The 72,089-nt window shown below is 48.3% G+C and overlaps 3 protein-coding genes across 7 annotated transcripts in view; all 3 read left to right on the top strand.

Annotated features, from left to right (window-relative positions):
- Window positions 1-9,763, top strand: part of LOC134996257 (oocyte zinc finger protein XlCOF7.1-like) — a 25,513-nt gene extending 15,750 nt beyond the window's left edge. For all 3 annotated transcript variants that reach the window (XM_063951175.1, XM_063951174.1, XM_063951173.1), the window contains exons 7-9: window positions 7,583-7,683; window positions 7,845-7,908; window positions 8,608-9,763. In XM_063951175.1, the coding sequence (XP_063807245.1) occupies window positions 7,583-7,683; window positions 7,845-7,908; window positions 8,608-9,296 (854 nt within the window). In that variant the 3' untranslated portion in view covers window positions 9,297-9,763. The remainder of the gene's footprint in view (window positions 1-7,582; window positions 7,684-7,844; window positions 7,909-8,607) is intronic.
- Window positions 9,764-31,058: 21,295 nt separating this feature from the next.
- Window positions 31,059-36,438, top strand: LOC134996221 (cytochrome c oxidase assembly factor 6 homolog). Of its 3 annotated transcripts, none has more exons than XM_063951171.1 (3): window positions 31,059-31,180; window positions 31,991-32,141; window positions 36,084-36,438. In XM_063951171.1, exons 2-3 carry the CDS (start codon window positions 31,998-32,000, stop codon window positions 36,177-36,179), a joined length of 240 nt encoding a protein of 79 aa, XP_063807241.1. In that variant the 5' UTR covers window positions 31,059-31,180; window positions 31,991-31,997; the 3' UTR covers window positions 36,180-36,438. The 3 variants fall into 3 exon arrangements, with proteins under 3 accessions (XP_063807241.1, XP_063807240.1, XP_063807242.1); XM_063951170.1 differs by having other exon boundaries at window positions 31,061-31,236; XM_063951172.1 differs by lacking the exon at window positions 31,059-31,180 and adding an exon at window positions 31,475-31,498.
- A 2,255-nt stretch (window positions 36,439-38,693) lies between these two features.
- Window positions 38,694-49,751, top strand: LOC134996174 (oocyte zinc finger protein XlCOF7.1-like). Its single transcript, XM_063951168.1, has 10 exons — window positions 38,694-38,922; window positions 40,641-40,791; window positions 41,613-41,783; window positions 41,863-41,986; window positions 42,503-42,610; window positions 44,029-44,129; window positions 44,276-44,345; window positions 44,962-45,062; window positions 45,225-45,294; window positions 48,678-49,751. The coding sequence occupies exons 1-10, from the start codon at window positions 38,903-38,905 to the stop codon at window positions 49,604-49,606; spliced, it is 1,845 nt and encodes a 614-aa protein (XP_063807238.1). The 5' UTR covers window positions 38,694-38,902; the 3' UTR covers window positions 49,607-49,751.
- The last annotated feature ends 22,338 nt before the right edge of the window (window positions 49,752-72,089 follow it).

Here is a 72,089-nt window from a genome sequence, read left to right as displayed (position 1 = left end):
GGGGAACACACTGTCACTGAGCACAGCTCCGCTTCCTATACGGCTGTCAGTCAGGATAACAGGGAATAGGTGGGGGAGGAAGAGCAGGGGGAACACATTGTCACTGAGCACAGCTCCGCTTCCTGTACGGCTGTCAGTCAGGATAACAGGGAGTAGGTGAGGCTGTCGGGGGCAGGTGGGGGAGGAAGAGCAGGGGGAGCACATAGTCACTGAGCACAGATCCGCTTCCTGTACGGCTGTCAGTCAGGATAACAGGGAGTAGGTGACGCTGTCGGGGGCAGGTGGGGGAGGAAGAGCAGGGGGAGCACATTGTCACTGAGCACAGCTCCGCTTCCTGTACGGCTGTCAGTCAGGATAACGGAGTAGGTGAGGCTGTCGGGGGCAGGTGGGGAGGAAGGGGAGGAAGAGCAGGGGGAGCACATTGTCACTGAGCACAGCTCCGCTTCCTGTACGGCTGTCAGTCAGGATAACAGGGAGTAGGTGAGGCTGTCGGGGGCAGGTGAGTGAGGAAGAGCAGGGGGAGCACATTGTCACTGAGCACAGCTCCACTTTCTGTACAGCTGTCAGTCAGGATAACAGGGAATAGGTGACGCTGTCGGGGGCAGGTGGGGGAGGAAGAGCAGGGGGATCACATTGTCACTGAGCACAGCTCCGCTTCCTGTACGGCTGTCAGTCAGGATAACAGGGAGTAGGTGAGGCTGTCGGGGGCAGGTGAGTGAGGAAGAGCAGGGGGAGCACATTGTCACTGAGCACAGCTCCGCTTCCTGTACGGCTGTCAGTCAGGATAACGGAGTATGTGAGGCTGTCGGGGGCAGGTGGGGGAGGAAGAGCAGGGGGAGTACATTGTCACTGAGCACAGCTCCGCTTCCTGTACGGCTGTCTGTCAGGATAACGGGGTAGGTGAGGCTGTCGGGGGCAGGTGAGTGAGGAAGAGCAGGGGGAGCACATTGTCACTGATCACAGCTCCACTTCCTGTACAGCTGTTAGTCAGGATAACAGCGAGTAGGTGAGGCTGTCGGGGGCAGGTGAGGGAGGAAAAGCAGGGGGAGCATACTGTCACTGAGCACAGCTCCGCTTCCTGTACGGCTGTCAGTCAGGAAAACAGGGAGTAGGGGAGGCTGTCGGGGGCAGGTGGGGGAGGAAGAGCAGGGGGAGCACATTGTCACTGAGCACAGCTCCGCTTCCTGTACGGCTGTCAGTCAGGATAACAGGGAGTAGGTGAGGCTGTTAGGGGCAGGTGGGGGAGGAAGAGCAGGGGGAACACACTGTCACTGAGCACAGCTCCGCTTCCTATACGGCTGTCAGTCAGGATAACAGGGAATAGGTGGGGGAGGAAGAGCAGGGGGAACACATTGTCACTGAGCACAGCTCCGCTTCCTGTACGGCTGTCAGTCAGGATAACAGGGAGTAGGTGAGGCTGTCGGGGGCAGGTGGGGGAGGAAGAGCAGGGGGAGCACATAGTCACTGAGCACAGATCCGCTTCCTGTACGGCTGTCAGTCAGGATAACAGGGAGTAGGTGACGCTGTCGGGGGCAGGTGGGGGAGGAAGAGCAGGGGGAGCACATTGTCACTGAGCACAGCTCCGCTTCCTGTACGGCTGTCAGTCAGGATAACGGAGTAGGTGAGGCTGTCGGGGGCAGGTGGGGGAGGAAGAGCAGGGGGAGCACTGACAGTTATGCTTTATTATACCCCTTCCCCCATCTACTAGTGCTGCAGTGGGACCCCCAGCTTTCCAGGGCTACTGATCTTATACCTGTGATAATGAACCTGTCCTTGCTTTATTGCCATTCTCAGGTGTGAGGATGATTTTGGTCCTTGCACACAAACGTGAGTGTGCTCCTGTATAGGCCCATGTTATATAGTGCGACCCATCCAGTGGCCGCGTAGCCAGAGAATGGACTAATAGAGAGCAGTGATTAGTTCCCTGAAGTTAGACCTACCTCTCTGCCAGTATAACAAAGCTGAGGTATTCAGGGCGTTTCATTGATGCATATATATACATTTCTCTAACGTCCTAGTGGATGCTGGGGACTCCGTAAGGACCATGGGGAATAGACGGACTCCGCAGGAGACTGGGACTGGGCACTCTAAAGAAAGATTCAGTACTATCTGGTGTGCACTGGCTCCTCCCTCTATGTCCCTTCTCCAGACCCCAGTTAGAATCTGTGCCCGGCCAGAGCTGGGTGCTCCTAGTGGGCTCTCCTGAGCTTGCTAGAAAAGAAAGTATTTTGTCAGGTATTTTATTTTCAGAGAGCTTCTGCTGGCAACAGACTCTCTGCTACGTGGGACTGAGGGGAGAGAAGCAAACCTACTCACGGCAGCTAGGTAGCGCTTCTTAGGCTACTGGACACCATTAGCTCCAGAGGGATCGAACACAGGTACCTAACCTTGATCGTCCGTTCCCGGAGCCGCGCCGCCGTCCCCCTCGCAGAGCCAGAAGTACAGAAGCAGCAGAAGCATGGAGACATCGAAATCGGCGGCTGAAGACTCCTGTCTTCACTTAAGGTAGCGCACAGCGCTACAGCTGTGCGCCATTGCTCCCACAGCACACAGTACACTCCGGTCACTGTAGGGTGCAGGGCGCAGGGGGGGGGCGCCCTGGGCAGCAATTAATTACCTTTTTGGCAAAAATAGACATATATACAGTCTGGGACTGTATATATGCCCGAGCCCCCGCCATTTTTTACACATTAAAGCGGGACAGAAGCCCGCCGCTGAGGGGGCGGGGCCTTCTTCCTCAGCACACCAGCGCCATTTTCTCTTCACAGCTCCGCTGGAAGGACGCTCCCCAGGCTCTCCCCTGCAGTATACAGGTGCAATAAAGGGTAAAAAAGAGAGGGGGGGCACATAAATTTAGGCGCAGAGATATATTTAACAGCAGCTACGGGGTAAACACTAAGGTACAGTGTAATCCCTGGGTTATATAGCGCTGGGGTGTTTGCTGGCATACTCTCTCTCTGTCTCCCCAAAAGCCTTTGTGGGGTCCTGTCCTCAGTCAGAGCATTCCCTGTGTGTGTGCTGTACGCCTGTGTCGACATGTTTGATGAGGAAGGATACGTGGAGGCAGAACAAGTGCAGCTGAGTGTGGTGTCGCCGCCGACGGTGCCGACACCTGATTGGATGGATATGTGGAAGGTGTTAAATGATAATGTAAACTCCTTGCATAACAGATTGGATAAAACTGTAACCTTGGGACAGTCAGGGTCTCAACCCATGCCTGATCCTACAGCGCAGAGGCCGTCAGGGTCTTAAAAGCGCACACTATCCCAGATAGTTGACACAGATGTCGACATGGAATCTGACTCCAGTGTCGATGACGATGAGGCAAAGTTGCAGCCTAAAATGATAAAGCCATCCGCTACATGATTATAGCAATGAAGGATGTATTACACATTTCTGAGGAAAATCCTGTCCTTGACAAGAGGATTTATATGTATGGGGAGAAAAAGTTCCCCCTTCACATGAATTAAATGAATTATGTGAAAAAGCGTGGGATTCCCCTGACAGGAAGGTGATAATTTCCAAGAGATTACTTATGGCGTATCCTTTCCCGCCAACGGACAGGTTACGCTGGGAATCCTCCCCTAGGGTAGACAAAGCATTGACACGCTTGTCTAAGAAGGTGGCCCTGCCGTCTCAGGATACGGCCGCCCTAAAGGATCCTGCGGATAGAAAGCAGGAAGCAATCCTGAAGTCTGTGTATACACATTCTGGCACACTGCTGAGGCCAGCAATTGCTTCGGCCTGGATGTGTAGTGCTGTAGCAGCATGGACGGATACTCTGTCTGAGGAGATAGATACCCTGGACAGGGACACTGTTCTACTGACCCTGGCACATATCAAGGACGCGGTCCTATATATGCGGGATGCCCAGAGGGACATTTGCCTGCTGGGCACTAGAGTAAACGCAATGTCCATTTCTGCCAGAAGGGTCTTATGGACTCTGCAATGGACAGGGGATACCGACTCTAAAAAACACATGGAGGTTTTACCTTATAAGGGTGAGGAATTGTTTGGGGACGGTCTCTCGGACCTAGTTTCCACAGCTACGGCTGGGAAGTCAAATTTCTTGCCTTATGTCCCTCCACAGCCTAAGAAAGCACCGTATTACCAAATGCAGTACTTTCGTTCTCAGAAGAGCAAGAAGGTCAGAGGTGCGTCCTTTCTTGCAAGAGGCAGGGGTAGAGGAAAAAAGCTGCACCATGCAGCTAGTTCCCAGGAACAAAAGTCTTCCCCGGCTTCCAGTAAATACACCGCATGACGCTGGGGCTCCACAGGCGGAGCCAGGAGCCGTGGGGGCGCGTCTCCGACATTTCAGCCACCAGTGGGTTCGCTCACAGGTGGATCCTTGGGCTATACAAATTGTGTCTCAGGGATACAAGCTGGAATTCGAGGTGACGCCCCCTCACCGTTACCTAAAATTGGCCTTCCCAACTTCCCCCATGGAAAGGGAGATAGTGTTGGCGGCAATTCACAAACTTTTTCTCCAGCAGGTGGTGGTAGAGGTTCCCCCCCTTCAACGGGGAAGGGGCTACTATTCCACTATGTTTGTGGTACCGAAACCGGTCGGGTCGGTCAGACCCATTTTAAATTTAAAATCCCTTAACATTTATCTGAAGAAATTCAAGTTCAAAATGGAATCGCTCAGAGCGGTCATTGCAAGCCTGGAAGAGGGGGATTTTATGGTGTCTCTGGACATCAAGGATGCTTACTTGCATGTCCCCATTTATCCGCCTCATCAGGAGTACCTCAGGTTTGTGGTACGGGACTGTCATTACCAATTCCAGACGTTGCCGTTTGGCCTGTCCACGGGACCGAGAGTTTTTACCAAGGTGATGGCGGAAATGATGGTGCTCCTTTGGAAGCAAGGGGTTACAATTATCCCATACTTGGACGATCTCCTCATAAAGGAGAGGTCCAGGGAGCAGTTGCTGATCAGCGTAGCACACTCTCAGGAAGTGTTGCGTCAGCACGGCTGGATTCTGAACATTCCAAAGTCGCAGCTGATTCCTGCGACGCGTCTGCCCTTACTGGGCATGATTCTGGACACAGACCAGAAGAAGGTGTTTCTCCCGGAGGAGAAGGCTCAGGAGCTTGTGACTCTGGTCAGAGACCTCCTAAAGCCAAAACAGGTGTCGGTGCATCACTGCACATGAGTCCTGGGAAAGATGGTGGCGTCATACGAAGCCATTCCCTTCGGCAGGTTCCATGCGAGGATCTTTCAGTGGGATCTGCTGGACAAGTGGTTAGGATCGCATCTTCAGATGCATCGGATGTTCACCCTGTCCCCCAGGGCCAGGGTGTCTCTTCTGTGGTGGCTACAAGGTGCTCGCCTCCTCGAGGGCCGCAGATTCGGCATACAGGACTGGGTCCTGGTGACCACGGATGCAAGCCTCCGAGGGTGGGGGGCAGTCACTCAAGGAAGAAACTTCCAAGGGCTGTGGTCAAGTCAGGAGACTTGTCTGCACATAAATATCCTGGAGCTACGGGCCATATACAACGCCCTGAGTCAAGCGGAGCCTCTGCTTCGAGACCAACCAGTGCTGATTCAGTCAGACAACATCACGGCAGTCGCTCATGTAAACCGCCAGGGCGGCACAAGAAGCAGGGTGGCAATGGCGGAAGCCACCAGGATTCTTCATTGGGCGGAGAATCACATGCAAGCACTGTCAGCAGTGTTCATTCCGGGAGTGGACAACTGGGAAGCAGACTTCCTCAGCAGACACGACCTCCACCCGGGAGAGTGGGGACTTCATCAAGAAGTCTTCACGCAGATTGTAAATCGATGGGAACTGCCACAGGTGGACATGATGGCGTCCCGGCTTAAAAAAAAAAAAAAAATTGAAGAGGTATTGCGCCAGGTCAAGAGACCCTCAGGCGATAGCTGTGGACGCACTGGTGACACCGTGGGTATTCCAGTCGGTCTATGTGTTTCCTCCTCTTCCTCTCATACCCAGGGTACTGAGAATCGTAAGAAAAAGAGGAGTCAGAACAATACTCATTGTTCCGGATTGGCCAAGAAGGACTTGGTACCCGGAACTGCAAGAAATGCTCACAGAGGACCCATGACCTCTGCCTCTCAGACAGGACCTGTTGCAACAGGGGCCCTGTCTGTTCCAAGACTTACCACGGCTGCGTTTGACGGCATGGCGGTTGAACGCCGGATCCTAGCAGAAAAGGGCATTCCGGATGCAGTTATTCCTACGCTGATAAAGGCTAGGAAGGACGTGACAGCAAAACATTATCCATTTTCTTTCAAAAAGAACTGGCTTCACTGCCTGAGGTTCAGACGTTTGTTAAGGGAGTGCTGCATATTCAGCCTCCTTTTGTGCCACCAGTGGCACCTTGGGATCTTAACGTGGTCTTGGGTTTCCTGAAATCCCACTGGTTTGAGCCACTTAAGACAGTGGAGCTAAAGTATCTCACGTGGAAAGTGGTCATGCTGTTGGCCTTGGCTTCAGCTAGGCGTGTGTCAGAATTGGCGGCTTTGTCATGTAAAAGCCCCTATCTGGTTTTCCATATGGATAGGGCAGAATTGCGGACTCGTCCGCAGTTTCTATCAAAGGTGGTGTCATCTTTTCATTTGAACCAACCCATTGTGGTGCCTGCGGCTACTCGTGACTTGGAGGATTCCAAGTTGCTTGATGTAGTCAGGGCTTTGAAGATCTATGTTGCCAGGACGGCTGGAGTCAGGAAAACTGACTCGCTGTTTATCCTGTATGCATCCAACAAGCTGGGTGCTCCTGCTTCAAAGCAAACCATTGCTCGCTGGATCTGTAACACGATTCAGCAGGCTCATTCTGCGGCTGGATTGCCGCATCCAAAATCAGTGAAAGCCCATTCCACAAGGAAGGTGGGCTCTTCTTGGGCGGCTGCCCGAGGGGTCTCGGCATTACAGCTTTGCCGAGCTGCTACTTGGTCGGGTTCAAACACATTTGCAAAATTCTACAAGTTTGATACCCTGGCTGAGGAGGACCTGGTGTTTGCCCATTCGGTGCTGCAGAGTCATCCGCACTCCCGCCCGTTTGGGAGCTTTGGTATAATCCCCATGGTCCTTATGGAGTCCCCAGCATCCACTAGGACGTTAGAGAAAATAAGAATTTACTCACCGGTAATTCTATTTCTCGTAGTCCGTAGTGGATGCTGGGCGCCTTTCCTAAGTGCGGACTTTCTGCAATACGTGTATATAGTTATTGCTTAACAAAGGGTTATGGTGATGTAGCATCGGTTGAGTGATGCTCAGTTGTTGTTCATACTGTTAACTGGGTAAGTTTATCACAAGTTGTACAGTGTGATTGGTGTGGCTGGTATGAGTCTTACCCTGGATTCCAAAATCCTTTCCTTGTAATGTCAGCTCTTCCGGGCACAGTTTCCTTAACTGATGTCTGGAGGAGGGGCATAGAGGGAGGAGCCAGTGCACACCAGATAGTACCTAATCTTTCTTTAGAGTGCCCAGTCCCAGTCTCCTGCGGAGCCCGTCTATTCCCCATGGTCCTTACGGAGTCCCCAGCATCCACTACGGACTACGAGAAATAGAATTACCGGTGAGTAAATTCTTATTTTCTGTATCCATTCCCCGCAGGTGGGTGCAGCTCTAGAACTCCGGCAGACCGCTGTGAGACCCCTCTGTACTCTCCGGGCTGTATAGAGGAAGAGAACAGGACTGTGACACAGGAATATCAGGTAGAGGAACCTGCTCTGACCTCTCCTCCTCGCACATCCGCTCCTCACATTGCAGGATATTGTGTTATTCCCATGTCCTCGCCCTGTGTGTGACTCCTATAGAGATGTCCCGTGTAACGTGTGGGCGGGACACGTATGTGACACATGTTCTTGTATGACAGGAGGGAAGCAGGATATCTCCCGAGCAGTGTAAGGAAGAGGCCGTCGCTGCTGAGATCAGCTCAGGTGAGAGAGTGTTTACAAGGATAGTACATATGTGTGAGACTGAGAACTATGTGTTCATGTATGTTATATACATTCAAGCTGTGGATTACCCATTAAATACTCGTTCCTTGGCAGGACTAGTTAGGAAAAAAAAGCTAATTTAAATTCAAAATATGTTAATTTGATGTTCTACCTCTTTCAATGGGGTGTGGTTCATAGGGTCAACAGGATGCTAGGTCGACATGGTCTAGGTCGACAGGTCAAAAGGTCGACATGAGTTTTTGGGAAAAAAATGGGTGTCATTTTCCTGTACAGTGACCGGGAACCCCAATTAGTGCACCGTGTCCCCTCGCATTGCTTGCGCTTTGGGCCTGTGCCGAGCGCAGCGGAGAGAGGCACCTTGCCTCTCTCCACTACCGCCGCGCTCGGCAGAGGTTACTATTCCCAATCGTAGTCAGCGTGGATCGTTAAGTATGATAAAGTTTAAAAAAAGATGAAAAAAAAAAAACTCATGTTGATCTTTTGCCCTGTCGACCTAGAACATCTCGACCTAGAGACCCTGTCGACCTAGTTACGGTCAACCAGTAGTGGTCGACCTAAACATTGGCAACCTAGTTACTGTCGACCTAGAGACCGGATTCCCTTTCAATGATCTCCCCTTAATTTGTAGACGATGTAGACGTCACATCCCTGACTCCCTAACACTTTCCCTCTCTTCAGCTCTTGTGGCCAGAAGGGAAGGGCACCTCCAACAACATGACGCTGCGTTTTGTGCTTCAGAAAGGGACTTTACTAACGACGTCGCCCAGAATTACCTGTCGACAAAACTCCGCAGCGAAACCTCCTCCCTCACCTGGACGAGATCAGTGACTATCCAGGATAATGAGCCGTCCTCACGCCGAGAACTTAAACTGGCCGAGTCCGTGACGGAACGCCTGAGGGCCAAGTATTCCTACAACCCTCCGAACAAACGCAGGAAAGGAAATCCAGTTCCACTCAGAAAAGAAGAGCAGAATATATTCACTACGTGGGAGGACAAACTCGATAACGAACTGGATTTCATCTCAAACCTGGAACCCAGCGAGCACACGGCGTACCAATGCCCCCACTGCCAGGACTGCTTCATTAATGCCTCGGATTTCCTCACGCACCAGGCCCTTCACAAAGCAGAGTCGTGGCTTCCTCTGCTTTACAAGACGCCGCCTTTCCCGGTCGCAGACTCTGGCGCCAAGCAGAAACAGTTTGCGTGTTTTGAATGCGGGAAGTGTTTTATGTACAACTCTGCGCTCATTAGACACCAGAGAATTCACACGGGGGAGAGGCCCTTTGTCTGCTCGGAGTGTGGAAAGTGCTTTTCCCAGAACACTCACCTCGCTAAACATCGCAAGAACCATCAGACGCCCGCCTGAGTTACTGTATATATCTATATAGCTTGGGGTGTGATACATAATCCCTGGGTTCGGGTTGCCGGCGGTCACATGACTGATACCGGAATCCCGCAACTGAGAATCACAACATTTATTAGGGGTAAGTTATCTAATCTGCTTGTTACCCGGCGTCTTGGAAGCCATTTTGGATCGGCCAATGACTGTGTTGAGTTTTGGAGTGTAAAGTTTGTATTCGGAAAGCATCAATGTAAATAATCAGGATTTTTTTTGTTTTGTTAGATTTGTGTTTTCTGGTCCCAATATGAAAATTATAATATTGAGCACAATAATCTGCTTTCCTAGGGTTAGATGAGGAATTAAAATGTAGATTTGCACTTTTATTTTTTGGTTGTTTTACAAAGTGTTATTTATATTCACTTTTTTGAACAGTTATTTTTATGTACAGTATGTTATTTACAACCTAATTACATACGTCCGGAGAAAAGTTACCCATTTGTTTTCCTGTCTTTATTTTTATTTTTTTCCATTAGTGTTTTAAACTGTGCTGGTCCTGAGGATTGTCTGTAAGGAGCTCATGTGGATTATGGTCGACAGGTCAAAAGGTCAACATGATTTTTTATTTATTTTTTCGTCATTTTCTCCGTACAGTGACTGGGAACCCCAATTAGTGCACCGTGTCCCCTCGCTTGGCTAGCAATGCTCGCCATGCTTCGGGCAAGGTGCCTCGCTGCGCTTGGCACAGGTTACTATTCCCAATCGTAGTCCGCGTGGATCGTTAAGTATGAAAAAGTAAAAAAATAGAAACATTTTGTAAAAAACCCATGTCGACCTTTTGACCTGTCAACCTAGTTACTGTCGACCTAGAGACTAGATCCCAAATTATTCGGTGACAGATGTGACTCGGCTACAGATTATTTGACACTCCTCCCTTCTCTTTGTATAGTCTTTTTTGTAACGTTGCGAAGAACAAAACAAAAAGTAGTTTTGTAATATTTCTGAAAGGTATTGACAAACTTCACCACTGCGACCACTGTCCATCCTCTTTCGGTCAGGCGTTCCGATGTAACCTCAGCAGGTCAGTGGAAGGACCAGTCGCCAACCTCTCTGTCAAATGTCTCCCAATATTATATAGTGTATTCCATAACGCTCCATTGATGGAATTGTCTATTGCTGGTGTCTAGAACATTGCACTTTTCATGCAGCAACTTGAGGTTGATCTGCGGCTGCCACTGAAGCTGAATTATTTGCAGGTGGGTTGTTAGGTGCAAATACTACATGATGGTGATGAAGGCTGTCAGATCTAGCGAATCACTTGTGATTGGCTACTGACAGTGATTGGTCCTTTCTTTATTGTCCAGGCACAGAATATGCTACGTTGAGCATGTTAATACAACACAGGGAGGGGTTCCAGTTGCCCTGAAACCACCCTTCCTCACCGAATCGCCAGTGGCTACTACATGCAGTATAAAGGGCGGGATGAAGCTGCTGCACATGCCCTGTGGTAGCAGATTTTCCTACCAAGCCAGCTGTGTGTGTGTCTGTGGATCTGATTGCTAAATCATCGCACCAGAGAGAGAATCTGGTAAGTGGGTTACAGTGATCACTGGGCCTGCATGTGTCTGACGTACTGTATTATTTCTCTAGCATCCATAAGGGATATTGGAGGAACCTAGGGGGTAATTCCAAGTTGATCGCAGCAGGATTTCTGTTAGCAGTTGGGAAAAACCATGTGCACTGCAGGGGAGGCAGATTTAACATGTGCAGAGAGAGTTAGATTTGGGTGGGTTATTTTGTTTCTGTGCAGGGTAAGTACTGCATTCTTTATTGTTACACTGCAATTTAGATTTCAGTTTGAACACACCCCACCCAAATCTAACTCTCTCTGCACATGTTATGATAATGTTGATTATCTTTACAGGAATAAAAGCTATACCTTAAACACACATCAATACACTTTAAACCTTTAGCCGCTGCGGCCGCTATACTTAGTTCACACTCTACGCACCTTTTACGCTATTTGCGGACAGAGTCCCGTACAGTGTACGGACTTTGCGTACACACGCCGCGCTGACAGTACAAAGTACTCTCAGCGCGTACACACCCAGAGATACACTTAAAACCTTCTACAGCAATGCAATAATAATACACTTTAAGCCTTAGCAGGGCAATGAGCACACGACACCAATTGTGATTAACCGCTGGGTTCCGACACCACAGTGGATTATTTCTGAAAGGGGGTTTACAATACAAATTATACACTACAATACAAACAATATATATAACAGAATAATGGCTACAGGTCAATGTACATACGTGAGAATATTCGCGTGCGCTTCCTGGTCCAGTCCTCCGTAATCAAATAGTTAACGTTGTGAGTCTTGTGTCTGGCCGGCCTGCAGCAGGCTTTATTTATACAAGTCTTCCAAAAGCAATACAATGGATACTGTAATCCCTTTGTCCATTGGACACAGGGATGCACTTTTACAGTACAGGAGAGGTCATAGGTTGATTTGAAAAGGTAGGCGATGTCTTTCTCAACTTCTCTTGTGGGTGGTCTCCTCTGAATTCCCGCCACATACATAATATACATTAAATACAGTTTATATCTATATTCTGCTTCTGCACATAACTATCCGCAGGAACATGTGATCTTCTGCAGACCACCACCGGAATGTTACCCTTAAAATACCGTACAGCTGGATACCAAATATCACCTTATAACCTTAGTCTGTCCCCTCCTATCCTGTAAAGGTGAATTCCTTTGTTCTGCAACCATTTAAACAGCTATAACTTTCTGATGTGGTGCAAGGAGACTATGTGTACATTGTGCACTATTTGGATTAAATATGTAATGTGTTTTGATGGCTCTCCATGCGTACACAAACTCTGCCGTAAATACCCATACCACGCGCCGATGCACAGGTCCACGGGAGCGACCATACGCAAATTGCGGATATGTGCACGCACGGCAGAACAAGTGCACGCGCAGTGGGCATGTGTGTGCAGTTTATACGTGCTGTGTGTTCTGCAATATTTTTCGACTTTGACAGTCCACCCTTTGGCAGTCACCAATAACTGCCACTATCTAATCCCTAAACCGAAAAATATCAATACAATATCTACAGACGATTGGATGGTCGGAGGAGAGTTGTAGGCGGGAAATGTATGACCTAGTGAGATAGTAAAAAGCATGTATGTATGAATCCATGTCTGAGGGGCATGTATCATTGTGCCGTATATGTTTTAGATAAGCTTCGAGGTATTGCGAAGTATACATTAAATCCTTCTTATCCCGTATTAAGGGTCTGTAAGTGGGCTGACAAACACTACCGAGCTCTTTTCGGCTTCTTGTTCCAACAAATGGGGTGCACATTTAGTTGATGATACATGGAGGGGGAACATATGTGAGTGCTAGTATATGTGGATATCACCTGTCGACTATGTGTGTCATTAACTGAAGGTTGTAGAGATGAAGATAAGACACATCTAAAATGCATTCACATAACATTTTCATAAACATTCTTGGGTAGGGCTGATGTCTTCTCCGGATGGGTGTATCTGGGCAGAGGGGGAGACCAAGGAAAAACGTGTGAAAGAAACAGGCCATGGAATTTATTTGCAATCCTTATCATAACACTGTCTCTATGGATGGGTCGTAAATTAAATCTGCTGCTATAACAATGCCCTCGCTCCTTAAACTCATCAAATTTGTGCCATGCTTGCGCCGCGTCAGGATTCGAACACACCTAAATATCAAGCCAATAATTATGACGACTCCCAGGATACAAAGGAGAAACTTTCCTACACTCATAATAACATTTTGAGCCCACTCTCCTAACCCTGAGAACCAATTTCGTTGGTTCAACCATGAGACCCAGCCGGTCAGCTCATTACCCACAGCGGTTAGGGTAAGGTTGGGTCTCCTCCGGAACTACCACTTCAACTGCAAGATATCGTCCATCTTTTGATCGATGATCTCCGTAGGGTCGTCAGTGCTGTTTGTAATATACGTACAGCACTTCACACCATACTGAGTTGCCAAAGTGACACAGTACCCACCCGTCACGGCTGTGATATAATTAAGGACCATCCTGTGCTGGATCAATTCCGTCTTGTAAGCTTGTAACTCCCTTCCCGTATACCTGAAGGTGTCGTCATACATCTCAGTGATATTATCTATCAAGTTCGCTAGCGCATGGATATACCTATAATTTATCATTCCTCTGGCAGTACGGGTGATGTCTAATGCGAGAAGGAATTGAATCCCGGTGGATTCGTGGATCAAATCAGAGGCTACGTGCTCTGTCCTCTCTATGAGGTGTCTCTTGACGATGTGTTCATAGTGAGTATGAGTACAAGGAGCCTGAGCACTGCGGTGAACGTCTTTCATTTTATCATGGGTTATGGTCATGACCTCTGGCAACACTCTTCCAACATAACACAATCCCTCTGAGTTCGGGGCAAGCCACTTATACGCCTTCCTCCCACATATGAAATAGGCATCATCGGGGAGTACATAGGGGACAGAATATGACATTACCATATTACAAACTTTCCAAGTGAAAAACCCAATCCCTAGTTCTCCCATCTGCTCAGTACAAGTATCAGGCTGTATGATATGAGCACAGTACCCTGGTGATACTTCTCCAACCCACATGGTCTTGCTTCCTCGAATATACCTATACCGAAAATACCTTCCACTGTTGGCTATTTGGCGTACAAGTTCAGAGTCTATGGGTATCCTATCAGCTGTGTGCGAAAAGGTCATTGTCTGGTTATTACAGGTCACTTCCCAATTTCCCGGTTTTCGGTAATTGGAAATATTGAAACATAATAAGGATTTATCTACATGGTACTGGTGGAGCTTCAAACTAGGGGGCCTAGAAATATTGAATTTCTTGTCCACCGGTCTCCCACCCCGTAATTCGAGTACCTCATCTATTGCTAAAGGGTACGGTACTAATCCTGACTTGCTCTGACCTTGAGGTACTTGTGAGCACACCCAGCATTCTGTCTGGTTTAAGACCTTACCCACTAGTGAGTGGTAATCACCCAATGGATGACGGTCCATGTTGATATTAAGGCTGGACTGACATCTCTGGATGCACCCATCCTCGACTATGTTCTCACAATTCCTACAAATGCAATTTTCCTCAGCCAATAACCCTTCACAGTGCCTCCGAGCTCCCTGACTACCAGATCGCTTTCTGATACTCGCCTTTGCTCAAGTGATGTGTTGCTCTTGAGATTCTACAAATCCATCCCCGCCATCAGAACCCATTCCAGATCCTTTCTCGACCTCTCTGGGACCCTCACCGAAACAGACTGTCCTGGTCAACAACAGGATTAACAGGAAAACCCGGAACGCAGTCTCTTGGGGTAAGTCCATCTTGTTAAGGGAAGAGAGAGGAAACAAGAAGGGGGGGGGGGGGGAGAAGAAGAGAAGGAGGGTAGTGGGGATTGGAAAAAATAAAAAAAACTGGTGCGACAACCGCCTCTGGTCTTGTTGTTCTCCGCGCTCAGGTGCCGTCTCAACAGTACTGCCTCTCAACCTTCCCGGAACAGACACTCCAGTGATATGATGTTCTCTATACTCAACCTTCCCGCACCACACACCTCCAAACCCCCCCTCCAGCAGCTCCCACATCCAGCCATTGACGGCTCAGCCACCCCCCATCCCGACGCCTGCATAACTCGCCACACTGCCCAGCCTAACCCCACAACCAGTGGCAGGGACACGCACCATGGCCGCACCGCACACCGCCCCTCCCGCCAGCCGCACCGCACACCGGCCCTCCCGCCAGCCGCACCGCACACCGGCCCTCCCGCCAGCCGCACCTCATACCACCCCGGCCGTTAGCGCACACACCTTCTCCGCCACGGCCGCAGCACACACCGCCGATAACACTACTCCCCCCCCCCCCCCCCCCCCCGCCGCCACACCATCTGTCATTTTGCAGGCGGCCCGCGGGCACACAGTCCCGCAGCACGCCGTCCACACCACGGGCACACAGGCCGCACCCGCCCTCCCCACAACCCCAGCACAAACTGTCTCCCGACCGCGGACCACACTGTACCTCCGGGACCCACTGCACTCGCACATCCCCGTCACCCACACCTGTCTGTGTGCAGGCGACAGGACTCTCGCCGCTCCAGCCCCCAGCGCCACATACACAGTCTCTCCCCCCCAGCACCATACACCCGCACCCAGCCATCCCGCCCCCCTATCAGCCATCACCCCCCCCCTGTCAGCCATCACCCCCCCATGACCCACCACCCCCTCTCAGCCATCACCCCCCTATCAGCCATCACCCCCCCTGTCAGCCATCACACCCTCTCAGCCATCACCCCACCTCCCCCCCTGTCAGCCATCACACACCCCCATCAGCCATCACACACCCCCATCACCCATTTCCCCCCCCTGTCAGCCACCCCCCCCTGTCAGCCATCTCCCCCCCCCCTGTCAGCCATCTCCCCCCCCTGTCAGCCATCTCCCCTCCCCTGTCAGCCATCTCCACTCCCCTGTCAGCCATCACCCCCCCATGACCCACCACCCCCTCTCAGCCATCACCCCCCTATCAGCCATCACACCCTCTCAGCCATCACCCCATCTCCCCCCCCTGTCAGCCATCACACACCCCCATCACCCATTCCCCCCCCCTGTCAGCCACCCCCCCCTGTCAGCTACCCACCCCCCCGTCAGCCACCCCCCCCTGTCAAACCCCCCCCTGTCAGCCATCTCCCCTCCCCTGTCAGCCATCTCCCCTCCCCTGTCAGCCATCACCCCCCCCCCCCATCAGCCATCACCCCACCCATCAGCCACCACCCCCCCCTGTCGGCCATCACCCCCACCCCCCTATCAGCCATTCCGCCCCCCCATCAGCCATCACCCCCCCTATCAGCCATCGGCTCCCCCATCAGCCATCACCCCATCATCCCACCCTGTCAGCCATCACCCTCCCTGTCAGCCATCACCCCCACCCCCTATCAGCCATCCACCCCCCTATCAGCCATCCCCCCCCCCCCACCGTCATCCATCACCGCCCCGGTCACCCATCACCCCCACCCCCTATCAGCCATCACCCCCACCCACCCTTTCAGCCATCACCCCCCTTTCAGTCATCACCACCCACCTATCAGCCATTGCACCCCCTATCAGCCATCGGCCCCCCTATCCGCCATAATCCCATCACCCCCCCAGCCATCACACCACCTCCTATCAGCCATCAACCCCCCCATCACCCACCCCCCCATCAGCCATCAGCCCCGTCAGCCATCAACCCCCCCATCACCCATCTCCCCCACCCCCCTATCAGCCATTCCGCCCCCCTATCAGCCATCACCCCCCCATCAGCCATCACCGCCCCTGTCACCCATCACCCCCACCCCCTATCAGCCATCACACACCCCCTGTCACCCATCCCCCCGTCAGCCATAACCCCCCCTATCAGCCATCACCCCACCCCCCATCAGCCATGACCCCCCCCGTCAGCCATCACAATCCCCCCCCCCGTCAGCCATCACCCCACCCCCTTTCAGCCATTCCGCCCCCTTTCAGCCATTACCCCCCCTATCAGCCATCGCACCACCTATCAGCCATAACCCATCATCCCCCCCTGTCAGCCATCACCCTCCCTGTCACCCATCACCCCCACCCTCCTATCAGCCATCACCCCCCCTGTCACCCATCACCCCTGCCCCCCTGTCAGCCATCACCCCCCCTGTCACCCATCACCCCCGCCCCCCTGTCACCCATCACCCCCGCCCCCCTGTCAGCCATCACCCCCCTGTCAGCCATCGGCCCCCCCATCAGCCATCGGCCCCCCCATCAGCCATTGGCCCCCCCTATCAGCCATCACCACCCCCTGTCAGCCATCACCCCCACCCCCCTATCAGCCTTCCGGCCCCCCCTATCAGCCATCACCCCATCGGCCCCCCCTATCAGCCATCCACCCCCCTATCAGCCATCCCGCCCCCCCTATCAGCCATAACCCCATCACCCCCCCTGTCAGCCATCACCCCCCCTGTCAGCCATCACCCCCACCCCCCAATCTGCCATCACCCCCCAATCTGCCATCACCCCCCCAATCTGCCATCGTCCCCCCCATCAGCCATCGTCCCCCCCATCAGCCATCGTCCCCCCCCATCAGCCATCACCCCCCCTCAGCCATCACCCCCCCTCAGCCATGAGCCAACCCCCTATCAGCCATCCCCCCTTCAGCCACACACACCCCCATCAGCCATCCCCCTCTATCAGCCCCCCCCCCTATCATCCATCCACACACCCCTCCCATCCCCCGAAGGCCATAAATGAGCATGCCTCCCTTTTGCTCACAACTCCGCTCACATCCCACTCATCTCAGGGTGGGGGGGCCCATGGTGCTACCTTTTACACCCACATATACCATGGTCTACTATACTTTTACACACACACACACACACACACACACACACACACACACACTCAGCCTGCATACTCCTAACATAACACACGTACCCTACACCCCCCCCCCCCCCAAACACACCTTCCCTATGTGTACACCACCAACTTTCACAACTACCCCTATCACACACCCCCCCAACACACCTTCTTACACACACACACACACACACACACACACACACACACACACACACCCCTCTCCTACACACCCCGCACACCCGAAAAGGTCATCCTACACCCACCATAACCCCATACCTGCCAACCACCCACCACAAATACAACACCCATCCAGCTTCCCCCCCCCCCCCCCCCCCGAAAAAAAATAATAATATATTTTTTCTCTGCCTTCACCTAATGGCACCCCCTTCCATGCACACACCCCTGCCCCCCCCAAAAAAAAACCCCACCACCACCCTCCACCCATCCATCACATATCAACACACTCCACCCATGCACACCTCCAACTCCATCCCCCTAACACCCACAACCACATCACACACTGCACGTCCTGTCACCACCCCCATCCCTCACCCCTAGGCCAATACATATAGAGGCAGCCACCCACCCCCACGCTATTCCGCAAGCACCATACATCACTACCCAACACTTTTTCTTAACACACACACACACACACACACACACACACACACCAACGTACCCCTCCTACATAACACTCCAACACCCACATTCCCTTCCACACACTCCACAATCCAGCACAACACCACACTACCCCTATTACACACCCACCTCTCTCTCTATACAGCCCATGGATTCTGTCAACCCATCACCACAACAATTAGGCCACAACAGTACCCGTCTCACAACCAGGCACCCACATGCCAATTGCTGCCCCCCCCCCCAACCTCCCAGCCACACACCACAATACCCTACACAAAGCAACCTATGCAGAAAACCCACAGCCATGCCACCTTCCAACAAACTCACCCTAAAGCACACACATACCACTCCACCAACTACTACACCTCCTAAACCCTCACCCACCCCTCATCCCTAGCCCAACTTGTACACTGGCCACACCACATCCACCGTCCAACCTCACTCTGCTCAGCCCCCCAAACACACCATTTTCTCTACACCACGCACAAAGTACCCCTTCCACAACAAACTAAACACCAAACATTGTTCCTTCACCCCCTCCAAAATGCAGCATGCAATATATACAACACCTACCACGTACAAACTCTGACCCTCAACACGGATTATATCTGCCCATAACAACAACAACAATAGTTACCCCACAACACTACCCGTCTACCCTACAAGCAACCACATGCACTACACACATTTACAGGCCCACTCCACACAATCAACTTTACACGCCCTACCACCACTCCAAAAATCTCACAACATTCTTCATCCTCCACAAACCCTATCACAAGAGACCACAACCGAAAACTCATAACTACTATGCCCCTACCCCTAATCCACCTACCTTTACACAAGTACAGCACCTAGGCGCCCCCTCGACCATGCCCAACACCCCCATTTAAAACCAACCATACACCAAACCATACACACACACACACACACACACACACACACACACACACACACACACACACACACACCACCTCCCTTCAGACTGACACATTCACATCCTCCACACAGGACAGCCACCACCACTGACTACAGCTACATAGACCTTTTTACAGTACACCTCTACAATAACAACCCCATCCACATCTCCCCTTCCATAACCACACAGACAACACGCGCACAACCTTCACCATCACGTTCCCTTTTGTCATACTACATTTAACCACGAACAAACCTCCCATTCCACCAACCCAAACTATACAACTACTATTCTACACCTTCACTTTTCAGTAGAGATTACGGGGGCGTAGCCCCTTACGACGGTGTGAAGAGCGCCCGTAGGGCGCGATGAATCACCTAGTATATAATATATGCCTATATTTCCATATATAATAATGGCATCAGCCAGAGTGCCGTAAATTGCATCTCTCTCTCTCTCTCTCTCTCTCTCTCTCTCTCTCTCTCTCTCTCTCTCTCTCTCTCTCTATATATATATATATATATATATATATATATATATATATATATATATATAATGTCTCTGCCGGAAAATATGAAAAGAGCAGGGAGCGCCAATAGTGCATTAAAAGTGTAAACAATTTATTTAAAACACATCCATGGTAATCAAGTAAAAACCCGTACCGTAAAAGGCGGTTAAACCACCACCTGTATAACCAGCATAAAATTATCTCACAGTGCAAATCAGCGTTCGGGATTCAGTGTCCGCACGTCAGACCACGCCCATACGCGTTTCGTCATCAGACTTTGTCACACTGACTAAGTCTGATGACGAAACGCGTATGGGCATGGTCTGACGTGCGGACACTGAATCCCGAACGCTGATTTGCACTGTGGGATAATTTTATGCTGGTTATACAAGCGGTGGTTTAACCGCCTTTTACGGTACGGGTTTTTACTTGATTACCGTGGATGTGTTTTAAATAAATTGTTTACACTTTTAATGCACTATTGGCGCTCCCTGCTCTTTTCATATTTTCCGGCAGAATCATTACCCGTTCGGAATCAGGTTGTGGTGGGGAAGCGACAGTTGGAAGTTCCAGAGGTGCACACTGATAAAGATTGATTGACCAGAGAGACTGGGTGTCAGTGATTGTGAGGAACATTTGCTTCTCGTCCAGCCTGGGACTTGTAGTTCCACGGGACTCTGACTTTTCCTTTTCTTGGCGCTCATACTTTTTAATATATATATATATATATATATATATATATATATATAGAGAGAGAGATTTATATATATATATATATATATATATACATACATACACACACACACACACACACACACACACACGTAGACCATTGCAGGCAGCACTCGGATAAAAATGCAGAATCTAAGCAGGTTTATGTCAACATTTCAAAGTATTTATTCACTTCGTGTCGGCTTCCTGGTGTGCGGTTCTGGCATGCAGACGTGTCTGCATACCGGACCTGCATGCCAGGAAGCCGACACATGGGGTTCTATAAAGGTATGTTTTGTATGTTAAATAATTGTCCTGAAGACGAAGTTAATAAATACTTAGAAACGTTGACATAAACCTGCTTTGGATCTGCCTTTTTATTTGAGTGCCGCCTGCGATGGTCTACGTATATGTGTAACCCTACCAGGTTACTAAGGAGGCACCGGTAAAGTTATTCTGACGGCACTTGGGAGTGTTGGCAGTATATATATATATATATATATATTGCAAACAAGGACCTTATAAGGCAAGGATCAGGTGGCACACCATGGTCTTTAGAAGCAGTGAAAGGATTTATTATATATCCTGATGAAAAGCCCAACTTGGTCTTGAGACGATATGTGGGAATAAACCCTTTCACTGCTTGTAAAGACCATGGAGTGCCACCTGATCCATGCTGTATAAGGACTCTGTTTGCTGTGTATCTGAGGAAGGCACCCTCCCATGCCAGGGCAATACTAATAAATATAAAGGTGGCACTCACAGACTTGTATATAATATAGGGTAGATACCCCACAGCTTTTCAAATGTCTTTATCCTGACGAAAATTGAATGAATCTAAATGTTGAAAAGCTGTATTACCCTTGTTTGTATACAAGTTCGTGAGTGCCGCCTTTATATGTATTTGTATTGCCTTCACGTGGGAGGGCGCCTGGCAGCTTTGAACAGTGAATTTGTACATGTGTCCCCCCGGCAGTAACACCTGGCAATAAGCACAGCAGGCAGAGGCAACCACACTTACTGGCAGCGGTGTCCGGCACTGCGCACCACATACGCTATAGAAACTGTAACTAAACTACAGCTCCCAGCAGACCTTGCTGCAAGCTGTAGTTTAGTTACAGTTTCTATAGCGTATGTGGTGCGCAGTGCCGGACACCGCTGCCAGTAACTGTGGTTGCCTCTGCCTGCTGTGCTTATTGCCGGGTGTTACTGCCGGGGGGGGGGGGACGTGTACAAATTCACTGTTCAAAGCTGCCAGGCGCCCTCCCACGTGAAGGATGCTGTGCTTATTGCTGGGCGTCACTCTGCCCTCTGGCCACGGGTGGCACCGGCGGGTGGTGCCCCTCCTCGGCTGGCACCCCTGGTGAGTGCCATCCTGGTCAATGGGTAGATACGCCCCTGGGTTCAGTATCCACTCACTCCTGCACTCACTCACTCAAATGTACTTTATTTTTCTGTACAGAAAATTATCATTCAGACAAGCATCTTTACTCCCAGAGGCAATACAGTAAATAAGGGTTTTATACTAAACTTTGGAAGCTGGGCATTCTTGTGTTATTGTAGCGTGGCTACTGTCTCACCTTTAAACTAAACGAACTATTGTGTAATTTGAACTTAGCGACCGTATTCTTACGCAATTTGCGTAAACACGCAACCGTGCTTACGCTGCGTGTGCAGTTCCGTACCTTGTCCGAGACACGTGTACAAAACCGTACGTCCGCAATAGCACAAATCATACAATTTCTATAAATGTGAGCAATATTAACTATAATTACTCACTTAATACGCCACACAGTTTCTTTTCTGTATAAACCTTTATAACTAGGCCAGACTTCGTTTGTGTTTTACACTTACTTCCTTTGTTTATATTACGAATCTAGTAATCTGAATGTTATGGCAACAATGTGGGAGAGTATGCACAGGGTATGGGTGTACGCTTTTGTTGTGTACGCATTTGGCGCCAAAAATAAATTCACAGATTTTAAATAACTTTTTACCTGCTTACCTTACGAGTTCTTACCAGCATCTCTACAAACCATACAGAGCAGACACCATCTAATCAGCAATTAAGTAAGGCTTTCAGTATATCCACCGACCAAGAAAAGGATACGTAGTATCCCCCGTCCACCCTTATGCTGATAGATTATGTCCGCTTGTGACCTGTTAAGCAGTAAAAATGTGGAAAATCGGCCGATGCCCCCAATTGATAATGTCGATTATCTTTACAGGAATAAAAGCTATACCTTAAACACACCATCAATACACTTTAAACCTTTAGCCGCTGCGGCCGCTATACTTAGTTCACACGCTACGCACCTTTTACGCTATTTGCGGACAGAGTCCCGTACAGTGTACGGACTTTGCGTACACACGCCGCGCTGACGGTACAAAGTACTCTCAGCGCGTACACACCCAGAGATACACTTAAAACCTTCTACAGCAATGCAATAATAACAATGATAATACACTTTAAACCTTAGCAGGGCAATGAGCACACGACACCAATTGTGATTAACCGCTGGGTTCCGACACCACAGTGGATTATTTCTGAAAGGGGGTTTACAATACAAATTATACACTACAATACAAACAATATATATAACAGAATAATGGCTACAGGTCAATGTACATACGTGAGAATATTCGCGTGCGCTTCCTGGTCCAGTCGTCCGTAATCAAATAAATAACGTTGTGAGTCTTGTGTCTGGCCGGCCTGCAGCAGGCTTTATTTATACAAGTCTTCCAAAAGCAATACAATGGATACTGTAATCCCTTTGTCCATTGGACACAGGGATGCACTTTTACAGTACAGGAGAGGTCATAGGTTGATTTGAAAAGGTAGGCGATGTCTTTCTCAACTGCTCTTATGGGTGGTCTCCTCTGAATTCCCGCCGCATACATAATATACAGTAAATACAGTTTATATCTATATTCTGCTTCTGCACATAACTATCCGCAGGAACATGCGATCTTCCGCAGACCACCACCGGAATGTTACCCTTAAAATACCCTACAGCTGGATACCAAATATCACCTTATAACCTTAGTCTGTCCCCTCCTATCCTGTAAAGGTGAATCCCTTTGTTCTGCAACCATTTAAACAGCTATAACTTTCTGACGTGGTGCAAGGAGACTATGTGTACATTGTGCACTATTTGGATTAAATATGTCATGTGTTTTGATGGCTCTCCATGCGTACACAAACTCTGCCGTAAATACCCATACCACGCGCTGATGCGCAGGTCCGCGGGAGCGACCATACGCAAATTGCGGATATGAGCACGCACGGCAGAACAAGTGCACGCGCAGTGGGCATGTGTGTGCAGTTTATACGTGCTGTGTGTTCTGCAATATTTTTCGACTTTGACCGTTATATCTGCCCCCCCCTGCAGTGCACATGGGGGGTCATTCCGAGTTGTTCGCTCGCAAGTGAATTTTAGCAGATTTGCTCATGCTAAGCCGCCGCCTACTGGGAGTGAATCTTAGCATCTTAAAATTGCGAACGATGTATTCGCAATATTGCCCCTCCCACAGGCAGTTTAGAAAAAAAGTGCCCTCCAGAGAGCATGCACATCTCTGAGCTCCAGAGTTTTTTTTTTTTCCGTTTTTCTTTTTTTTTAAATCTTTATTTTTCTGTATACTGTTTGGGCAACAGCATACCTGCACCGTGGGAGTTAGTGGGGGGAGGAACGGTCACCGGCCTATGTAAGGTGTTAGAACTGCTTCCCCGCTGCAGGACCACCGTCTTGAGAGGTTGTTGTACAGCGGGGCACTGCGCCTTGGCTGTCACAATCGCAGCATGACGCACACCCCAACAAAAGCCTGAAGGTAACAGCGGTGAGTACAAACCGGGGGCCCCACTAGGGGGGTCCCCTGGTTCATGGTGTGGCAATCACGCAGGGGCGGTATACGGGACCCTCCTGGGGGGGGATTTGCTGTAGCCCCCCTGTGTACACTCGCAGCGGTGGGTAAAACTAGCACTTGTGTGATGTTTTATACTCATGGGGAGACTTTTGCCAGTATAAAGAGTGTCACAACTGAGGGCCTGAGCTGACGGGAGGCAGCCTCAGTTGTAGGGGCTGAGATGTACCGGAACCTGGGAGGTTGTATCAGACCCCTGGACATGTAAGTAACATGAATAATAACTGCCCGAAGGCGTGACCACGACAACTTGGATAAAAGTCAATGATGTTTATTATGACAACTCCGCAACACAGCAGCAGTAAAAGAAAACGTAAAAGTCAGCAAAGAATAAATACAGTTCCTGGGTACTACAGGATGGCAGGAGCCACAGGGCACTGGTAGTGTGAGATAGTTCTTATAATCTTCTAGATGGAAAGTCCTTACCAGGCCCAACTGTAGCAATGGAGATAACCCAGGATTGTACCAGCTGGTGTTCCAGGAAAAGCTGGGTTGCTGAAGATAAAACGGCTGCTGTGGATACTGGCTGGAACCAGACTGTTAGCACGGAGTGGATACTGGCTGGAACCAGTTAAATAATAAATGAACTTGGGAGCGATGAAATATGAGCTGAAATGTAGAACTTGAGAGCGGAGAAATAATAATACCGGTGGAGAGTGGTAAAGTGTAGAAAGGACACCGGCCCTTTAAGAGAAGCTGTACTCTGCTGGAAGCTGGGCTGGAAGCAGGTGATGTTGTAGCTGGAAACAGATGAATCCACAATGGATTGGAGAGTCAGGCTACACCGCAGGTGGAATGCTGGTGCGGGTCTCTATGGTGGAAGTCTTGAGACAGGAGCTGGAACCTGGAAGACAATCACAGGAGAGAGACAAACAGGAACTAGGTTTGACAACCAAAGCACTGACGCCTTCCTTGCTCAGGCACAGTGTATTTATACCTGCAGCAAGGAAGGGATTGGCTAGGCAATTATGCAGATTAACAATACTGACAACAGATTGGAGTAAATGATCAGCTGACAGAATCCAAGATGGCTGCGCCCATGCAGACACTTGGAGGGAAGTTTGGTTTGTAATCCATGTGGTAATGAAAACAGTAATGGCGGCGCCGGCCACTGGAGACAGGAGGCGCCAGGCTGACAGATGCACATCCAACCACGCGGACACAGCGGAGGCCGCAGCTGACGTAATCGCCACTCAGACACTCTGCATGCAGAAGTTCAGGGACGGCGGCGGAGGCTGCGGGAGACGCCATGCCAGGTGTAATATGGCGTTTACTGTGACAGCGTCCCAGAGTGACAGGAGAGGATACAGGAATGTACACATCAGGATAACAGATGGGATCCGGTCCTGGAGCGCTGAGCCAGCCTTAGGAGACATCTGATGGGTAAGAAATGGCGTCCAGATACCCGGATCGTGACAAAGAGTACTGAAACTCCTGCGCCATTACAGGGGGTGGAGCTTCCTCAGAGCGGGACCAGCGACGTTTTGGCGCCTTGCTCTGCTTGCAGCAGCAGGCATACACAACTCCTCCAGACACTCAGGATACACAGGAAAACTGGTACAGAGGTGTATAGCAAAGGGGGAGAGCCGCTATTGTACACAGCGGACAAAAACACTGGTGTTTCAGGGTGATATATTGGCTTGCAACCTCACTGGGGCTGTCTAGCTTGGGTGTGCTGGTCTCTTCTTTCTGTCTCCCTCTCACATACAGTTAGGGCAGGCTTGCTATTGTATTACTTGTGTATATGTATAGGAGTGTTACTGTAAATATGGTAAAACACAAATTGTGCAGTGTATGTTACACCAGATTCTCTCCTTCTACGTCTGGTTCAATATCATGTGAACAATGTAGTCAATCCTCAAAGCTCAGTGAGGAGCCTGGGACGAGGGTCAAGAGCCTTCCTGCCTAGGTGCCATAAAAACCATAATGTCAGATGTCATCACAGCTCACTGATAATGCACAAAAGACTCAATTGCAGAAGGCTGTTGCAGACCTAGCTGCTAGGGCAGATGTTCCACAGCCCCCCCCTCCCCCCCCCTCTTACTCAGGACCACTAAAATGTGGGTTACCTGCTTTACTCTCAGATTCAGATGAGGAAATACAGGAAGAGGGGGAGGAATTGGATCCCGTTATTGGGGATTCCCCTTCTGGACAGGGTACTGAACCCCTCATTTTAGCTATATGGGATGTGTTAAAACTCCCTCTAGAGGACGCTGCGTCACAGCAGTCGTTTTTCTTCACACAAAATAAGCTCGGTGTCACTTTCCATGATTCTGCAGAGTTTGATGACCTATTTAAGTTAGCCTGGAAAAATCCAGATAAAACCGTTTTGACACTTGGTATTTTTTTGCACACTTTCCCATTTGCTCCTGAAAGCAGAAAATTCTGGGAAGTACTGCCAGCCCCGGGCTCCTTCACCATAAAAGACCCTGGAGATAGGAAGATAGAGACCACACTGAAGTCTATCTTCACAGCAGCAGATATGTCTCAAAGACCAGTCATAGCAGGTTCCCATGCCATTCATACGTGGGCTACACAGATTCAGGAGGGCCTCTTGGGGAATATGCCCCTGGTCACTACAGTGACTCTCCTGAAACATATTCAGGACACTGCATGTGTCCTGTGTGACTCTCTCAAGGAGATAAGCAATATTAACACTAGGACTACTGCTATGGCAGTGTCGGCGCGCAGGGCTTTGTGGTTGTGTCAGTGGATAGCGGATGCAGAATCCAAGCGCAGTGTCGAGTCTCTCCCCTTTTTGGGGGAATGGCTCTTCGGGGTGGAACTGGATACGTGGATTTCTAAAGTTACTGCGGGGAAATCCATGTTTCTCACCTCTGGGTCCCCGCCGGCTAGACGCTTCTACCTGGGGCCGTCTAACCAGTCCTTTCGGTCTAACAGATTTAGATCTAGGGCCAGAGGTGCCTCCAACGCTGCTAGAGGCACCAGAGGTAAGACAAGAAAACCTGCTATCGCTGGTTCTCAGGAGAGCACCAGTACAGCTTCCCCTAAGGCCTCAGCATGACTGAGGCCTTTGTGGGTTAACCTGCCCTGGAATTGAGCCCCCTGGGTGACAGCTCCCCATCCTCTCAGACTCGCATCCGTCGTGAGGAGGATCCAATCCTGAATCCTGAAACTTCAGGATCTCGAGGTGGGAGCTCGAGGTGGGAGCCCCGAGGGGATCTCGGGGTGGGAGCTCGGCTGCGTCACTTCAGCCGCATCTGGGAAAGTTCCTGCCAGGATACCTGGGTCAAGGAACTAATTTCTCAGGGGTACAAGCTGGAGTTTGACAGTGCTCCTCCCAAATTATTTTTCAGATCAAGCTTACCAGCTTTGGAGGATACGCGTGTTATGCTGCAACAGGCCATCCTGAAATTGGTCCAATCCCAAGTCATTGTTCTAGTGCCGCTGCAATAACAGGGAAAGGGGTACTACTCCAACCTATTCGTGGTACTGAAACCGGACAGTTCGGTAAGGCCCATTTTGAATCTAAAATCCTTGAACTCTTATCTAAAGGTTTTCAAGGTCAAGATGGAATCCTTGCGAGCAGTGATTGTGGGCCTGGAAGAACAGGAGTGCATGGTCTCCCTGGATATAAAAGACGCCTATCTACATATCCCGATTTGGCCACCTCATCAGGCTTACCTGAGGTTTGCCCTGCTGAGCGATCACTACCAGTCACAGGCTCTACCCTTCGGCCTGGCCACAGCTCCGAAGGGTGCTCACGAAGGTGAGGGCAGAGATGATGTTCCGGGTCCAGGGGGTCAATGTTGTCCCTTACCTGGATGATCTGATAAAAGCAAGATCCATGGAGCTTTTATTACTCCATATAGACCGCAGCATCCACTTTCTGTCACACCATGGGTGGCTCCTCAATTTACAGAAGTCCCACGCTCCTGCTCCTGGGAATGTTGCTGGATACTTTGGCCCAAAGAGTGTTCCTCCCAGAGGACAAGGCGAGAACACTTCAGGCGATGGTCCGCATGGTTCTCCGCCCTACTCGGGTATGGATCTCCTGAGCAAGTGGTCCGGATTACATCGGCTGTCACCTCAGGTCAGGATTTCTCTCCTGTGGTAGCTGCAGTCCTCCAACCTACTGGAAGGCCGAAGTTTCAGGATTCAGGATTGGATCCTCCTCACGACGGATGCGAGTCTGAGAGGATGGGGAGCTGTCACCCAGGGGGCTCAATTCCAGGGCAGGTTAACCCACAAAGCCCTCTTTCGGATCAACATTCTGGAACTTCGGGCGATTTACAATGCTCTGCGTCAGGCCTCTCCTCTGCTCAGGGATCACGCGATCCACCAGGTACAGTCGGACAACGCCACTGCAGTGGCGTACACTGCAGCCTTACCAGCTGGTCTGTTTCCACCAATTCCGTTGCTCCCAAGGGTGCTAAACCGAATCAGGAATCAAGGGGTCCAGGCAATTCTGATTGCCCCGAATTGGCCTCGGAGGGTGTGGTATGCGGATCTTCTGGACATGTCTGTCGAAAACCCTTGGCCTCTACCACTGAGAAGAGATCTTCTTCAGCAAGGACCGTTCGTCTACCCGGACTTACAGCGACTTTGTTTGACGGCATGGAAGTTGTGCGGAACATCCTAGCTCACAAGGGCCTTTCCAAAAAGGTTATTGCTACCATGGTTCTGGCCAGGAAACCTGTGACGTCAAAACACGATCATCAGACCTATTATGTAAGTGCTAGCTCCTGTGTCCAGAGAAGCCTAGTATTTTATGCTTCATCATCAAGAACTGTTCTGTGGTGCAGTATTCGTAATTGTGGTAATGATATCTCACTTGTTCTATCACATAGAGATGGTTGAGCACCTGTCATTATTCCTCCATGCCCACTCACACCGCTGCCCTCGCTGCGTCTGCCCTGCCTGAACTTTGGTATGTGTGGGGGCTCCGGGATGGCTAACTACACACAAGGCCGAGCGGTGCTGAGCTTAAGTTAAGGTAAAAATCCAAACCCCTCCCGGTATCCGGTTGAAAGAGCTACAGGGAAAAGATAGACAGTCAATAGGTCAGTCCCAAATGATTGACATGTCGATAGGTAAAAGGTAGACAGTGCTTAAGGTCGGTAGGTTCAAAATGCCAACATGACACAATTATTTATTTTTTTGGACCATTTCCAACTTCTTCATTTACCATAGTAATGTGTGCCGATTACAGCTGAGGTGGAGCGAGGCACCTTGCCCGAAGCAGGGCGAGCGAAGGGTATTTTCGTGGGTACACATTTCCACTAATTTGGCTCAGAGATGGTTAAGCCTACAAAATGACACAAAAAAAACAACTTGTGTTGACCTTATTTGTGTCAACCATTTGGGGTCCACCGATTGAATATCTTTACCGTAGAGCCAATGAACCACACCCACACCCCTACATGCTAGCTCGATGTATTTGCAAAAAGGTCTCTTATCTTCCAACAGAACTGGAATCTGGTTAAAGTATGTTACTATTTCATGAATCTTCATCACTTCTTGAATGGTCGTCTTACACCCTATACATAGAAACACAGGCCCAGAAGGATTTCTTTACCACTCCCGCAAACGACGGACCCTCACAATAGACGTCTGAATGGATGGCCTGTCCCTGCGATTAAGTAGAACGGATTCCCCGTCTTACCAAATACTTATATATTTATTATAGAGAACAAATTCATTTTTAGAACAATACATTTGCCCACCTAGGCCGCACCACATACCCCGCTGTGCCGTCCTTGCTGCCCCCTCTCAGAAGTTGGCAGCTATGGCACACTTTGAGGGAAAAATTGGACTTTAGGCTTCCTGAAGAGGGTTTCCCGGGATGGGGGACTTAGGGCCGAAACACACGAGGCGGCTTGCGCCGCCCGGCAAACACCCGGCCGGCTTTAAACCACTGCCGTGATGTAAAGACTCATGCAGCGCAATGTGTCCTTACACACGGCACGGTCCCGGCTGCCGGGTTGCAGCCGGGTCTCACCACTGGAAGGTCCGGCTGCCGGGCGGGCGCCTGGCCGTCTTTGCAGCCAGTAAACCCTGTGTGTGAAGGGGAGCTTTCACACACAACGTTTTTTTCCCAAGCCGTGTCTAATGCTGCGCATGCGCACAGCATTACACACAGCTCAAAGCCGTCCTGTGTGAGCGACTCTGCCGGTTTCTCCCTGATGGCAAAAAGCGGCTTTTTGCCATCCGGGAAAAACCGGAGTGTGTGTTACAGCCCATAAGGTATCAAAACCGGGACAGTTGGTCACCTCTAGGGCAACCTCACTCATCCTATTAAGAAGGTTTAATGTGTCTCCCCCATAATGCAATGCAGCAGCAGACAGGACACCACAGTGCTGGAACTACTGTGACCTATGCTGGGAGAAAGGTATATTGTCAGTCAGTAAAGTTTACTGACAGTGACGACACACAGCCTCTCTCTATCTGTATAACGGTGAGATGCTGGGTGTCCCTCTAACCTGCATATACTGTTCCCCCAGCAGGTGGCGCTGTATAAAATACACCATACTGTCTGAAGTCGAGGCTACTGTTTATCCTGTCCGCCCGCCATTTTGTTGTAGACCCATAATTAGACAGGGAAAAGGCACAGGGTTACTGCTGTTGGGGAAGTGACGTTAGGGATACGAAAGGCAGACGTTATAGTCTAATTCTAGTGAACGGTCACAGATTTTGTCTCCGGAAAGATGGCCGCCGCCTCTGAATTCCATCAGAAACGGCTGATGCTAAACACCGTTTTGCCTCTAGTGTCGGGAGCGGTGTGATGATGGGGTCAATGTGACCCGTGTGAGCTTCCCGACCAGGTGAGGGGAGGCAGGTCCCTTAGCCCACTTGAATCTAGCGTCAACCCTGTGGAGAGGTACTGTCCTGGGTGCAGCTGGGAGGAGGAGGGGGCCCTTATATCATGTGCAGCACTGACATACCTCCCAACATGACCATCTCCAGGAGGGACAGAATGCTCTGCTCCTGGACTTCCCTCTTAATGTATGATTGCCCTCACCTGTGCTGAAACACCTTTCATATCGATTAGCCTGTTCGAAACAGGTGCCGGCAATCATACATTAAGAGTAAAGTCCAGGAGCAGAGCATGGTGTCCATTCTGGAGAGGGTCATGTTGGGAGGTATGCTGTAAATGATATTATAATTAGTATTATATACTTAATTTTGTCGCAAGTACTCCCTGGGTTCTCTTTTCTCCTTTCTCCCCTTACTTTTTCTGTCTTGCCTCTCATCTGTCTATTTTATCAGCACCCGGCTTTATTATATAGATATTGCTTAGCATGCCCATTTTCCCTATCCTCTTTACTATGGAACTGTTTGGGACATACATGTCCTGTCTCTTCTAGTGACTGATTATTGTGTCTGTATGTGGCCCGTGCTCCCCTGTGGGTCTTTTTTCTTTCTTCTGTATTGTTGCATATATTTTGCCGTAGATAATGTTATGTTGTCTTTGTGTGATTATCATCAGTGTTTATCTATCTATCTATCTATCTATCTATCTATCTATCTATCTATCACATAGCGGATATTATATACCTTGTCTGTATTAAAACCTAACACCAGCATTACAGATGCAGGAAATCTCAGTCACACTCTCTGGCTTTGTATTGCAGCGATAAGATGACGGCTCCGTCCGCAGAGGAGAGAAGGGCATGCTGGGAAGCGCGTGACAAGTACTGGAAGTGCCTGGAAGATAATAAGGAGGACGCAACCAAATGCCAGCAGCTCAGACAGTGCTTTGAGAGCCGCTGCCCGCGACAATGGGTAATGGTGCAATATAAGAGTACAATGCCATGCTGCCGCCACACTTGGGGCATCTGTGCCAGGATAAAATCATGAAATGATGTTCCATAGCTATAGCTGTAATTTAGACTGGAGGCATACTGACGGTTTGTGTAATATTGGCCTGTATATCACAGCTGTGGTTCTCTTAGGGAGGAATTCAGTTGTTGCCGCCCCCTATCGTGCCCGCCGGGGGTGGCGAGCTGAAATGCGTAAAAAGTGACCCATTTGGGGATCCAAACGGGGCTTTTTGCAATCACGCCCACGACTTTAATCGGGTTTAGCTGCTTTACGCTATGGTCGCGATGGGGGTGATATGGGTCAATTGAATATTGCCCCGCGATCTCCCGTCGCTTTAGACGGGAGATCGGGCGCGATATATCAGTTGAATACCACTCTTATTGTGTTGGCACTTCAGTTTTGTCATGCCAAACCAGCCAGGCAGTGTTGGGACTTGTAGTACCACATAGGGATCACCGTCAAATAGAGGTGGCGTTACGACAGTTGCAGCCGGCTTTGCGATGGCACATAGCCTGCACATGGTAACCATGGATGGTTGGATAGGGCAGTGGAAACTGGTAAGTCTACACATGTGTGCTGCGGATACTCCTCCCTGGCCCACGCAGCAGAATAGACATCCAAAGAAGTGTTCAATGTGGTCCCTGACGCAATCTCAGCATCAAATGGTGAAAGCATTTCTATCGCTGGCTGTCCCTAGTACCACAACCGCGGGGGATCTGAGGGCTACTACCTACACGTGGTCAGGAATGATGAATACATTAGAAGAATCTGGAATCCAGCTGGACCTACCAAGTCGGCTACGCAAGTGACGCAGTGAGGTTATAGCGCTATCAGTACGCAGAGATGTTAGTCCGGCGCCAGAGCAGAATCTTAGGTGGTGCAGTGATAGGTTTATGCTTGATGTGGAGGAATAACGTTTTCTCTGTTTATGCTGATTAAAACCTATGTACCGGAACTAAAGGATAATTCCACCTTTTCCACCATCCTGCTGTTCCACCCGGAATGGAGGTGCCTCTCCTGACACCCCTGTCCTCTGATCTGCTGGAAGATTTGTGCTGCTCTTAAGGAAGGGCCCACGTTGTAGTAGGCCATGATTATATCCCTTGTTGAACCTAACTCTTGTCATCACATTGATACCCAAATATCAGTGGCTGCAGAAGTCATCACTGTGATACTGTTGTGTCAGCGTTATGTTGGGGGAGACAAGAGGTGGGGCCAACTGCGTCCTATTCTGAATCATGCAGCAATGTGTGGAGGTATCTTCCAGGACTCTTATGGGCCTTACACACTGGGCGATAATACCGAAAGATATGAACGATCTCGTTCATTAATGAATGAGATACAGATGGGTCCACGGTTATCTTGGCTAGTTTGCTGCGCCTAGGCACACCATGGTTTATTAACATAAGCCCTTCATCTATTGTTCTCAGCTGCAATACAGTACAGAGAGAACACTACATCAGGGGATTAAGTCCGACTGCCCAGTCTCAATCCTATTAAAGGTCAAGATAAACATGGACCCATCTGTACTGTTCGTGTCTTTCAGTGTGGAGGCACCAGCGATCAATGATGCGTGGCCCCGCACTCGTTTATCGCTGGTGCCCCGTCGCTTGTGCCTGCAGGCCAATATGGCCGATCTCGTCCATATTTGCCTGCACTGCTATGGAGCTCAGTGACGGGGGGGAGTGAAGAAACGTCACTCCCCCCGTCACTGCTTTCCTGCCGCCGGGTCGCCCGTCGGTCGCATCCTCCGTCAGGCAGCTCGGCGGTGGATCGCAAAGTGTGTAGGGCCCATTACAGTGGGCTTGTGTTCGGGGCGTGCTTAGAGGGATAGAGGTAGCAGTACAAAGCAGATGTGGAGAAATGAGCTACAGTGCTATATATGTACCAAACTAGAACTGCCAGAATCTTTTTTTTTTTTTTAAAGAAAAGAGCAATAATGTATTATCACAATGAATGTGAATGTATTTATTCTAATTTTAAACTATTTGCCATTTATAGTGCTGTAATTCCATCCACCCCATCTGCCCTCTAGTTCATCATCATCCCCCAACCTTGTTATTCATCAAATCTCATATGCTGCAGAACTACGGCACGGTAACTGACGCTTTGGGTGCACGGTGATGATGTCACTGCCGCACCCTGACCCCGGCCTGTCAGTCACTGGGAGCAGCAGCATCATGTGATCAGGTGCAGGGAACTATACCCCCACCAATGAGGAAGGGGCTGTGTCACTAGGATATAGAGCGGAGATGACACACTGAGCGCTGGTGCGGTGTCTGCTCAGTTCTGGCGCATACTCGGTTATGCAGCACCCAGCGGGCAGACGCATCTCTAGCTGGTGTCTCCTCGCAGCTTGCAGGTCACAGCGGGCTGCTCAACGTTACTGCATGAGTCATTCAGCCAAAGAACCATTAATCCCAGGCGTAATTATGTGCGCACCATGTACATCTGCCGTCCGGACACCTTCCGTTACACAGAATACAGGGCCCGATTCAGACCTGATTGCTGCTGTGTGTTTTTGCAGCAGTCTGCAATCAGATAGCCGCCGCCCATAGAGAGTGAACACCCGCCCCGTGCAAAATTTTCGCCAGACAGCGGACACTCACCATCAAATGATTTTTCCAGTCTGTGCGTAGCCCAGGACTTACTCCCACAGTGCGATACAAAGAGGCTGATCGGGGCCGGAGCTGATGTCACACACCCGCCCTGAAAACGCTTGGACACGCCTGCGTTTTTCCTGACACTCCCTGAAAATGGTCAGTTACCACCCACAAACGTCCTCTTCCTGTCAATATTCTTGCGAACGCCCGTGCGATTGAAATTTTCACACCATCCTGTCGTTGTTTGGCGATTCGCCTGCACATTGCGGTGTATACTCAGTCATTCAATAATCGTCGATTTGTTCTGCATCGGGCCCACAGAGAGGTCAAATAAAGACTATTTTCAGCAACATAAGATCTGGGTCAATACGTTTTATCATACGCAATATGTTTTAAAACTCATTGCATATGATAAATAGTACTCCAACCAATCGGCTCCTGTCATTTTTCAAACACATGACTGTTAGGAGCTGATTGGCTGGAGCACCACTTCTCATACGGAAAGAGTTTTAAAACTTATTGTGTATGATAAAACCCATTGATAAATCCGCCCCGTAATTCGTTCCTCAGTCAGTTTGATGTCCTCAGCCATCAATACCCTTATAACCTGGACTGTCAGGGTGCCCGGAACCACTGCTTTAAACATTACACAGACATTTCTGCACTTGGGGGCCTATGTATCAAAAGATTGGAGAGAGATAAAGTACCGACCAACCAGCTCCTAACTGCCAGGTTACAGGCTGTGTTTGAAACGCGTCAGGAGCGGATTGCCTGGTACTTTATCTCTCTCTCCAAGCTGTGCTACATATGCCTATTAGAGTGTTTGCGCTATTTGTAGTGTGCGGTCACTGGTGTCTGTGCCCCCCCGGGTCTGTAGTGTGCATGAGGAGTGACCTGCACTGGGGAAGCATTAAGCTTGAGCTCAGTAGAGTCCTGATAAAAAAAAAGTACCAGTATTTTGGACTGTGGGAGGAAGCAGAAGGAAGCGCATGGAGAACATACAAACTGTTCTCAGACAGAGCACTGGTTTGGTTAGCATGATCTCAGGCCTGTGAAGAAGTAATGCTGACCACTGCACCACCGTGTACGTAGTGTCTCTCTCTGACTGGTTGTTGGGGAAATGCTGCTAGAACAAATGGCATTAATAACCTGTAAGGAGCGGGACATCCGCATTTAAAGCGGTACGTAATAATTTGTGGCGTCTCCTCCATTTTGAAAAAAAATCCATGTGCCTGATATTATGGTAGATGTAGAACGCGCTGTTTGATGTGTTATAATGATTGTACTCCTTTCCCCACAGACTAAGCACTTTGACAAAAGGAGAGATTACCTTAAATACAAAGCACAGCTGGAGGCCAAAGGATTTGAACCTGCAGAAACCGCGGATAAGACATAACCCTGAAGGGCCGGCCGGCCGCCTGTACGTGCGATATTTATGGCCGGAGAGTGTGATATTTCAGTTGCCTAAATGAAAGCGGCGGAATGTTTCCTCCAGTTCTCTCGCTGATACAGAGACTTCTATTTTGTAAGCGTTTAATTTGGGAAAAATTTAATATACTTAAACTAATGATGGGCTGGGGAATCACCTGTGACTTCTGCCTGGTTCCTGCTGTTTTTGTACATAAGTGGCCCACGAATAAAATGAGGAGGATTGATTACTGTCTGTTTTTGAGTCTCGGTTTCTACGGTCTAAGCAGCGATTATCAATGACCTACATAGATATCCTAGCACGGTGTGGTAGATGTCGCTGGGAGAGTGGTGTGGGGTTGTGGAGGTGATGGTCGCTGGGTGGCACAAGAGAAGGTGCTTAGAGCCCTGGAGATGGGACGGAAAGGAGACGTAACAGGGGAAAGTCGGGAGGAAAAAGAGAGAAGTCAGATAAGAAATGGAAGTCTTCTTCACCCATCCTCCAGAGTGTTACCACACCAGACATCTCCACAGGACATCACGTCACCCTGCATAGCTCTTCGCGGCTGGCCTTTGTAGTGCATATGAGTGCCACCTCCCGCTACAACTAAGCACAGTAGTAAATCCGCTACAGACCATCCACTGTGGTTGGGGACTGTCTGGACATCATGAGATTCTTCAGGTTTTTTTGGGTCCACACGCATGGCATGTGTCCCATTGGAACGCAGGGCTAGTATTGCCATGTGTGTATACCCAGAACGAGTGTAATGGCTGATGGTTTTGTTATTGGGTACGGCTGTAAGACAGTGACCGCTAATAGGCTGGGAGCATGGTCACCTTCTGACACCGGTGACCACACCTGGCCTCAGGTGATCCAGCCGCTCAGCCTGGCACAGAGTACCAGGGTCGGCCGTCCTGTGCGGAGCTACAGGCTTCTGTCTAGGGTTTGGAAGATACTGTTGCTCATTCTATTACAGGCTCTAGTTGGGAAATAAAAACGTCTGTACTGAGCAGTAGCCGGTACATGTGGAACAAGAGCGGCTACACTGCAATACTCAGGAAATGTGCCACAAAGCAATTCTCAATACAGAACTGCAGCACATTGTACTAGTTATGGCCACTGAAGGATTCAGAATTGATGGGAAAACCATTGATAGTTTGAACCATTGACTGTCATCACTACTGTGGGACAAGTAACTGCAACGGGCCAATCAGGAAAGGGAGGTGGGGCTTAACGTTGCAACAGGGGCGGGACTGAAAAACATTTCCGCATTTCTGCCGTTGATGTGGAGAACTATTGGACATCCACCCAGGCCCCAGGTCTGAGCTAAAGAGATCCGTGGGGGTTACAAATCTGCTTCCCAGGTCATCTGCTGTAATGTGTTAGCCTCGTATTCTGGCAGTGTCGCTAACGAGGCACTATCGGGGGAGATTTATCACAGCTTGGAGAGAGATAAAGTACCAGCCAATCAGCTCCTAACTGTCATGTTACAGGTTGTGTTTGAAAAATTACAGAAGCTGATCGGTTCGAACTAGGGATGGCTATCGACCATCATTGAATAGAAATCATTGATGGCTGAAACTTGATCGTGAATAGTATTACCATCGATTGTGAAACTGCAAATTGTTTGTTCATATACAATTTATCATTGCTCCTGTACACGCTACATCAATCACTGGCCAAATCTGACCGGCATATCGTCTGGATGGCCGTTTGGCCGCACACACTAGACTACGTGCACCATAGGGTTAATGATATCTTATGATTGACCGTTCAGCATGGCCGAACAGAGGATGTCATTAATGACCCGTGGGAGCGTGCAATTGTGCGTACATACTAGGCGATGTAGACGATTTGGCAAATCTTCCCTACAGCGCTCTAATGTGGATTGACCCTAACATATCAGGCCACGCCAACGCGTTTCTGTGCCGTAGTCACCCTGGTCTCCTCGCATTCTGCTCCACGCGTCTATATCAGAGAAGGAAGCTAATTGCATTAAGCTGCAGTATTTGAGACCATGTTATAATATTTTAAGGAAAGAAACGATACATAAGATAAAAGGATACAGAGTGCTCTATTCATTTATATAAAACCCTGAACACCTGGCATGTACACATTGCAATGAGCATATACACCCATATGTACAAGTGTGGCACACCTAATCCTGTGTGTATCCCTCTGTGTAATTACTGACAGCAGCCCTGCTCCCCATGCACACACTCAGAAATCCCTTCCAGTGGTGGGCGGGGCTCCTGGGCAGCAGTAGGTCGCGGAGTAATGACGTCACAACATACCGCCGCAACGCACCAGGGCTTTGTGACAGATTCCGGCAGGTACCCGGGTCAGTCTCCAGTCCTCTGAGCCGGTCCCAGCAGCCCCGGTGTTCCGCTAGGTGCCCCCACACTCCGTTGCCGCTGAGTGTCTCCGGGACCCAGAGGGTGTCGCCGCTGAGGGCGCAGTGAGGCCGTCGCCATTTTGTTGGTGGGTTATATGGGGTAGATGCGGGTGATTGGGTTTTCTGGGTGACGCACAGCCCCGCAGGTGTCCCTGTATGTTCCTACCAGCTGTCTCAGCATGGAACAGTGTCCCCCATCTCTGCTCGGCCCACAGCCCCTTGCCCCAGGCACTGCCCGGCCTCACCCAAATGCCCCTCTCACCCATTGTCTCCCATACTAGTTTTTCAAGGCACCCTGACATGCCAGATGTGAAGGATGTCCATGTTTGAGCACAGGTGACTTTAATAAATTGTACAGTAGTTAAGTAATTCTGATGTTAACCGTCTGTGCTCAATCAAGGATATCCTTAAAACCTGGACTGTCTGGCTACCTGGAGGACTGAGGTTGGGAATCACTCCCCTAGTAACCTGATTTCCTTTGTATATAGGATCTAGCCCCCCTCAACAGTCCTCTTTAGTACATCCTCCCCCACTCTGGCCCTCATTCCGAGTTGTTCGCTCGCAAGCTGCTTTTAGCAGCTTTGCACACGCTAAGCCGCCGCCTACTGGGAGTGAATCTTAGCTTATCAAAATTGCGAACGAAAGATTAGCAGAATTGCGAATAGACACTTCTTAGCAGTTTCTGAGTAGCTCCAGACTTACTCGGCATCTGCGATCAGTTCAGTGTTGTTGTTCCTGGTTTGACGTCACAAACACACCCAGCGTTCGCCCAGACACTCCTCCGTTTCTCCAGCCACTCCCGCGATTTTCCCAGAAACGGTAGCGTTTTTTCACACACTCCCATAAAACGGCCAGTTTCCGCCCAGAAACACCCACTTCCTGTCAATCACATTCCGATCACTAGAACGAAGAAAAAACCTCGTAATGCCATGAGTAAATTACCTAACTGCATAGCAAATTTACTTGGCGCAGTCGCACTGCGGACATTGCGCATGCGCATTAGCGACTAATCGCTCCGTTGCGAAAGAAAAATAACGAGCGAACAACTCGGAATGACCACCTCTGTTCTTTGTAACGGTCATGTTCCCCCTCCCCCATAAGCAAACTCATTTTGTTGTGTTGTTTTGGGTGGGGAGGTGCCAGTCTCTCTCCCATGGGGTGCAGGTAGTGAAACTGCTACAATGCTGTAAAGACAGTCTGACCAAGAGGAACCCCCCACATTTTAAGGGAGAACATACAAACTCCACACATAGATCACCTATAGGGATGAGGCGACGATGCTAGCCACTACACCAACTGTGCTGCCATATTCATGATAATGCGATCTATGAAATTACTAGGCAAGTCTGATATTGATGAGGCACTAGTCCACAGTCCATCACTGGGCTGATTATTGGTCCAGCCCATACCTCCCAACATGACTCTCTCTCTCTAGGAGGGACACAATGTTCTGCTCCTGGACTTCTCTCTTAATGTAGGATTGCCCTCACCTGTGTTGAACTAGTTAGTTGATAAGAAAGGTGTTTCAGCACAGGTGCTGGCAATCATACATTACCAGGAAAGTCCAGGAGCAGAGCATTGTGTCCCTCCTGGAGAGGGTCATGTTGGGAGGTATGATTATTGGTCCAGCCCACTATATCTGTGTCAGGTGCACTATAAGCACAGTAGGTGCTGCTCTGTCTTCCCGACACAAATCTGACCTGATGTTGCACGATGTAGAATCTTTTATGGCCAGATACGTGGTTTATTGACGCATTGCATAGGATGGAAATCCATTGCAATTGTCTTCGGAGTCTGCAGACATGCTTTATGATAGTGGTGAAATAACCGGTGTAATCTTATATAATAATATAAAAAAAAAATATATATATAAAAAAAAAGGGGGCAGACTAGATGGGCCAAGTGGTTCTTATCTGCCGACAAATTCTATGTAATAAAACCCAAAATAACGCCTTGGCGCTGTGGGTGTGTCCAGCTGCTGCGATTTACAACATGTGACTAGTAGCTGATGATTCTGAATACTGATTGTATTGCACACACATTACTCTTTGCAGACTCCGCCACTGGGTCATGCCTTCTTACAAGGATCAGAGTTGCATTTCTGAGTTTTTACATCACTCCCTGGTGATGAACAAGGACAGAATCACGGAGACGGGCCGGATACTGAATCTGACGCTGGAGATTATATTCCTGCTGACTGGAGAGGTGAGACTGGGAGCTGGCGCCCCTAGTGGAGGAGATTGCACTAACGCCTCTGTCAGGTGCTTCTCTGCTCTGTGCTCTGTTACGTTATACGTGAAATTGCGTCAGCATGGAAACTTGTGTGCAAAAATATCCTATAGTATAAAAAGCAAAGTTTCATCACACATGCCTGGTATGGCGATGAGGTTAGGTTTGCACCAGTTTATAGTTCGTTGCTCTTTGAAATCCTATTTACATATGTTTTTTTTAGATTCCAGCGTGACACTATTTCATAGCGCACTGCATTGTGGGCATCCGGCTTGAGGGTAGACATGTCTGTATCAAGTTACAAAAAACGTTAATAAAGGTGGTGGTGAGGGCCGGGGAGAGACAGACGGTAGCGAGTTATTACCTGCTGTTAACTGGTAGGCCCTTTAAGGCATATGGGTAGCGTTACCTGCATCAGAATCACTGGCTTATTGTGTCTCCTCATATTTAGGCACCAGTGGTAGACTGCAATGAGACTAATTACATTCTGCATCAGAACTCATTACACAACCTCCAGTTTATTACCTCACTCCAGTTTATCTCCAGATTTCAGTGTATTAACATGGGATTTGCTAATAGGACAGCCTAGATCAGGCATGTCCAAACTGCGGCCCTCCAGCTGTTGTGAAACTACATATCCCAGCATGCCCTGACACAGTTTTGCTGTCAGAGAATGCTAAAGCTGTGTCAGGGCATGCTGGGATGTGTAGTTTCTCAACAGCTGAAGGGCCGCAGTTTGGACATGCCTGGCCTAGATGTTCAGGAGTGTATGTACTAACTGCTGTCACTGTATGCAGGATTTTGTGCTAACAAAGAGGGAGAAAGACCCAGCCACAGGGAGCGATAATTCCTGTCTGTCAGACCAGAGTCCCATCACAGAGCCTCCATCTTACTCCCTGGCAAACGAGGAAACTACTGACAAGAAGACCCTGGAACTGGACAAGGCAGCCCTCCCTGCGGCGGAAAAGGTGGGCACAGCGCCATCTGCTGCCATGGAAAGTCTAAGAAAACGTGAATTATAGATAATGTTTTGTCCCACTATGTCAGGTTCCGGTGAGGTGTGAGGATGTTGCGGTTTTCTTCTCCGTGGAGGAGTGGGAGTATCTGAAGGGACATAAGGAACACTACAAGGATGTGATCATGGAAAGCCACCAGCCTCCTGCTTCTGCCGGTACATCATAAGTACTCTGTGAATGCTTCATTAACATGGAGGCGGCCATTTTGTGGACTGAGCCACTATTCAAAAGAATGCAGCCAATCGCTTCACAGGGGACCAGACAAATAATAATGAGAATATAGCTTATAATGCCCTGCGTTCTCATGAGTAGGGGTAATTGGGCATTGTTGGGTGCCTTGGTGACGGTAGCTCTGCTCCTGGAGTCACCTACTCCTATTACAATGGCTGTTTAGTCCACTCGCGCAGCATCTCGTGAGAAGCTCAGTAACTGATACGAGTCTCTCGTTAGGTGTAATATATAGTATGTGGCTGCTTATTTGGCCATGCGCTGCGTTATGCCAGAAAGTAACGCGCACTTACCGCCTCGCCACACATACGTGCATGTTAATTCGCTGCAGCAGAAAGTAGGCTTGTGTCAAGGCATGTTCCTCTGTGTGCTTCATACATAACCCTTTCCATGCGCAGGCGAGAGATGCATTTTAATTGACATTTGTGTAATGTTCTCACCAGACTGTGACAGTGTCAGCTCCGAGAGGACCACAGAGGATGAGAGACTGCTGGGGCCCAGTCATCCTCAGGGGCCTGTACTGGATAATGTCAGCCATGATCCCTTAGCAGGTCAGTGACATGTACAGACTATACACACGCTTCCCACACACAGTGTAAATGCTTAATTTTTACACGCTTCATACATGCTGTGAACACGTAGACAACTGAGCTTCTGTCAGTACTGTCACTGAGCACACACCGCCAGAGCCATACGTGGGGGAGAAGCGGTGTAGGTTAGGCCGCTGGGGGAGAAATGGTTACCAGAATGCCGCTCCTCAGACGCCTGCACCGGACCTGATCCTCACATGGTTGCCGGGAACCCGAATAAGATGCTGATAAGACACCTCTAGACTACCAGGGATGGTTTGTCGACATGCTACTTGTTGACATTACAACCATGTCTGCGTCCTCATGTTGACATAACTGTGTACCATTCATATCCAACCTGGTTTATTTTCATGTGCTATGTGTATTCTGTTATAGTCCAGTCATGTCTGTGAGAGGTAATATAATCCTCCCCATCCCAATTGGATGATATTCCTGTCAATCAATCTAACCTGTCACAAATTATTTACCTGCCGTTCCAGCAGACGCACCTGTCTGAGCTCAGTCAGTTTCTGGGCAGGTTTACTGCTCCTTAAATCGGGGGGTTTCTATTCTGTGCAATGGGCTACAAGGCAGATGTTGCTGTTATATTTTATTCTACGTTTGGTGGTGTTGGTCTAGTAAATTTGTGGGATGTACAACTGCAGGGAAACCAGACCCGCTGCTTAGTAATTTAGCCGTGTGTGTTTTTTTTTCCATATTAAACCACAATGTATTAAAGTTTTACAGTTACAAAATCGGTACCATGCTTAATGAGTGAAATAAAAAAAGAAAAAAAAAAAAAAAAGGTTCTGCCCTTAATTTTTGTTCGTTGGTAAAATTTTGTATAGCCGGGTCCTGGTTGTCCTATAAGGGACCTAGGATTGGTGCATGGCTGTCTTTAACAAACGAGGTTGTTACGCATGAAAAATATGTCTATTTATCCAGACAAGCAGAAAATAAATACTATACAATTTGGGATAGATGGTTCGACCCGACGTTCATGCAACAAGATGATATCCGGACTTAGCTATATTACCATTGTCATGGTTTATATATTCTGCTGTTCTCATAAGAGGATTGGCTTGGGAGACTGGCACATAACTAGTTTTGAAATGCATATTATGACTCTGATTTGTTTCATGTACATGCGTATCCCATATTTGTATCCATAAACTGCAGTGACCATCGAAGATGTTCGGTAAATTTGACCTTTGATAATATGTTCAATATTACATTGTTACATGCAGTGATATTCAATGTTTGTTAGGAAGTAACTTGTTTAATTTGTGTGGTATAACTCAAAAACTTCAATAAAAAGCATTGGATTTAAAAAAAAGAAGAAGTTCTGCCATATATGTAACTCTCCATGCACATTCCCCCCTTCCCCCCCCCCCCTCCAGGTGGGTGCAGCTCTAGAAATCCAGCAGACCCCTGTGAGACCCCTCTGTACTCTCCGGGCTGTATAGAGGAAGAGAACAGGACTGTGACACAGGAATATCAGGTAGAGGAACCTGCTCTGACCTCTCCTCCTCACATTGCAGGATATTGTGTTATTCCCATGTCCCCGCCCTGTGTGTGACTCCTATAGAGATGTCCTGTGTAACGTGTGGGTGGGACACGTATGTGACACATGTTCTTATATGACAGGATGAGCCGGGACACGTGATGTATCACCGGCAGTGTAAGGAAGAGGCCGTTCCTGCTGAGATCAGCCCAGGTGAGAGAGACGCAGACGCTCTGTTGGTACAATATGGGTGGGATATACGTTGGACTTTCCTGTAAGATATATTATAGCTATATGTAGTCTGGCCTCTTCCAGGGATCTGGAAGCTTATCTCACTAATGGAAAGTGAAATGAAAGCCTTTGATAGAGGAAAGGTTACCGGGTTAGTTGAGCATCACAGTCGCCATCTTCAGTCACACCAGTGAGAATTTACTCTGCAATGTTACGGCACCTCCCTGATCTCTGTCCTGTATATTCACTACGCTGCCCAGTGAGCATAATGGGGGCCGTGACCTTTGCGTTCAGATCCATCACCTTCTTGCGGGTTCCTTGGGGGAAAGATCAAGGTTCCAACCATACTGTATACCTCATATCTCGCCAGTGCTGATTGCCAGCAACAAAGTGTGTGTATCCTGGACATCTTATTACACCCGTCCTCTCTAACGGCTCTCTGCCCAGGAAGGGAAGGAGTCTGGGACAGGGAATGTTTATGTCCCTGGTTCTATATTGTTCTGCTAGTTTGGGACCACTATAATTATGTTTCTGTGAATAGAATTCTCCTTTAGTTCTTTCATCCACATACGTAACTCTCTGTATCCATTCCCCGCAGGTGGGTGCAGCTCTAGAACTCCGGCAGACCCCTGTGAGACCCCTCTGTACTCTCCGGGCTGTATAGAGGAAGAGAACAGGACTGTGACACAGGAATATCAGGTAGAGGAACCTGCTCTGACCTCTCCTCCTCGCACATCCGCTCCTCACATTGCAGGATATTGTGTTATTCCCATGTCCTCGCCCTGTGTGTGACTCCTATAGAGAAGTCCCGTGTAACGTGTGGGTGAGACACGTATGTGACACATGTTCTTTGTATGACAGGATGAGCCGGGACACGTGATACATCACCGGCAGTGTAAGGAAGAGGCCGTTCCTGCTGAGATCAGCCCAGGTGAGAGACGCAGACACTCTGGGGATATAATATTGCTGTATGGGGAGAAGCGGATGGAATGTTACTCACTAGTAATATTAAATCAATGTACCTTGGCAAGAAACCCATTAGACTTGGTGGAGTTACAGCTCCTTACCAGGAACACTGCCTTCCCGTAGGCTATTTCCATAGGTAGAAGGTTACGGAACTGTGAGTTTGTAGTCTTCTGTTTCTCACCTTCCATGTGTATTATAACCTTCTGAATCATGTTGGTTTGCCCTGACCTTCATCCTGTATATGACTATAATCCCCCTCTTGTCCTTCTTGTCAGATGGTTCCCAGTGAGGCCAGTTCTTGGTGATGACACTTGTAGGTTCTGGTCAAGTCCATCATTCCTTTTGGGGTCCTGGGTGAAAGCTGGGAGCCCCATTAACTTTTTATCCGCAATTCTGGTGCTTATTGCTTACTGCAAATTGGCTTCATAATTGAGATAACTCGTTACTGCTGTCCTCGCTGGTGTCAGTGGCTGCGGCAGGAAAATGGACCATCGGGAAGGAGTTGGGGGTGGGGGGAGGGGAGTGATTATTTCCAAGACCTTGGATCTATACTATACTGCTAGTTGCTAAAAATGTTAGCAGACGTCAGTGTTCCCATTTCTGCCCATAGATGTACTGCTGACATCAGTCCAAGTGAGACTCATAATAAAGACCTTCCTAAAGGAGGACTTCAATCCAGCGAGAGGGGGGTGATGTGCTGATCCGAAACGTCACATTGCGACCATACACATCACATACAGATGGCAGGAAAGCATTCAATGTCAGCAATACCATATACAGATCTGGTCTCATACCTCTATCCTATCTGCGCTTTGTGGGGTGAGACGCCTGGTGTGACTGACATGCTCCTGAATTTCCAAAATTGTGCACATTTATTTCATCATAGCCACATACAATATCACTTATAGCAGGGCCGAAACTAGGATTTTTGTCACCTGGGGCAAAGTAGTAATTTGGCGCCCACCCCCAAAACAACCCCCCCCCCCCCCCCCCCCCCCCCACACAAAAAAACCTTGTCAGACTAAAATACTTAGATTATGAAAAATTTTGAAGAAAAAGGGGGATACTACAATATTCCCCTATGTGCCTCAAATGCCCTGTGTGTCACATGCCCCACTACATGCTCCTCTGTGTGTCTCCATACATTGCACTATATCACTACACTATATCATAACACTTCATCACTGCTCTACATTCCCCTATCCACTGCACTATATCAATATACTACATCCCCTACACGCTGAACTACATCACTACACTACATGCCCCTATACACTACACTACATACCCTATATACTACACCAAATCCCCCCATCTGGGAGGCAAAGCGGAGGTTGATACTGCTAAATGGGAGCACAGTGCCGATAATAAAGTCTGTCTTTAAACTCACCACAAAGCTGCTGTAGTGATACTCGGTGAGAGTTGGAGGTTGTCCAGGCTCTAAGCTTCCACTGTCAAGTGGACCGCTAGCAAAGTGAACCTTTGATTTCTGTAACATCGGTGACTGCACCTTTTAGCAAACATAAGCCTGGGGCAGTGTGGTGTAGGCGGCAGCTTGTTATCGGTTGGTGCTGGGCAGGCAGCCGGAATCATAGCCTGTTGAAAAACACAGCACCAACAGCTCGCTTCTATAGCTTGTACAGTTTACCACACACTAGCCGCAGCACTGCATGGCAAAGACGAAGTTTAAGACAGTAGCCGAGTACTGAAGCTCACCTGCACAGCATCGGAGGCAGCTGCAGCCAGACAGGTGGGTCAGAGACACTGCCCCGGGAACCGTCTGCTATCTCACTGGAGCAGCACAGCACTACCGGTAAAAAAACAAAAAACCCTGCTCCTCTGTAACTCCTCAGCACCCCCTCAAATCCAGCACCCGGGGCGCATGCCCCCTTAGACCCTCCCTAGTTACGGCCCTGCTTATAGAGTACTAGGCACTTAGGGTTAGTATACAGTATCCCTTATAGCGTACTAGGCTCTTAGGGTTAGTATACAGTATATAGAGTACTAGGCACTTAGGGTTAGTAGTATACAGTATATAGAGTACTAGGCACTTAGGGTTAGTATACAGTATATAAAATACTAGGCACTTAGGGTTAGTATACAGTATATAGAGTACTAGGCTCTTGTGGTTAGTATACAGTATATAGAGTACTAGGCACTTAGGGTTAGTATACAGTATATAGAGTACTAGGCACTTAGGGTTAGTGCTTTCGTTGCAAAGGAATTGGTATAAAGGTGCGTGTGCGGCTCACTGGTATAGTTCCTCCATCTTTTGCATTGTTATCCATGTTAGTGTCTGAGAAGCAATCAGTGTGCATCTTCATTACTCACAGTTATAGCTCAGTGTGATGCATCAGGTGTAGTGTCATGTGATGCCTGTGCCCTGTGAGTATATACATGTCACTCTTACTGCAGCCGCTCTGTGCTACACTGAGACACGTGTGCTTCTACATTACTCTCAGTTATAGCTCAGTGTGATGCATCAGGTGTAGTGTCATGTGATGCCTGTGCCCTGTGAGTATATACATGTCACTCTTACTGCACCCGCTCTGTGCTACACTGAGACACGTGTGCTTCTACATTACTCAGTTATAGCTCAGTGTGATGCATCAGGTGTAGTGTCATGTGATGCCTGTGCCCTGTGAGTATACATGTCACTCTTACTGCACCCGCTCTGTGCTACACTGAGACACGTGTGCTTCTACATTACTCAGTTATAGCTCAGTGTGATGCATCAGGTGTAGCGTCATGTGATGCCTGTGCCCTGTGAGTATATACATGTCACTGTTACTGCAGCCGCTCTGTGCTACACTGAGACACGTGTGCTTCTACATTACTCAGTTATAGCTCGGTGTGATGCATCAGGTGTAGCGTCATGTGATGCCTGTGCCCTGTGAGTATATACATGTCACTCTTACTGCACCCGCTCTGTGCTACACTGAGACACGTGTGCTTCTACATTACTCAGTTATAGCTCAGTGTGATGTATCAGATGATGCTGAGACAAGACCTTGATGGGAAGACACTTCTCCAGGACACTACGTACCTTACACTGAGTCAGACGTGGAACGATCTCGCGGGTGTAAGTCCTAATACTAAGGATGATTGCTGGGGTTACCCCCAGGTCTCAGGCTCTGTAGTTATGCTGTCTCCCAGGAATAGTGAGGATTGTGTTCTGGGCAGACTGATACAGAGAGTAACCAGGTTCCAGGCAGAGGTCAGACCCAGCACCAGGGCAAGGAAAACAATGGCAGGTGTCCCGTAAGCGTAGCACAGCGTGACTGCACCTATAGGGTACAGGAAGCCAATCAGGAGGCTCCTTGTGTTGACTTGATGTGTTTGTTTCAGGTGTGTTGGCCAGTTGGAAAGTCCAAGGAGATTCCCCTCACTCGCTTCTTCCTGTCCAAGGTCATCAAACGAATGTCCCTACTCCAGATTTTCCTCTAGGGATTATTCTGAGCGAAAACTCCGCCAAGGACAGCTCGAGGAGGGCTCATGCCGTTCCGGACAAGGCTCCGGCCTTAAAAAGACCAATACATGTCACTGATCTAGTTAAGAAACAGCGCAAAGTCGATCATTCGTCAGTTAATTTTATTGGCCATGGCGATGGGAATCAGAACAAGGAGCAGACCACAGATAGGATGGTCTATAAGTGCAGAAGGACCTATTACAGCGAGATAGATCCGGCCGCTCACCAGAGAACGAACAGTGACGAAAGAAGGTATCTCTGTGGTGAGTGTCCACTGAGTTTCACAGACATCTCGGTCCTGGAGGCACATCAGTGGAATTTCCATAGACAAGAACTTGGGGCGATTAGTGCCCCGCAGAGACCTGCCCCAGAAGATAGACCGTTTTCTTGTTCTGAGTGTGGTAGATCTTTCACTAAGAAGTCAACGCTCGTCAAACACCAGAGGATTCACACAGGAGCATTTGCCTGTCCCGACTGCGGGAAATGTCTGTCGGATAAAACCGGCCTCATTTTGCATCGGAGAACTCACACCGGGGAAAAGCCATTTGCCTGCTCGGAGTGCGGGCGACGTTTTACCCAGATGTGCCACCTTGTCACCCATCAGAGTGTACACACGAGAGAAAAGCCCTTTGCCTGCACAGAGTGCGGCAAATGTTTTTCCATCAGATCAGTCCTTATCGCACACCAGGCCATCCACGCCCGACATAAGACATTCCGCTGCCCAGAGTGTGGAAAGTCGTTTACACAGAAAGCCGACCTCGCCACCCATTGGAGGGTCCACTCAAAGGAGCCCGGTTCCACATCATGAGAGCCGAGCAAAGCTTATGCCTCTGGTGCAAGTTTGGGTGTGATCTTCAGACACTTTCGTAGTTTATAGCCAAAAAATTGGTGAAAAATTTATCTTATGAAAACTCTCAAAAAGCAGTTCTGGTAATAAAAATACCTTACATTTCTGTGATGCCCACCCTTGGTCTCATTATGTGTGTGTGTGTGTGTGTGTGTGTGTCTGTCTCTCTCTCTCTCTCTCTATATATATATATATATATATATATAGGCAAGGATGATGTCCGGCACTCCAATACGCTAATTATCAGCTCGTCTGGGTGCCCTTCCTGAGATAATATGGAATTGGGTGAAATGGATGGCACTCCAGCATGTGAATAAATGATCAGAAAACCAAATAGGTAGCCAACGTTTCGGAGCAGTGCTCCTTTATCAAGTCTTGGCTACCCCTTGACAAAGGGGCGCTTGGACCCCGAAACGTCGGATTATGTTTTGTGTGTAATACACTTGAATCTACAACAGTCTTGGAGTGCCGCCTGCTTTGTTACCCTTTATATATATATATATATATATATATATATATATAATGTGTGTATATGGGGTGGAGATTTAGAATAAATTGGGATTACATAATTTTATTTTTTGTCATCTTTCTATTTTTCTTTTTATACTTAATAATATTATAAAGATTAAAAAAAAGTTTATTATTATTATTATTACTCCTCAGAATTTTATTATTATTATTATTAGTCTTATTCTTATGCATATTATTATTTTTATTCTTGTTATTATTTTTATCATATTTTTTATTTTTATATTCTTATTCTTTTTCGTTCTTTATATTGTTCTTTTATTTTTCTATTATGTTTTTATATCCTTATTCTTTTTCTTGTTGTTATAATATAATCATTTATTATTATTATTATTATTATGTCTTTTCCATCTTCATCTTATTATATTTGTCATTACTATTATTTTATTCTCGTTGTTCTTAAAATTCTTTCTCTAACGTCCTAGTGGATGCTGGGGACTCCGTCAGGACCATGGGGAATAGCGGCTCTGCAGGAGACAGGGCACAAAAGCAAGCTTTTAGGATCACATGGTGTGTACTGGCTCCTCCCCCTATGACCCTCCTCCAAGCCTCAGTTAGGTTTTTGTGCCCGTCCGAGTAGGGTGCAATCTAGGTGGCTCTCTTAAAGAGTTACTTAGAAAAAGTTTTTAGGTTCTTTATTTTCAGTGAGTCCTGCTGGCAACAGGCTCACTGCATCGAGGGACTTAGGGGAGAGATTTTCAACTCACCTGCGTGCAGGATGGATTGGATTCTTAGGCTACTGGACATAGCTCCAGAGGGAGTCGGAACACAGGGCTCGCCCTGGGGTTCGTCCCGGAGCCGCGCCGCCGACCCCCCTTGCAGACGCTGAAGATGAAGAGGTCCGGAACCAGGCGGCAGAAGACTCTCAGTCTTCATCAGGTAGCGCACAGCACTGCAGCTGTGCGCCATTGTTGTCAGCACACTTCACACAGCGGTCACGGAGGGTGCAGGGCGCGGGGGGGGGCGCCCTGGGCAGCAATGTATAATACCTGTATGGCGAAAAATACATCACATATAGCCCTTGAGGCTATATGGATGTATTTAACCCCTGCCAGATATCTAAAACTCCGGAGAAGAAGCCCGCCGAAAAGGGGGCGGGGCCTATTCTCCTCAGCACACAGCGCCATTTTCCCTCACAGAAAGGCTGGTGGGAAGGCTCCCATGCTCTCCCCTGCACTGCACTACAGAAACAGGGTTAAAACAGAGAGGGGGGGGGGGGGCACTGATTTGGCGATATGTATATATATTAAAATGCTATAAGGGAGGAACACTTATATAAAGGTTGTCCCTGGATAATTATAGCGTTTTGGTGTGTGCTGGCAAACTCTCCCTCTGTCTCCCCAAAGGGCTAGTGGGTCCTGTCCTCTATCAGAGCATTCCCTATGTGTGTGCTGTATGTCGGTACGTGTGTGTCGACATGTATGAGGAAAATATTGGTGAGGAGGCGGAGCAAATTGCCTGTAATGGTGATGTCACTCTCTAGGGAGTCGACACCGGAATGGATGGCTTATTTATGGAAATTACGTGACAATGTCAACACGCTGCAAGCCGGTTGACGACATGAGAGGGCCGGCGAACAAATTAGTATCTGTCCAGGCGTCTCAAACACCGTCAGGGGCTGTAAAATGCCCATTTACCTCAGTCGGTCGACACAGACCCAGACACGGACCCTGATTTCAGTGTCGATGGTGAAGAAACAAACGTATTTTCTTTTAGGGCCACACGTTAAGGGCAATGAAGGAGGTGTTACATATTTCTGATACTCCAAGTACCACAAAAAAGGGTATTATGTGTGAGGTGAAAAAACTACCTGTAGTTTTTCCTGAATCAGATAAATTAAATGAAGTGTGTGATGATGCGTGGGTTTCCCCCGATAGAAAATTATTGGCGGTATACCCTTTCCCGCCAGAAGTTAAGGCGCGGTGGGAAACACCCCTCAGGGTGGATAAGGCGCTCACACGCTTATCAGAACAAGTGGCGGTACCATCTACGGATAGGGCCGTACTTAAGGAGCCAGCTGATAGGAGGCTGAAAAATATCCTAAAAAGTATACACACACATGCTGGTGTTATACTGCGACCAGCGATCGCCTCAGCCTGGATGTGCAGAGCTGAGGTGGCTTGGTCGGATTCCCTGACTAAAAATATTGATACCTTTGACAGGGACAGTATTTTATTGACTATAGAGCATTTAAAGGATGCATTTCTATATATGCGAGATGCGCAGAGGGATATTTGCACTCTGGCATCAAGAGTAAATGCGATGTCCATATCTGCAAGAAGATGTTTATGGACACGACAGTGGTCAGGTGATGCAGATTCCAAACGGCACAAAGATGTATTGCCGTATAAAGGGGAGGAGTTATTTGGGGTCGGTCCATGGGACCTGGTGGCCAGGGCAACTGCTGTAAAATCCACCGTTTTTTACCCTAAGTCACATCTCTGCAGAAAAAGACACCGTCTTTTCAGCCTCAGTCCTTTCGTCCCTATAAGAGTCATATCTGCCCAGGGATAGAGGAAAGGGAAGAAGACTGCAGCAGGCAGCCCATTCCCAGGAACAGAAGCCCTCCACCGCTTCTACCAAGTTCTCAGCATGACGCTGGGACCGTACAGGACCCCTGGATCCTACAAGTAGTATCCAAGGGGTACAGATTGGAATGTCGAAAGGTTTCCCCCCTCGCAGGTTCCTGTAGTCTGCTGTACCAATGTCTCCCTCCGACAGGGAGGCAGTATTGAAAACAATTCACAAGCTGTATTCCCAGCAGGTGATAATAAATTTACCCCTCCGACAACAAGGAAAGGGGTATTACTCCACACTATATAGTGGTACTGAAGGCTAGGTGAGACCTATTCTAAATCTGAAAAATTTGAACACTTACAAGGGTTCAAATCCAGATGGAGTCACTCAGAGCAGTGATAGCAAAGAACAAGGGGACTATATGGTGTCCCGGGACATCAGGGATGCTTACCTCCATGTCCCAAAATTTGCCTTTTCTCACCAAGGGTACCTCAGGTTCGTGGTACAGAACTGTCACTATCCGTTTCAAGACGATGCCGTTGGATTGTCCAAGGCACCCCGGGTCCTTACCAAGGTAATGACCGAAAGGAGGATTCGTCTTCAAAGAAAATGGACGACCTCCTGATAAGAACAAGGTCCAGAGAACAGTTGGAGGTCGGAGTAGCACTATCTCAAGTAGTTCTACGACAGCACGGGTGGATTCTAAATATTCCAAAACCGCAGTTGTTCCGACGACACGTCTGCTGGTCCTAGGGATGATTCTGGACACAGTCCAGAAAAAGGTGTTTCTCCCAGAGGAGAAAGCCAGGGAGTTATCCGAGCTAATCGGGATCCTCCTAAAACCAGGAAAAGTGTCAGTGCATCATTGCACAAGAGTCCTGGTAAAAATGGTGGCTTATTACGAAGCGCTTCCATTCGGCAGATTTCACGCAAGAACTCTTCAGTGGGATCTGCTGGACAAATGGTCCGGATCGCATCTTCAGATGCATCAGCGGATAACCCTATATCCAAGGACAAGGGTGTCTCTCCTGTGGTGATTACAGAGTGCTCATCTTCTAGAGGGCCGCAGATTCGGCATTCAGGATTGGATGCTCGTGACCACGGAGGCCAGCCTGAGAGGCTGGGGAGCAGTCACACAAGGAGTGTGATCAAGTCTGGAGAATTCTCTCCACATAAATATACTGGAGCTAAGAGCAAATTTATAATGCTCTAAGCTTAGCAAGACCTCTGCTTCAAGGTCAGCCGGTATTGATCCAGTGGGATAACATCACGGCAGTCGCCCACGTAAACAGAAAGGGCGGCACAAGAAGCAGGAGGGCAGTGGCAAAACTGCAAGGATTTTTCGCTAGGCGGAAAATCATGTGATAGCACTGTCAGCAGTGTTCATTCCGGGAGTGGACGACTGGGAAGCAGACTTCCTCAGCAGGCACGACCTCCACCCGGGAGAGTGGGAACTTCATCGGGAAGTTTTCCGCATGATTGTGAACCGTTGGGAAAGACCAAAGGTGGACATGATGGCGTCCCGCCCGAACAAAAAAATGGGACAGGTATTGCGCCAGGTCACGAGACCTTCAGGCGATAGCTGTGGACGTCCTGGTAACACCGTGGGTGTAACAGTCGGTGTATGTGTTCCCTTCTCTGCTTCTCATAACCAAGGTATTGAGAATTATAAGACATAGAGGAGTAAGAACTATACTCGTGGCTCCGGATTGGCCAAGAGGGACTTGGTAACCGGAACATCAAGAGATGCTCACAGAGGACTAATGGCCTCGGGAGCTAAGAAGGGATTTGCTTTCAGCAAGTACCATGTCTGTTCCAAGAGGAACCGTGGCATCGGCCTTTAAGAAAGGACCTGCTCCAGCAGGGACCTTGTCTGTTCCAAGACTTACCGCGACTGCGTTTGACGGCATGGCGGTTTGAACGCCGGATCCTAAGGGAAAAGGCATTCCGGAAGAGGTCATACCTACCCTGGTCAAAGCCAGGAAGGAGGTGACCGCACAACGTTATCACCACATGTGGTAAAAATATGTTGCGTGGGTGAGGCCAGGAAGGCCCCACGAAAAAATTTCAACTAGGTCGATTTCTGCACTTCCTGCAAACAGGAGTGTCTATGAGCCTCAAATTGGGGTCCATTAAGGTTCAAGTTTCGGCCCTATAGATTTTCTTCAAGAAAAAAATTGGCTTCAGTTCCTGAAGTCCAGACGTTTGTCAAGGGAGTATTGCATATACAGCCCTTGTGTGCCTCCAGTGGCACCGTGGGATCTCAACGTAGTGTTGGGATTCCTCAAATCATATTGGTTTGAACCACTCAAATCTGTGGATTTGAAATATCTCACATGGAAAGTGACCATGCTGTTGGCCCTGGCCTCGGCCAGGCGATTGTCAAAATTGGCGGCTTTGTCTTACAAAAGCCCATATTTGATTTTCCATTCGGACAGGGCAGAACTGCGGACTCGTCCCCAGTTTCTTCCTAAGGTGGTGTCAGCGTTTCACCTGAAACAACCTATTGTGGTGCCTGCGGCTACTAGGGACTTGGAGGACTCCAAGTTGCTAGACGTTGTCAGGGCCCTGAAAATATATATATATATATATATATATATATAATTCCAGGACGGCTGGAGTCAGAAAGTCTGACTTGCTGTTTATATTGTAGGCACCCAAAAAGCTGGGTGCTCCTGCTTCTAAGCAGACTATTGCTCGTTGGATTTGTAGTACAATTCAGCTTGCACATTCTGTGGCAGGCCTGTCACAGCCAAAATCTGTAAATGCCCATTCCACAAGGAAGGTGGGCTCATCTTGGGCGGCTGCCCGAGGGGTCTCGGCTTTACAACTTTGCCGAGCAGCTACTTGGTCAGGGGCAAACACGTTTGCTAAATTCTACAAATTTGATACCCTGGCTGAGGAGGACCTGGAGTTCTCTCATTCGGTGCTGCAGAGTCATCCGCACTCTCCCGCCCGTTTGGGAGCTTTGGTATAATCCCCATGGTCCTGACGGAGTCCCCAGCATCCACTAGGACGTTAGAGAAAATAAGATTTTACTTACCGATAAATCTATTTCTCATAGTCCGTAGTGGATGCTGGGCGCCCATCCCAAGTGCGGATTGTCTGCATTACTTGTACATAGTTATTGTTACAAAAAAATCGGGTTATTATTGTTGTGAGCCATCTTTTTTAGAGGCTACTTCATTGTTATCATACTGTTAACTGGGTTCAAATCACAAGTTGTACGGTGTGATTGGTGTGGCTGGTATGAGTCTTACCCGGGATTCAAGATCCTTCCTTATTGTGTACGCTCGTCCGGGCACAGTACCTAACTGAGGCTTGGAGGAGGGTCATAGGGGGAGGAGCCAGTACACACCATGTGATCCTAAAAGCTTGCTTTTGTGCCCTGTCTCCTGCGGAGCCGCTATTCCCCATGGTCCTGACGGAGTCCCCAGCATCCACTACGGACTATGAGAAATAGATTTATCGGTAAGTAAAATCTTATTTTATCTTATCCTTAATTTTCTTATGTTTCTTGTTTTTCATATTCTTCGTTTACTTCCTCCTGCAACTGAAGTGTTTCCATTCCTACGACATTGTACAGTTGGGTCAGATTTCCTCCTGACATGATTCCAATCACATTTACCGACCTGTAGGCTGAACATTTCCAAAGTCCATCTATTAAAATCAAACTCGTCTCTATTTCAGCGGTTCTCGCACACATTCACTGCTCTTTACTTAGTTGTTACCAGTAAGTGTCAAGGATGACCTATAGCAAACCCCTTTACCAGGGCCAGTTCTAGACTCAGTGGAGCCCAGGACGAAAAGTTCCTTTGGCGCTTCACTTAAATTAACATTTATACTGTTTAAAAAAAAAAAATACCTTACCGATATGGTGGTTTTTCTGCAGGGGGGACCCCTGAAGAATGGAGCTCACCTGTACGGAAGACGCCTGTTTGGGCGGGAATATAACCAATGTCGTCATCATACAACAGAGGTTCAACCAGACTCGTGTTTTCTGTGTAACCTCCTGCCCTATGTCCCCTTCAGCCTATGCCAAAGGCCGCTGTGTCCTACTGCCCAACAGATGGTGGTGTGGCACTAGAAGGGTGGCTGCGGCTGCAGCACCCCGGGCAATAGCTTTTCCAGCCCGCGCCTTGTATGGCCACTGCTTATTGAAACTAACCACAAGTTTAATTTCATAAAATATATATATATATATATATATATATATATTCACTGCTCAAAAAAATAAAGGGAACACTTAAACAACACAATGTAACTCCAAGTCAATCACACTTCTGTGAAATCAAACTGTCCACTTAGGAAGCAACACTGATAGACAATCAATTTCACATGCTGTTGTGCAAATGGAATAGACAACAGGTGGGAATTATAGGCAATTAGCGAGACACCCCCAATAAAGGAGTTGTTCTGCAGGTGGTGACCACAGACCACTTTTCAGCTCCTATGCTTTCTGGCTGATGTTTTGGTCACTTTTGAAAGCTGGCGGTGTTTTCACTCTAGTGGTAGCATGAGACGGAGTCGGCAACCCACACAAGTGGCTCAGGTAGTGCAGCTCATCCAGGATGGCACATCAATGCGAGCTGTGGCAAGAAGGTTTGCCGTGTCTGTCAGCGTAGTGCCCAGAGCATGGAGGCGCTACCAGGAGACAGGCCAGTACATCAGGAGACGTGGAGGAGGCCGTAGGAGGGCAACAACCCAGCAGTAGGACCGCTACCTCCGCCTTTGTGCAAGGAGGAACAGGAGGAGCATTGCCAGAGCCCTGCAAAATGACCACCAGCAAGCCACAAATGTGCATGTGTCTACTCATACGATCAGAAACAGACTATATGAGGGTGGTATGAGGGCCCGACGTCCACAGGTGGGGGTTGTGCTTACAGCCCAACACCGTGCAGGACGTTTGGCATTTGCCAGAGAACACCAAGATTGGCAAATTCGCCACTGGCGCCCTGTGCTCTTCACAGATGAAAGCAGGTTCTCACTGAGCACATGTGACAGACGTGACAGAGTCTGGAGATGCCAAGGAGAACGTTCTGCTGCCTGCAACATCCTCCAGCATGACCGGTTTGGCTGTGGGTCAGTAATGGTGTGGGGTGGCATTTCTTTGGGGGGCCGCACAGCCCTCCATGTGCTCGCCAGAGGTAGCCTGACTGCCATTAGGTACCGAGATGAGATCCTCAGACCCCTTGTGAGACCATATGCTGGTGCGGTTGGCCCTGGGTTCCTCCTAATGCAAGACAATGCTAGACCTCATGTGGCTGGAGTGTGTCAGCAGTTCCTGCAAGACGAAGGCATTGATGCTATGGACTGGCCCGCCCGGTCCCCAGACCTGAATCCAATTGAGCACATCTGGCACATCATGTCTCGCTCCATCCACCAAGGCCACGTTGCACCACAGACTGTCCAGGAGTTGGCGGATGCTTTAGTCCAGGCCTGGGAGGAGATCCCTCAGGAGACCATCCGCCACCTCATCAGGAGCATGCCCAGGCATTGTAGGGAGGTCATACAGGCACGTGGAGGCCACACACACTACTGAGCCTCATTTTGACTTGTTTTAAGGACATTACATCAAAGTTGGATCAGCCTGTAGTGTGTTTTTCCACTTTAATTTTGAGTGCGACTCCAAATCCAGACCTCCATGGGTTAATAAATCTGATTTCCATTGATAAGTTTTGTGTGATTTTGTTGTCAGCACATTCAACTATGTAAAGAACAAAGTATTCAATAAGAATGTCATTCATTCAGATCTAGGATGTGTTATTTTAGTGTTCCTTTTATTTTTTTGAGCAGTGTATGTATGTATGTATGTATATATATATATATATATATATATCTGCTGCGTTTTAAAACATGATACAAGGGCAAGGCACACTGCCTGCACCGACTGTTGCTAAATTCACTATACCTTCCTCACAATCCACACCGCGCTCTGATTCAGAGGTACTTGCTGACATGGCTGAGGTTTCTGATGCAGAATCCCACTCGGGGGATAAGGAGGCCCCATCTAAATTTTATGTGGCAGCAGTAATCAGAGCTGTTAAATTCTCTCTTCAGCTTGAGGATGCTGAACCAGCCACTACTTCTAAAGACCTGCTACGCAAGCGGCAGAACGTAGTCCGAGCTGAGTTTCCACACTCTGACCACTTCACAGAAGTTAGAACTGAGGCGTGGAAAACACCTACTAAAAAATGCACTGTACCTAAGAGACTCTCACATCTGATCTGTCCACAGCTCAGTTACCCATTATTGCCAACATCGTGGATGCGGCTTATTACATTGGCGAAGCTGCTCCTGATGTTGCACTGTTATCCTCGAAGGCTTCGCCTGTTTCCATTTCAGCTCGCCGCATTGTGTGGCTCAGCTCATGGAAGGCGGATATGGACGCCAAGAAAGCTTTGGAAGCCCTCCCATACACGGGCGAGTTCCTCTTTAATCCAGCACTGGACAAGACTGTTGAGAAATTAGCAACATCTAAGACTGCTCATTTGCATTCAGCTTCCTCAGGATGACCTTGGACTTTGTCCTTTTGGACTTTTCGTTCTCAAGGCAAACCCAAAGGTCAGTCCTTCCAATGCTCAGATCGTGCAGGCAAGGCTTCCAAACCCAGGGCCAAACAGGCTTGGGCCGCCAGACGCCCTTCTATTAAAACTGAGGATAAACCCCCAGCCTGATGGGACGAGCCCCCCTGGGGGACCCCAGGGTGGGAGCTCGGCTTCTTCAGTTTGCCCAGGCATGGAGTCTTATGACAACCGACTCCAGGGTCCAAGAAGTGGTCTCTCACGGGTACACACTCTCATTCCTGAGGTGTCCTCCCAGAAAGTACTTCCCTACCACTCTGTCACCGGACCCTGGCAAAGCACAGACATTGCAGGGAGTCATTCACTCCTTACTGCAGTCTGGAGTGGTCATCCCTGTGCCACGGCATCAACAGGGTAAAGGGTTCTATTCTACACTGTTTATGGTTCAGAAATCAAATGGGTCTTACCGCCCCATTCTGAATCTCAAGCTGCTGAACAAGTACCTCAGGGTACCCAAGTCGGACCTCACTAACCCTTTCTCCGAGGATGCTGCACCTTGGGGCTTTACTTAATGCCAGCCTACAATGCATCTTCCTACCTCAGGGTAAGATTGCAACTTTACAGTTGCGCATTCACAACCTGCTTCACAGCCCATGGGTCTCTATACATGCGCCCATGCAGATCCTGGGCTTAATGGTATCGGTATTCAACATTGTGGAATATGCTCAGTTTCACTTCAGGCCCTTACAGTGCCTGATACTGGCCAGATGGAACAGCTTATCGACACACCTCAAGTCTCAGACTTTAATGCTGATGCAAGAGGTTCGTCAATCCCTTGCATGGTGTCTTCACATGCCCAACCTGGACAATAGCGGACCTTTCTAGATTCCACACTGGACACTTCTCACCACGGACATCAGTCTCCGAGGGTGGGGAGCAGTCACTCCTTTTCGATCCACAGCAGAAAGGAGTCTCCCGATCAATGTAATAGAGCTCCGAGCAGTTTACAGGGCTTTTCAAATGGCTCAAGACCTCCTTTATGGTTCACCAGTACAAGTCCAATCGGACAACGCCATGGCAGTGGCCTACATAAATCGTCAAGGCGGCACTTGAAGTGTGGCAGCCATGCAGGAAGTGTCACGGATTCTCGCCTGGGCGGAAATCCATCTCCCAGCCATCTCGTCCATCTTCATTCCAGGAGTCCTCAACTGGGAGGCGAGCTTTCTCAGTTGCCAAGATGTCCATGCCGGAGAGCGGTGTCTACCTGGACGTCTTTCAAATCCTGGTATGCAAATGGGGGTTGCCAGTTGTGGATCTCATTGCCTCCAGACACAACCACAAGGTTCCCATGTACTGGGCCAGGGCAAGAGATCTAGAAGCGTGCTTCATGGACACTCTCACAGTTCCATGAAACTTGCCTCTCGCATATTTCTTCCCTCCAGTATCTCTCCTTCCCAGAGTACTGCGCAAATTCAAAGAGGAAGGAGGCAAACTCATCCTGTTAGCTCCAGCATGGACTAGACGCCATTGTTTCTCGGATCTGAGAGATCTCTCCATAGACGAGCCCTTCCGTCCTACATCTCCGACCAGACCTGCTCTCTCAGGGGCCCTGTCTCCATCTGACCTGCCATGCCTGTCTTTGATGATGTGGCTCTTGAGACTTCCCTCCTATGGGAAAAAGGCTTCTACTGGGCGGTAATTCAGACTATGCTTCAGGCTCGAAAACCAGCCTCAGCCCGCATATATTACCATATGTGGCACTCCTACTTCCAGTTCTCAGGATCCCTCGGCTGTTGGCCTGTTCAGCTTCTCTGAAGGTCCAGGTCTCGGCCTTATCAATTTGGTTCCAGAAGAGACTGGCTCCATTACCAGATATACGTACTTTTACTTCAAGGGGTACTCCGAAAACAAACTCCATTTGCCCTCTGGTTGCTCCGTAGGATTTGTCTTTGGGTCTTTAGGCCTTATCCAGGCCCCCTTTCGAACCCTTGGAGACGATAGACCTCAAGTGGTTAACTGTGAAGACCTTCTTTCTCCTGGCAATCGCCTCAGCACGTAGGGTCTCAGACTTGGGAGGTCTCTCATGTCGCTCACCATTATTAATTTTTCACCAGGCCTGGGCGGTCCTTAGAATGAGAAAAGGATACCTACCTAAGGTGGTCTCTAAGTTCCATATTAATGAACTCATTGTGGTACTGGCCTTTCAGGTACCCTGCCTCTCACAAGAGGAAGCATCGTTGGGTGTGGTCTATGCTCTCCGGATCTACGTGAACCATACTGCTTCCCTTACGAAAACTGATTATTTATCCTTTATGGATTCCACAAGCGGGGCTGGCCAGCCACTAAACAAACGTTGGCACGTTGTCTCCGCATGACCATTTCACAGGCGTATACATAAGCGGATCTGCCTGTTCCAAGTACAGATTCTACTCGTTCTGTGGGTCCTTCATGGGCAACCCGCCGTGGCGCATCTGCTGAACAACTCTGCAAGACAGCTACGTGGTCTACTGCCCATACATTTATTAGATTCTATGCCTTTGATACGTTTGCCTCAGGATACAACCTTTTGCTGCAATATCCTCCTTTCAGCTTAGGAGCATTCCCACCCTATTACAACTGCTTTGGGACTTCCAAAGGTTAAGAATTAACCGTGTGGAGACCATGGACCCCGAAGAAGAAAAGAGGAGTTATGGTAAAACTTACCTTTAACTCTCTTTCTTCGAGATCCATGGGATCCACAGGCGCCCACCCTGACGCACCTAGCTTCAATGGGTTACTTTTACGGTTACCAGTTCCCTTCTCCTCTATATGTGAGTGTGTACTATCCTTCCTTCTCTCTCTTCTCTCCAGCTCCTGCTTTGGGCTTGTTACTAAAACTGAAGTGCCTGAGCATGAGGGCAGGGTATGAAGAGGGAGTAGCCCAGTGCATCCTGGGAGGCTCACGAGTTTATTGTTCGGTGTCAGTCCTGGTCTCCACCAGCATCATACCCAAGTAAGTTTTACCATAACTCCTCTTTTTGATCACCCTCTTGGATCTATACAGTGACCCCTCACTCAGTATGTATATAAAGGCCCCTCTTTCAGATGTACCGTATAGTGACACCGTATATAAAGGCTCTACTTCTAGGATATATATCACTAGTTTGAATGTATACAGCGACACTTGTTATTTATGTGCTCACTAGCTGTTCTACCCGTTCTTCGCACAGGAGTTTCTGATTTTCACGGTTGTAAATATAAATGAGTGTTAAAAATTTGGTAAATCTATAGAGATGTAAATTTGAGAAGACTTAATGTAAGTAAATATTAATCCATGGTTCTTGGCGTTACCTGAGGAGCACCGTAGCAGATAAGGTAAAAAGTGACAGGCCCATTTTTGTAGTTTATTAAATTCCACACACTTGAGGTGCAATAAGTTTTTTTATCCAATTGTCGGTTTGGGCATTATTGTTCACGCAACGCAAGGCACGCATCGGTAATGATGTCATTATGTCACCCCCTAAGAGGAGTTTATTAAAATTCTAATTATGTAGTTTTCCTATTTCCCACCTGAAGAATACCTATGTTACATTTCATCTTCCTAACATATCGGGAAGAGAATTAGTGATGAGTCAGTCAGTAAGTAAATGAGTGAGAGGTACGATAAAAAGTGACAGGACCATTTCTGTAGTTTATTTAATTCTACACACTGGAGGTGCAATCCAAATTTTTATCTGATTGTCCGTTTAGGCATTATCGTTCACGCAACGCAAGCCATGCATCGGTAATGACGTCATTATGTCAACCCCTTAGAGGAGGTTTATATATATATATATATATATATATATATATATATAAAATATGGTAATAAATACTCAGTCTCTGCGCAATTAGTCCGAAAGCTCCAGAGTTATTTCCTTTCCTCCTTTAACTCCTCCACGTGCAGCTACATCCAGCTCCAGGCCAATGAAGTAATGGGTATTGTTGCTAAGAAGAATTAGGAGAGAGCACTTATGAGTTAAAAGATATTTCCTTTATAGATAAAAATGCAATATCCACGTACATTTCAGTTTAAAATCACAATCACAGCAATGTTTAAAACCATAACGGCTAAGCTCGTTCTGGCCAATTCTGTTACACTGGCTCCGGACCCAGCAGCTGACGTAACAACGCCCACGGTGTGTAGCCACGCCCAACGCGTTTCAACCAATAGCGGTCTTCGTCAGGGGATATGCTCATCCCCTGACGAAGATTGTGATTCTAAACTGAAATGTACGTGGATTTTGCATTTTTATCTATAAAGGAAATATCTTTTAACTCATAAGTGCGCTCTCCTAATTCTTCTTAGTGTGTATGTGTGTGTGTATATATACATATATATATATATATATATATACATATATATATATATATATATATATAGTGTGTGTATGTATGTATATATATATATATATATGTATATATATATATATATATATATATGTACATATATATGTATATATGTGAAAGCCCTCACTCACTCACTGACTCATCTCTATTTCTCTTACTTCTGATAAGCTGAAATGTAACATAGGTATTCTTCAGGTGGGAAATAGGAAAACTGCGTAATTAGAAAAATAAATAAATATATATATATATATATATTTATTCTAATTCTAATTATGTAGTGGTTTTACAGTTTGAATGGCGGCGTTCCGATGTTTGCCGCCATCTACTGGTAAACATTTGATGGTGTAGCGATGGTCCAGCTCAAACTCCCATCCCCGTTCACCATACTGCGGAGGGTTGTGCATGTGCAAACAGGACTTTTCTCCTGCAGGATCCACAGATTATCCACAGGATATACATTGGAATATGAGATAGCGTCAGCAACAATCAAAAGCTTTCGGCCTCCCAGAGTGCAACGGGCCAGTCCCCTGTATCCCCCCGCCTCCTGACTCAGGCAATTCAGGGTTTTTTTCGGTGCGGCAGGAGCCGGACCATAATCTTTGGGCTGCTAAATTTTGGGCAGCCATAAGCTTGTTATTTATGGTTGGGGGAGGAATTAACATATACCCCCAGTTTAGAATAAAACTTGATATTAACCTGGTGATAGTTTTACAGAATATGGAGCTTGTTTACCACCATAGTTAGGGGAGAATACCTCCAATGTTTATCTGTTTATCTACTCCCACTTATATAGCATCCCCTCTTTCCCCATGTCCACATAAAACTGTTTTTGTCACTTCCCAATATCATACCTGTAGAGCCTGGCTAATTTTTATATTGCATTGGGCATGATTAAAAAATGTTATTATTCACATTACCTGATGTATTCATGTACAGTATTATTGTGGGACACAGCTTATTTACAGTACAGCCAAGAGGTGTCAGGTCTCCTTTGATGTAAGGGACAAGAGTTTGCTTGGATAATGTATTAAGTGCCCCTGGGAGAACCCCTCAGAGACACTATGGCCAGAATGGTGTGAGCTGGCCTTCCTGCAGCAGGTTGTAAAATCTAGCCAAGGCTGATTTTAAAATCATGCCCAGAGCTTTAAAGCAAGCCATAAAAGATGAAAGTATATAATAATAATAATAATAATTTTATTTATATAGCACTCTTTCTCCAATCTGCCCTGCTAGAATGGCTAGGAAACCCCACAGTGTAAGCCGAGACTCACTCCACTCTGGTTTTGGGAGGGTTAAGGAATCCCAAATAGGTGGGAGGAAGCTGCAGCATGTAGCTTTAAATATGGGAAACTGACTCTGAAGCTTTGTCATTATCGTGAGTTGTTTCCAGTGAGAGACTGGATCCTATAAAGGGGGTCATTCCGAGTTGATCGCTCGCTAGCTCTTTTTAGCAGCTGTGCAAATGCTAAGCCGCCGTCCTTTGGTAGTGTATCTTAGCTTAGCAGAAGTGCGAACGAAAGGATCGCAGAGCGGCTAAAAAAAAATATTGTGCAGTTTCTGAGTAGCTCCAGACCTACTTAGCGCTTGCGATCACTTCAGACCATTCAGTTCCGGATTTGATGTTACAAACACGCCCTGCGTTCGCCCAGCCACACTTGCGTTTTTTTTAACACTCCCTGACAACGGTCAGTTGACACCCAGAAACGCCCACTTCCTGTCAATCACTCCGCGGCCAGCAGTGCGACTGAAATGCTTTGCTAGACCTTGTGTAAAAATACATCGGCCGTTGTGAAAGTACGTCGCGCGTGCACACTGCGCCGCATAAGCATGCGCAGAAGTGCCTTTTTTTCCTTAATCGCAGCACAGCAAACATTTTTAGCTAGCGATCAACTCGGAATGACCCCCAATGTTCCCAGCATATGCAGAGAGGCTTCACTCAACCAGCATTCTGTACTACAGGTGACTAGAACGTTGTTTTACTCCCTATTTTATTTCTTGAAATTGTGATTACTTGTGTGACTGTTTAAACTATATATTCTTGTAATTTTTCTTTTTCTGTAACTATAAGATTTGAAGTTTTTACTTGGATTAAAAATATTAATCTTAGTTCTGGATTTTGTGTTTTCACACCAAAACCCTGAGAGGCTTGTTACCTAATTTATTACATATTCATAATTGTGTGAAGCAGAAGCTCACCCTGGGCGTGGTCCCTCAAAGTCGCTTGGCCTGACTGGCGCAGCAACCAGTACTTCTGCTGGTGGAATCGTGACAATACCTCTTAATTGTCCCAATTTTTGCAGGACAGTCTCATTTTTCTTGGACTGTCTTGCAGCGGTGAATAGATGCTGGCTGAATGTGCACAGCATCTATTCACTGGGAGAGAGGAATTGGGGACATGGCACCAAAGTTGTGCGCAGGAGTCCTTCCTTGCCAGGTCCAAATGTTGGGAGGTACAGTATGCAATATAGTTTCTCTTACGTCCTAGAGGATGCTGGGGTTCACATTAGTACCATGGGGTATAGATAGGTCCACTAGGAGCCACTAGCATTTTAAGAGTTTGAGAGTGTGGGCTGGCTCCTCCCTCTATGCCTTTCCTACCAGACTCAGTTTAGAAAATGTGCCTGGAGGAGCCGGTCCCAGCTAGGGGAGCTCCATAGGAGGCAACACAGCCTCCCTGCTTAGAGGGACTAAGGGGGGGAGTAGTGTCCGCCCTGTGGGGTCTGGGCCACTATCTCCGCTGACAGGACACTGAGCTCCTGAGGGGATCAAACGTTCCCCGCCACAGGGGGTCACTCACCCCAGCAGCATGCCGCCACCCCCTTACAGAGCCAGAAGATCAGTGGCGAGTTAGTCACCCTAGCGGGGAGCCAGTGTGAAGATGGTGGCAACAGGGTAGAGAGCGCAGTACTAACTGCGCTCCGGGGCTCAGTGGTACATAGTGCGGTGCTGTGAGGGGCGCCCTGAGCCTACTCCCTACACTGACCACCAAGCCTGTCAGTGTTCCAGGATCACTGCCAGCAATTTTCCTCAGGCCAGTATAATTGTCAGAAGAGCGGGAAGCAACACCATGAAAGGGGGCAGAGCTTCTCAGAGCGGACCCAGCAGCGTTCAGCGCCATTTTCCTGCCTGCAGAAGTGCGATCAGTGAGAGCCGTTCCTCCAAATCAACTCCAGCTATCTCATACGGTACCAGGGGGTTGTAGAAGGATGGGGGGGGGAGGGAGGCTGTATATCTGTACTGTGCAACCTATTTAGAAACACAGTAAGCGCTGTTTAGGGGTCTCCCTATCTTGAAGCACTGTGTGGGTTGGCTCCAATCTCTGTCTCTCTTGCCATTCCTGGGGGGAAACGCTGTCTGCCCTTCCCTGTGTGTGTGGAGTGTTTGTGGTCTCCATTCAGCTATGTCCAGGGACTCTGTGTCATGTGCTGCAGAGGATATGTCCTCTTAGGATGATCCTATTCCATGTAATCAGGATTGCACTGTGTTAGCGCAGATACCAGCAAGGGAGCCTGAGTGGTTATCCTCTATCAAATCTATGATTTCTCAGATTTCTACTAGAGTTGCACAAAATGAGTCTGCAACTCAGGTTTTACAGAACTCTATGGCAGTTTGGTCCGGTTCTATTACCGCAGGGCCCCCTAATGTACGCTCCCAAAAAGTGCTCTTGCCCAGATTATGCAAGATGACACGGACACCGATTCTGACACGGCAGACGGTCATGGGGATGTACTGCGGGGGGCGGCATCTCTTACAAAAGGGGTGCAGTTGATGATTGAGGCCATTAGAGATGTGTTGAATATTGCTGATACAACACCTGAGCAGGTTGAGGAGGCTTACTTCACTGATAATAAGAAAGCCTCGCTAACCTTCCCTGCGTCTAAGGAATTAAGGGGCAAATTCAGTATGAATCGCACATAGCGATTCGTATGGAATTTTTGCTGAGGGGCCACGGGCGCAAGCGCAGCAGGTCCTACTACACATGCACCCGCATTTTCTGCCGGGGGCCGCAGAAAATACGATTGCCTCTACCTGTCAATCAGGCAGCAGTGGTCGCAGGGTGGGAGGGGGGCGGCAACGCTACATTTTCTGGGTGGAAACGGAGCGTTGCGGGGGCGTGCCAGCCCAAATTGTGGGCTGGTACGCTCGAACGGGGGGGGGGGGGGGGGGTGTCGGGGGGGGGCTGGTGACGTCACGCAGCCGCTGCGACAGCAAAAATGGCGCCGGCAGGAGTCATCCTTAATTTCTGGTAACAAGCAGAAATTGCGTGCTGTTCGCCGGTCGGCATGCTGGGCGGCCCCCAGCATGCGTGCTAACCTTACTGAATTGGCCCCAAAATGCTATATTTGAGAAAGTCTGGGAAAACCCGGAGAAAAAATTTCAGATCCCTAGAAAAGTTCTGGTTGCTTTTCCTTTCCCTGAGGAGGATAGGAAGAAATGGGAAAACCCACCCATAGTTGGCGCGTCTGTATCCAGACTCTCAAAAAAGGTGATTTTACCTATGCCCGGATCTACCGCGTTAAAAGAATCGGCTGATCGCAAAATTGACACTACGCTCAAATCCATATACTACGTCCTACTATTGCCTGTGCATGGATTGCCAAAGCTATAGTAAAGTGGTCTGGCATGTTACTTGAGGATTTGGATACAATGGATAAAAGTGATGTTGAATTGTTTTTACGTAACATTCAGGATTCGGCAGGATTTATGGTAGAATCCATGAAAGACCTGGGTTCCCTGGCTGCAGGGATATCTTCCATGTCTGTCTCAGCTCGTAGAGGACTTTGGCTGCGCCAGTGGTCTGCCGACGCGGAATCCAGGAGAGGTGTGGAGACCCTACCCTACACAGGTCAGGCTCTCTTTGGGGAAGCGTTGGATGCGTGGATCTCCACGGCTACAGCGGGTAAGTCACCTTTTCTTCCCTCAGCTGCTCCTGCTACGAAGAAACCCTTTTCTTCAGCTGCATTACAGTCCTTTCGAGCTGCTAAAACAAGAAAGGCCAAACCGTCCAACACCTTCTTTAGAGGAGGTCGACCCAAGTCCAAGAAACCTGCGGCTGCGGGTTCCCAGGAACAGAAGTAAGTGTTATTGGCATTCATGCATGCATGGTTTCTGTGCTCTGTAATTATAGCCCTCCCTCACGGTGAAATCCACAGTTACCAACTGTCCCTAATACCCAGGCACTGTCCCATGGGAGTGTCCCAATATTCCAGCAATGACCACACGTACAGTATCGGTTGCATTTCCCACAAACCATTCTTATGGGCCCTACACACTGGCAGATAACACTGAAAGATATGAACGATTTCGTTCATTAATGAACGAGATATCTTTCAGTGTGTAGGCACCAACGATGAACGATGCGTGGCCCTGGAGGTGAAACTTCACTCCCCCCATCCCCCCCTGCCCCATGCTGCCGAGGCATACGTCGGCTGTTGGCCACCTCAGCGGCACATCACGCTGTGTGTAGGGCTCATTACTCTCTCCGCATTAGAAGTTATTACGTATTCAGCTAACTACTCAGTAAATGTCTATAAGATCAATGTGAGTAAATGTGTGTGTGTGTGTGTATATGTATGTATATATATATATATATATATAATATATTTGCAAATGTAATTAGTAGTTATCTCTATAAGGCAATATGTATTTTCGTGTTACTGGTTCTTTGAAATATTTGACTTCATTTGTTTAATTTTTAAATTCTGTTTATTGGATTTTATCAAATATATAAAAGTGAGGGGGTACAGATGTGATCCAGGCGTTACCAAACATGACAAATATGTACAGACAAATGTAACAATAATATTATATATCACATCACATGACAAGGTGCAAACTGGAATATAACACCTTGGTATTGGTATGAGCGTACCTTGATATTGAGATGGATAAATAAGGGTAATGGGGAGATGAAATGGAAGAGAAACAATGAGAAGGGGATGACAGAGGGAAGAAAAGAGGGAAGGGATGTCAGAGGGAGGAGAAAAGGGATGAGATATGCAAGGGGATAGGAAGGAAAAGGATGACTGTGAGCAGAGACGGAGAATGAAGGGGGGAAAGATGGAACTTGAAGAGCGAGGGAAAGGGGATGAGGGAAGGAAGGGAATTAGAGAAGGAAGGCGATCAGAGAGGTAATGGGAGAGGAAGGACATAAGAGATAGAAGAACATGAAAGATGGAAGGGGATGACGGGAGTAATGGAAAGGGATGAGAGAGGGAAGGGGAGGATAGGTGTGAGGGGATAAGAGAAGGAAAACGGATGAGACAGAACGGAACGAAGAGGGAAAAGAGTAAGGAGATGAGAAGAGGCTGCATGAGGAAAGGGGAAGGGAATTAGAGATTGAAGGACATGAGAGAGGGAAATAATGGGAGGAAGGACATGAAAGAGGGAAGGGAAACAGGAGAATGGGAAGGGGGAAAAGAGGGAGGGGATGAGGGGGGAAGGGTATGAGAGAGGTAAGGAGAGGACAGGGATGAGGGGAGGGTGAAATTAAGCTAAGGGGTGAGAGGGGAAAAGGATGAAAGTGGGAGGGGGTGAGTGAGGAAGAGGATGAGAGAGGGGAGGTCAGGATAGGTGTGAGGGAATTCTTAATGTTTATTCCTGGGGACTCCAGAGCTCCATAATAATCCACACATAAATTCTATAAACCAGTTAATTTGTTAGGTGTATCATGTATAATGCTAGAGATATACTCCATGTGATAAAATTGCCAAACTGCTGATACCAGATAACAATGAAGATGTCAGCGGGTTATTCAAATACAGAGCAGTTGTTTACTGTCTATATCTTATAAGCAATTATTACAGTTACCTGGAGAGACATCCGTGTATCTGGGGAGAGAGTAAAGGACATAAGAGAGGGAAGGGGATGAGAGAAGGAAGGAGGATAGATGTGTGTGTGGGGGACATGAGAGAGAGAAGCAGATAAGAGAGGGAAGGGGGTGAGAAGGGAGGGGATGAGAAAAGGGGGGGATAGGTGTGTGTGTGGGGGGGGTGAGACTAGAGAGAGAAGGGGATGAGAAGGAATGGGATGAGATGGGAGGTGATGAGAAGGTGATGGGAGAGTAATGAGAGAAGGAAGGAGGATAGATGTGTGTGTGTGTGTGTGTGGGGGGGGACACATGAGAGAGGGAAGGGGATGAGAAAAGGAAGGAGGATAGATGTGTGTGTGGGGGGGGGACACATGAGAGAGGGAAGGGGATGAGAAAGTTGAGGATGTGATGGGAGAGTAATGAGAGAAGGAAGGAGGATAGATGTGTGTGGGGGGCAGATGAGAGAGATTAGCAGATAAAAGAGGGAAAGGGATGAGAGGGGGGGAGGGGTGAGTGGAGTCCAAATGTTTACTCTTGTAGAGGGGGCAGACCTCCATACTAATCCAGCCACAAATTCTGAATATGAAAACGTCCAAGGTGCTACTACTTCACCACACATAACATTTATTAAAGTCATTGAGGATCAAATAGAACTTCCCTCAAAACTCAGTCCCAAAAATATCAGTTCTCTATGCCCTATATATCAGAAACCGATCCACAGTTCCAACAACAACAACAACTTTCTTGTGCAGCAGATGCTATGGAAGTAGAATGAGCATGTTCTCCAAAAGCTCAAACCATTAGTGGTGAAACAAAGACGTATTTAACTAACATTTATTTCAGTTCATAAACAGGGCTCATTATGTATCCGCATGGCTGCTCAGTCACCTAGATGCAGACGATTTACCCCCGGTGTGAATTTTCAGATGTCGGCCAAGATTTGAGCTATCAGCGAAGCTACGGCCGCAGTGAGAACACGCGTACGGCCTCTCCCCGGTGTGAGTGCGCTGATGTTTGACAAGATGGGCTCTTTGGACAAAACACTTTCCACATTTAGTGCAACTGAATGGTTTCTCGCCGGTGTGGGTACGCTTATGTGTGGCAAGATGGGCTCCTTGCACAAACCTCTTGCCACATTTAGTGCAAAAAAATTGCCTCTCGCCGGTGTGAATTCGTTTATGGTAGAGAAGACGAGACCTCAGATGAAAGGATTTCCCACAGTAAGAGCAGTGAAACAGTTTGTCCTCGGTGTGACATCGCTGGTGGTCGGTAAGAGCTAATCTGGAGCTGGAACCTGCTCCGCGAACCGAGCATGTATACAGATTACTGGCGCTATGCGTGTGCTGATGGATGACGAGGGCTGAATGATTAGGGAAACATTGCTGACACTCCGAGCACTGATGCGTCTTCTCAGGATAGTGTGAGGAGGCGTGCGGACCTGTTGGGGACAAAAGTACTAAGATAAACCCTCTATACATCAGCGGATGGTTCACGTCATCATGTGCAATTAACTCTGCGTTATTATACATTATATACCATTCAGACTTCAGGTTTTATATAATTGCTCCTTAAATGTTGTCCCTGTCATTTCTATCTACATTGGAGTTTATCTGGAATGTTCTACTTTAGTGTAGATTAAACACCTAAATGAACTGTTTTACTGACATTGACTATTCACCCCAGCACCATGGAAGTA

This window comes from Pseudophryne corroboree, chromosome 2, assembly GCF_028390025.1.
Source record: "Pseudophryne corroboree isolate aPseCor3 chromosome 2, aPseCor3.hap2, whole genome shotgun sequence".
Classification (NCBI taxonomy): Eukaryota; Metazoa; Chordata; class Amphibia; order Anura; family Myobatrachidae; genus Pseudophryne; species Pseudophryne corroboree.
The sequence above is the reverse complement of the archived record's forward strand: the minus strand, read 5'-3'. Positions and strand labels throughout refer to the sequence as shown.

Coding starts and splice junctions, on each gene's coding strand:
- LOC134996221 (XM_063951171.1), top strand. CDS start 31,998: ATGACGGCTCCGTCCGCAGAGGAGAGAAGGGCATGCTGGGAAGCGCGT. Junction 32,142..36,083: donor GCCGCTGCCCGCGACAATGG/GTAATGGTGCAA, acceptor CTTTCCCCACAG/ACTAAGCACTTTGACAAAAG.
- LOC134996174 (XM_063951168.1), top strand. CDS start 38,903: ATGTCCATGTTTGAGCACAG. Junction 38,923..40,640: donor ATGTCCATGTTTGAGCACAG/GTGACTTTAATA, acceptor TACTCTTTGCAG/ACTCCGCCACTGGGTCATGC. Junction 45,063..45,224: donor CTGTGACACAGGAATATCAG/GTAGAGGAACCT, acceptor TTTGTATGACAG/GATGAGCCGGGACACGTGAT.